Raw genomic sequence first — 69980 nt, forward strand, 5'->3', positions numbered from 1 at the left:
TCACGTTGCTGTCGAGGGCGTTGAAGAGCTTTTCCTTTCTTGCTCTTCAAAACAAACGCGAGCCCCCTGTCGAGTGTCTCAGCAGGGGGTGCACTCACTGAGCCGCGCTGCTCTCCCTGCGAGGCCCCTGGGAGACGCTCCGCCGGCCCCGCCCCGCCTCCTCCCTAGCTGGTCCCCCCCCTTTCATTTCTCTCCCTCTGAGGCTCCAGTTAACTATCGCTCTGATCTACTGCTGTGATCACTTTCCTCCCAAAAAACTATTTTCCTCTGCTTTTCATCATCCTGCCTTTGTGTTCAGGTCTTCGCCCCCTCACGGCCTGTCTCCCGCCTCTCCCCCGTCTTCCTCCCTACTCCCAACCTGTGCTCTCCCTCCTTTTATCTGTCGACTCTTCTTTTTACAACTTGTTGGGAAACACATTTTTTTCCACCTCACCTCTCCCACCACCGTTTTTGAATTCTCGCCCAGTTTTGCCTCCTTTCATGCAGGAAAATGATTTGGCGCTGTTGGCTCAGGCCTGTGAGACGAACCCAGGGGTCCGGCCGCTCCACGAGGCAGCATCTCTGAATAAATAAGCATGGGTAATTTGCTCTGAACTGGCAGCCACTTATTTTTTCTATCTCTCGCCCTCCCAGTTTGAAGAAGGAAGATGAAGACACAATAAACTCACACAGGGTCATTATATAGTTGTCAGGGAAGTTTTCTCACAGGCCTTTGTGACAGATCGCTCAGCGCCGCTCCGCTCCGTCTATTTCTTCTCAAGGCAAATTATCTGTATTACATTCCGCCTGTATTTTGGCTGTGGCTGCGTTTTTGGATAAAACCGGCCTCATTAAGGGAGAAATGAAGCACCAGCGCTGGCTGAACCGAGGCACAGAACTAACAGCTATTAGCAGCTGCACTTAAGGGACTAATGAGGATTAAAGCGTATGTGAGCTGCAGGTCGCAGCTCTGGTTTGTGGCTCCACACACACAAACAGACTCCACACACACAAACAGACTCCACACACACAAACAGACTCCACACACACAAACAGACTCCACACACACAAACAGACTCCACACACACAAACAGACTCCACACACACAAACAGACTCCACACACACAAACAGACAGGCCTCCTCCGTTCGTGGTCTGCTGAGAGACGTTAGCAGCAAGTCGACTGTAAACATCACGTATTAATAATGCAGGACAGGAGGCAGCTCCTCCTACTACAAAGCCACGCAGGGCTGCATGTCTGCCCCCCCCCCCACCACCACCACCGCTGCTCAACATGACAGGAACCTGCAGAGGTGAGAGCAGGAGAGGAAACCTGCCAACGCAGAGAAAGGCCTGAATAAAACAGGCACTAGTTACTGTGGAGAAACTACAGCGTTTATCCAGAAGGTTTGAATTCTGAAATACTGAACAAAGTGAGATTTGTTCATTTTTTATACACTTTTTTATTACAAAAGTGAATTATGATTTACATTAACTGTAATTTAAAGGTAACAAATAACTTCAACTACTTAAATATAATATGTGCGTTAATTGTTTTATTTTTGTGCATTAAATGGGAAATGTAGCACTTTTATTCCCAGACTCTTTCTTAAAGCAAATTAACATAAGTGATCTTCATCTGCAGGGGTTGAACTAGTTAATCCAGCTTTGCTGTTATCACCTGCTGTTTCTGCTTCAGTCGGACGTTTGTTTTTTTTTATTAATTGCTAGACGTCTTTGTTTTGTAATAATTGTTGTTCGTGACTCTGGGTTTTGGTGAGGACTGTTCTGTTTTGGCTAACGAGTCTGTTCTGTTCTGCTCTACTCTGAGAATGGGACTCAGGACGTCTGTAGGTAAACAAGGAAAATCATGCCTGATATCAGACAGAGAGTTTTGGCCTCGGCCACTTCGAACTGAAGTCGTCTCAGCCGACGTCCTAGATTGTTTTGACTGTGCTGAACAAAGTAATTATGTAAAATAATGCATTTTGTAATGATGAGATACTGACATTTGTTCTGCTGCATGAGCTTGTGCTGCTGAAAAGAAAACTAGTTAATAATTGCACTACTTAATGTTTTGGTCCAGTTTATAAATGGAGATTTTTGCAGAAATGACTCATTATTCATTACTATTATCTTTGGTAAATTCACTTCATGAGAGCTTTCTACAACCATAATTATGCTGCTCGTTCAGTCTCGAGCTTCTGTGTCATTCAGTCGCCCTCTTCAAGGTTTTGACAACATGTTCTTAAGAGTAAGTACATCAATCCTGAGCCTTGAGTCAACTGTTGTTCCGACAATCTTTTTTTGGATATAATTATTGCTAAATTAATGCAGATGACAGTATGGAAGCTGAACATAACGTGCCTAGGCTTTGTAGACTGGACTAAGGGCCAGATATGAGAGACAGGTACAGGCAGACTGTCATATCTACAGGCACATTCAACCACAGGTCTCCAGCTGCAGCAGCTGGTGTGAGTTCTCTTCTGTATCTATTTAATATTTTCTGAAACTATTCGTTCATTTACATTTTGTAGGTATAAAGCAAAAATACTAATCTAAATTTCATCTGCCGTTCTCAGATTCACCATCTGTTCTCCAGCATCGTTGTGTCCGTTACATTAGATTTCTGAGCTTTCACTGTGTGGAAAACGCTCATGGTTCTGTCCCTCACAGTTCATGGAGTCATCACAAGGCGGTTTAGTCTCACATGTTAGAGTCTTATTCAGATTTGTCAAACTATTTCACTCATTTATCACTGGACTTCATCACTGCTGCATGTGAACAGGTCCAGTCTTCACGCTGACAGATGTCTGTGAGAACATCAAGCAGCTACAGGAGAATTCAGAGGACGATGATGGTGTAAAGGATTAAACCTCTGACGATCCCTGAGTAATAATTTATAGCAAAGCACCCACTCAGGCAGATATTCCAGTGTGGATCAGGTGACAGACAGTCCCAGTTTTAGCAGGGCTAAAAGTTGGATTTCACTCTACAGAAGAAGTTTTAAACATGTATTTAATGATCTGTATATTTACAGCTGTTTTTGTGATGCACTGAGATGAACAGCTTTTGATGTGAAGAAGTTTGTATCAGGAAAAAGGCCAAGAGCCAGAGAGGAACTCGTAACCAGCAGTGGTCAGAGGTGACTTCAAACGGTCACTCGCTTTCTTTGTGCCATCACCCTGTGTTGGCTGAAGCTCAGTCTGTCCGGACCCAGGCCCGGTTCTGGTCAAACGCAGGTCCTGGCCGTCAGTGAGCTGTGATGGCCGCTCACATCACTGGTCAGAGTGAAGGACAGACGTCTGTGACTTTTGTTAAACTTGCTGAAATGTCCAACATATGGACGAAATAATAAAACAAGTGAACATAGTTGGAAAAATGTGTTGGTGGTTGTTTTGATGCATGTTTTGTGACCCAGCTTCTGCTCTGATCTTTGCCTGTTTACAGATGCTTAGTTTTGCTGCTTCGTGTCATGTGATGGTATGTTAATGCACAGAGGGCCCTTGATCTTTTATAGCAGCAATTCCAGGGTCCAAACTAGCATCTCTGCTGGGTTTGAGCTGCTCGATCTCAGTGCTTTGTTCATGTCCTCAGAGGCTCAGCTGTTGATGCTGTGAATCTTAATGAAACATGCTGGTTGTAGTGTTAGATGTTTGATTATATTGTGAAACGTGAAATATTATTTCATCTTTATTTTTCAGGATTTGGGGTGAATCTTCTGAACTAAACCGGCTTAAAGATGATTAATGTTTCCTGCCATATTGAAATAATGAAGAGTCACTGGTGACAAAATGATGAAGTCACATTTGGAAAATCTGTTTTAACTCTAAAAACTCAACAAATAAGCGTTTACTTCAAATACCTGATGCATTTTAAATGAAACACCTCAGCAGGTGGATGTGAATTTGCAGTTTCACCCGCTGAGGTTCACTGTGCTGACACTTATCAGCTGTCGACCAATGGAGACGTCACACAGATCACAGATGACTGGTTTGTATTGGGTTGTGTTTGTGGCGACAGTTGAGTCGAGACTGGGAGGAATGTTTCCTCCTAAAAATAGGAAGAAGAGGGAGTGTAGGTACAAAACCACACACACACACACACACACACACACACACTGGCTCCGTGTCACCTCATGGTGGTTCAGGGTGTGTGCTGCGTCCTGGAATAGATAAAAACTGTCATCTCCTAGAACCTGAGACACAAGCAGCGATTGGGAGCTGAGCACGAAGGCCTGAGGTGTGACTGCAGCCGCTCACACTGCAGCAGACGCACACATCACAGGCTGGATCCTGGCAGGTTGTCACTGAGGCTCTGGGTCAACGGGAGCAAAATGAGGGGAGACACGAGTGGAGGCAGAGGAGACCAACTCCACACGCTGCTGAGTAAAAGCTCATCACATGAAACCCTCTCTGTGTTTACACTCATTCCTCTGCTCATTTCACATTTTAATCATCTCATGTGGTTTCCTTCTTTACTTGCCCACTTGTTGTCTCCTCACTGCCAACACACCTGCTTCCCATCAGTCATCAGCACCAGTACAAAGAGGCTCCTCAGCCTCCAGACCCTGTGGCAGCATTTGGGTTGGTTGGTTATTTGGTCGTTGGGCGTTTTGGTGAAAGTTCAGATTTCAAAATTAAGCATGGGAAAACTTGAAATGGAAAAATGAAGCTGTGACACATCATTATTCCACTACTTAATCCTCCTCTAAGGTAAATGAAAGCTAAATGACTCAGGTGTTAGAAGCCACATCACTACAGATAAAAGCAGAGTTGCAGTCAATTCTAAAATCAGAACCAAAATTTCCTCAAATTCACTGCTGGTCAGATGTGGTCCTGTTTGTTCTGTTCTGTCTTTTTACTGAGGGTTGAATTCTGGAATAAATAACAATCACATCACTGGGTGAAAAACAGGAAGCAGCAACATCTGTGCAGCAATAAAAATGAGCCATAGAAGCAGATTGACGCTCGTGGTTTGTGTATAAATTATGTTGATTGGAAACATGGAGCATTAGAGGGAAATCACTGCTGGTGGTTTGTGGTGAATGTTTGGTTTAAGCTCACGTGTGGAGGTGAAATGACTGCTTAGAGGTTTTTTGTGCAGCCTTAACTCAGCGTAGGTGCAGAAATGAACAGCTTTACAATGTGAACACAACAACCCCTGAGCTGGTTTTATTATTGCATGGTTGAATCTTTACTGTTTGGATTCAGACTTTGCTCTTTTGTGATGACATCTTTAATATGTTTCTGTAATTTTCAAATTAAAAGCCTTAGATCATCTGAATATATGTCACTTTATCTCACTATGTTCCTGCATTCACTGATTTCAGAGAAAACATCCTTGACTTCATTCTGTCCTGATCCTAATCTGACTCTCATCAGATCCTCGTTAGGTTTGAAGCATTCCGAACTCGTCCTTGGAGTAAAAGTGCAAACAGCTTTTACCACCGGACCTGTTGCTCCATCAGCTTTTATTTCTGTCATTGAGCAGCTACAGTTTGTTCTGGCGCCACTAACTTTAACAACAGGCCTGAACACAACCGCGTCGGCTCCTCTGGCATCAGCAACAAAATAATCTCATCTACTGTATTTGTAGAAAATCCAGGTAATCCAGGAAATCTGACACCGATAGTTTAATCTGATGAAACTTTATAGTTAAAAGCCCAGACATAAACATGTCCAGGTTTATTTTAATAAGAACATGTCACACAACTATGACTAACGGTGATTTGTAGTCGTTACACAACAATGGATCACTGTCGATTCTCAGGTTTGTGTTACTCTAAGTTTAGAGCTTTGCTGATTTGCTGCCAGGAGATGAAGAACGAGCTGAACCTTTATTTTAGGTAACAGAAGTTAAGTGTGATCATGTGATTAATTATTTCCTGCTTCATTCATAATTTGCTCTAAATGCTGTTTAATAACCAGCTCAGCAACGTGGCTGTTTACAGGTTTCATACGATGTCCTGCAACTGGTCAGTGTGAATTAGTTTCATTTTCCAATGACGTTCTATTGTGTTGCTCAGTCATTTGGAGGATGGAGAGGAAGCAGCTACAGAAGAATAACCATGCTTTTAGAGTCCATGTGGGAAAAGCTGCTCGAGTCCTTGTTAATGGAAAAAGTCCTTGATTCCTCTGTGTTGGTTTGAAGATGATATTAAAGAATCACTAATGAAATGCACACGGCAACAAGAGTTTGACACTAAAACTGTGACAACTGTGGATGTTCAGCATTGTTAAATCAAACACAAAGACCTGCTTCACTGATGAGCTTTAAGTGAACACTTTCCCTGTAACTGTGCGTTGGTCAGGGTTTTTTCTTAAATCACTGTATGATGTTTGGCAACAGTAAAAAGGTGAATTTACAATAAAGAGCTCCACTGTTAGTAATGGTCTGCATCTCTAAACTAATGATATGAATGAACTCTAAGAACACAAGGTAAACATCATGTGCATGCTGGTATTATGTGGTAGAGCTGCTTCTCTGAGCAGCTCATTAAAGTAAAGCCAGGACTTCAGCTCAGCTCATCTGTTGTTGTTGATAGTGTTGCTCATTGTTAATTCTCCGTCTGACTATCACACTGGGGCACAGGGAGAGGGTGACGTGTTGCATCTGGAGCCCTGAGCTTAGAGATGCTCCACTATGACGCTCCGCTGAGCATCTGAGACCAGAGGAGGGGGAAGGAAGGAGGAGAGGAACGGAGGAAAGGAAAGAGGAAACGATGGAGGACAGAGGAAATGAAACAGGAAACGGGGAATGAGGAAACTGGAAAAGACCAATGAATAGAGGAGGAAAAAGTCGGAGCAGGTTGTTAGTTGGACTTGACATAATGTGTGAATTTAACATCAGTAATATCACAACAGCAGCAACGAACCTTGGCCTCGAGTGTGTGACCCACAAATCCACTCCACTTGTTGCCTTGTGAAGCTGGAGCACAAATGATCCGTCAGAGTTGTTTCTGGAGCCGCATCCAGGTGAAGGCTGCTGTTCCACCCGCCGAGGCCGGAGCCTCCTCTTCAGTCGAGGTCTCGGCCTCATGAAGACGCGAGACCTCGGTCGGGCAGGTTTCACTGAGGGGAGCTCGTCCACGTCCTCCAAGGATCCTCAGGTTTGACCTGGAGCTTCAGCTGCTCAGACGCTTTGTAGCAACGCTTTTACAGGATGTGCAGGACGTCAGAGCTCATTCAGTCGGAGGCAACGATGGAAACGCTTTTCACGTTGAGGTGTAGGAGAAATAATAGCGAAGCAACAGTTTTAAATCTGGAAGGCAGTTTTACACATGTCCATGAATCCATTGTCTCCATGTTATTTAAGTTATTGATAAAAGGTGATCATGAATAATTAAACAGCTGTTCAGATCTAGAAGTGTCTGAAGCTTTTACAGCCTCCAATCAATCACTCACTTCATTCACATGCAGGTGTTTGTGGGTTCGTGGACATTTGCTCACGCTGAGTGTTTAACTGGGCCTGAGCCTGAGGAGGATTTGGTACCAGCGTGCGTCTCCTCGCCAGTTAGCTGCATGTTGATGTCAGCATGGTCAGTGTGATCTCTCTCTTAATGTACTGTAATAAAGCTCTTCCTTCCTCCGCTCATCACACACACGCGTCCCTGAGGAGGCAGCAACACAACAACATGACAGGATGGAGCATTATCTCAGCCGTCATAACAACATCACCAGAAGCTGTGTGAAAGTCTCCCAGGCTTCAGAGGAGACGTGGTTCTGACCCGGTGAACAGCTCAGACACTGCATCACACAGTATTAGAATTAAGAGGAAAAAGGTGATGTCTCCTTTAGTTTGCTTTTTATTTTTCAGGTAATATGTTTGATCATTGATGATTGATCCTCTGGGACCATGACTGACTGCACCAACGTTCTCTGAAACACATTTAATAGTTATTTTTTTCCATCTGTACCAATGTGGTCCAAGACGCCTGCTGCTGATGATCCATTTTCTGTTTATTCCTAACGAATGATGTTGGTTTTGCAAATGAAACAGGTTTCATTAACCGAACACACAATGATAAGTTTCCGTCCATTTGTGTGTTTATTTACAAATATTCCCAAAGTTTCAAATATCACTGCGAACTTAACAGGCGGAACAAAAGTAATGACAGTCAGACTGGCTTCTACTTCCTGCTTCACTCACATGGATGTAAATCACAGCAGAGCACCTCCATGCAGCCTGTCCTACATCAGAGGGACGCAGCCAGTGTCAGGACCAAGATGGCAGCTAATGATGCGTGACGCACCAGGGGACTGAAGCAAGGCGCCTATTACAGCCGAGGAACCATTTGGGCCCAGACCCTGATGCATCCAAGACAGCTGGTGACACAAAGCGAGCCTTCCAGAGGATCCGTCAGCCCCGAACCCTCCAGACATCACACGATGCTTGAAGAGATGGCGAAAGAGGATCAGTGGGACAACAGATCTGCAGCGTCTAGTGATCTTAATGATAATGAGAGGAGGATGTGAAGATTAGCAGCAAACCCTGAGGAGTGTGTGTGTGTGTGTGTGTGTGTGTGTGTGTGTGTGTGTGTGTGTGTGTGTGTGTGTGTGTGTGTGTGTGTGTGTGTGTGTGTGTGCGCGCGCATCTTAAAGCTGCTCCCTGTGCATGACACAAAGTTAATTTCAAGGAATTAGTTCAGTTTCGCCAATTTAAAACGTAAACAGAGGGATGAGAGAAGGTCTGATCATAAATCAACACCACAGTCACATCCTCATAATGTTACAAGAGAAGCTTTTACTGTGGACACCTTTAGTGGCTGTATATGTTTTTGTGGGTCACTTTTATTTTAAACGGACCGGTGCCAGAAACACTGCCTCAGCATTTATACGTATGTGCATTTCAAACGAGGGTGCGTACAATGCTGGATTTGTTTCACGGCTCCTGTTGGAAAAAAAGGATCTATTCCTACAGTCCGTCATCCACTCACTGAAGTAAGTACATGCTTGATATTTATAATGTTTTAAAATGTTAGTTTGTCTGTTTAAAATGTAGTAACCTATGTGTGAGGCAAGTTAGTAGCTAGCTATGCTAACGGCTAAAGCCAGTCACTGAGCCTTTGTCCCCTTCAAATGTGCTCATGTGGGCTCCTGCAGCCACACACCTGTGTGGAGAAAAGATAATGACTATCTACAGGCAGGGAGCGGTGGATCTAGCTCGCTGTAGTAGGTACGTGCTTGATACTTAATATGTTGGTTGGTCTGTTTAAAATGTAGTAACCAACATGTGAGACAAGCTAATGGCTATCGGCATCAAGCGGCAACAGGCAAGGAGCGGTGGGTCTAGCTTTTGGCCTTTTTCTGTAATTGCATACACCTGCTGGGAACAGCTGATCGTTTTCCAGCGGCGACAGGCAGGGAGCGGTGGATCTAACTCGCTGTAGTAAATTTGTGCTTGATATTACAATTCAAATATAAAATCTAAACAGTATATACCAAATAAAATCTTCTATTGCCTATCTTACTGTTGGTACATACAAACTTACATACCTTCACTCCTGAGCTGGGCAGCAGATGTCTGTGTACCAACAGTCTGCAGTGATTTCTCTGTTTGACAGTCTCCTTGCATGTGGGTAACTGGGATGTGCCCCCCTACAGTATAGAAAAGACAATGTTAAATTTACTGTAAATAATATTGGTCCTACAAATATAATGGCTATGGTACAAGCTATAGGTAACTGACCAGATAAGCAGCAGTTATTGTAGAGATGTGACTAGCAACTAAGCTTGCAACACAACACAGTTACCATTCCAACTAATCATGTTAGAATTTGATTTTGACAATGACATAATCCCAAATCACAAGTTGAAATAGGCTGTGACACAGGACGGGGTAATAACAAACATAACAGCGTTCATCTGCAGTTTCTTATTGTAGCGACCGACCAGCTGTAGCTCTAAAGTGCAAAGGCCTAAAGGCATGCTAACGGCTAACGCAACACAAACAGGAGCGGCAGCACGTCAACAGGACAAAAGCTCGATCCACCGCTTCCTGCCTGTTGCCGATCAAAGGCCCATCGCTATTAGCTGTTCCCCACACAGGTGTGTGATTGCACCAACTCAGAGTAGCACATTTGAAAGGGACAAAGGCTCGGTTGACTCACTGTAGCCGTTAGCGACGCTAGCGATTAGCTTGTCTCACAATTGTCTAAATTTTAAACAGACCCAACTAACATATTTAGATATCACAAGTATCAAGCACAAATTTACTACAGCGAGCTAGATCCACCGCTCCCTGCCTGTCGCCGCTGGAAAACGATCAGCTGTTCCCAGCAGGTGTATGCAATTACAGAAAAAGGCCAAAAGCTAGACCCACCGCTCCTTGCCTGTAGCTGCTTGATGCCGATAGCCATTAGCTTGTCTCACATGTGGGTTACCACATTTTAAACAGACCAACCAACATATTAAGTATCAAGCACGTACCTACTACAGCGAGCTAGATCCACCGCTCCCTGCCTGTAGATAGTCATTATCTTTTCTCCACACAGGTGTGTGGCTGCAGGAGCCCACATGAGCACATTTGAAGGGGACAAAGGCTACTAACTTGCCTCACACATAGGTTACTACATTTTAAACAGACAAACTAACATTTTAAAACATTATAAATATCAAGCATGTACTTACTTCAGTGAGTGGATGACGGACTTTAGGAATAGGTCCTTTTTTTCCAACAGGAGCCGTGAAACAAATCCAGCATTGTACGCACCCTCGTTTGAAATGCACATACGTATAAATGCTGAGGCAGTGTTTCTGGCACCGGTCCGTTAAAAATAAAAGTGACCCACAAAGTCCTCACTTGTTGATCCCTTGGTAAAGTGAATAGACTATGGTGTTGGTTAGAACACCCAAGAACCGAACTATTTCTATGGGAGGACTTGGGCGCTGCCGTGCTGGTCTGTTCACGGTGAGTGAGAGGGGGGAAATGGCGGAAGTCCAGTTTTGGTTCGGGATCATTGTGGGGGTGTTGGTTCAGGATTTGCAGGGAGAACTTCCTACCAGTGTGATGACACCTGGGACCCGGTCTCAGAGTAGGACGAGGTCTCTCTCCATTGGATAAAAAAATTTACGTTTTCAAAATGTGAAAAAAGCAGGAAATGCATTTCTACCGTGCTCAGTGTGTGTATATGTGACCCATAGAGTCATAGGGACGCTCCAAAATGTCTAAAAAGTGGATTTTGCAAGATAGGAGCCCTTTAAACAGTCCCTTCAGTCTATGGGTTGTGCATTTGGGTCCTCCTTCCCGCTTGTGTCGTTTGTGGCCTTTAGCATCCCATTTCTCCCGCTCATAGTGAGGGCAGCCTAGTTTTAGTTTGCCACGTTGTAACAGTCATTTACACACTGAGTCTGGTTTCCTCCACATTTAGGTAGATCACCTGAAGACTCGTAATTATGAAGCACTTAGAAAATGAGTCAATCAAGAATAAAACTTTAGACCTCAGAAACAGTGTGACATCACCATCTGCTGGTGTCTACATGAAACGACCTGAAATGACCTGACAAAGGAAATGAAAAAAAAAAACTGAGTAACTGTTAACCGTTACAGACTGTTAGATCGCCCCTGAAAACACATCTGGAGAATTTTGAAGAACCAAAGGACGGAACGTTGACTTGGTGAGTTCTCAAGGGTAAAAGGATAAATAACAAGACAAATGGCAGAGAAAAGGTCTGTTCTGGGAAGGTTCCTGAGTTGCCATGTTTGTTCAGAGACGTTCAGAGATCCTGTGTCTCTGAGCTGCAACCACAGCTTCTGTTCAAGCTGCCTGACACAATTCTGGGAACAAGCTGGAATCAAGAACTGTCCCATCTGTAAAAGAAGATCTTTGGAGGATAACCCAACTATTAATCTTTCTCTCAAAAAACTGGCTGACTCATTTGGTAAAAGAAAAAATAGGCCTGCCTGAGGGAGAAACGGAAAAAGACAAGAAGAAGAATTAGGTTGTGTGTGATAAACATCCAGACGTCCCTTATTGGTTCTGTAAGGATGAAGACAGAGCTGTGTGTCCTGTCTGTGACTTTTCTCTGCACCACAGTCACCAGGTGGTTCCTGTAGAACAAGCAGCCAGTGACCTGAAGGAGCAGCTGAAATCTGACTTAAAGTCTCTACAGGACAAGAGGAACAAATACAAACAAGTGGAGCAAAGCTACAATGAAATGATCCAACACTCCAAGAAGCAGCTGTCGTCCACAGAGAAGCAGATCAGAGCAGAGTTCAAGCAGCTCCACCACTTCCTGGAAGAGGAAGAGGAGTCCAGACTGGCAGCTCTGAGGGAGGAAGAGGAGCAGAAGAGGAAGACTATGAGCAGAGAGATGAAGAGGATTGAGGAGCACATCTCCTCTCTGTCAGACAGTATCTGTGCTGTTGAAGAAGAGCTGCACAAAGACCACGTGCCGTTCCTCAGCAGTTATAAAGCCACTCAGACCAGAGCCAGAGCCCAGAGCTCAGTGTCAGATCCACAGCTGCTCTCAGGAGCATTGATAGATGTGGCCAAACACCTGGGCAACCTGTCCTTCAGAGTCTGGGACAAGATGAAGGACAAGGTCCACTTCAGGCCCGTCATTCTGGACCCAAACACTGCACATGGAGAACTCCATCTGTCTGATGATCTGACCAGTGTGAGACGTGGAAACACAGACCAGCAGCTTCCTGATAATCCAGAGAGATTCACTGAGTGTCCTGATGTTCTGGGCTCTGAGGGCTTCAGCTCAGGGAAACACAGCTGGGAGGTGGAGGTGGGAGATCATCCTTATTGGGTTGTGGGTTTGGCTAAAGGTTCAATTGCGAGGAGAGGACAGTGTTATGTTTCACCAAAATATGGAATTTGGTGTTTATTGCATCGTAATGGTAAATACACTAATGGTGGTGATAAAACTCTGATAGTGAAAAAGAGTTTCCAGAGGATCAGAGTCCAGCTGGACTATAACAGGGAGGAGGTGTCTTTCTATGACCATGAAGACATGACTCACATCTACACTCACAGAGACACTTTTACTGAAAAACTCTTCCCATATTTCAGTATTGGAGAAGCTGATGATGCCAAAACCACTGAGATCAAAATCAGTCAAACTGGGATTTGTCTGTGATGTTCATGGCTCCGATCAGCAACAGCATTCCCTTTAAGTTAGGAGGAAAAACATTTAGGATTACGGATATACAGTACAAATTTGTGGAACATTTGTGGAATAAATTTGCATCTTCTGCCTGTGCACGTGTAAAGAACCCTTGCTGTTGATCATACAGTCACCTGGTACAATATTGCAGTTCACCTATTTTATTTTTAAATATACATACATGTATGTACTGTATCTAATTTTGTATTGCAGATTTTTTCGCAGGATTCTGTGGCATTTTATTTGTTGATTAATTACATAGGTTTGACTATATAGAATATGTTTTAATAACATAGGATTGTTAATAAGAGAGTGGCAAATGATTATAAAGCCTTAAAATAAATATATAAATAATAAAATACAAATAAGGCAGCTACTCTACGGATTTTCCGGGGGATTACTCTATTTTTTCAAATGTTACTTTTTCAAGCAGTGAATTTTGATCTTTACCATTGTTTGATCATTAAAGTCTACTCAAATCAACCGGGACTTTAATATAAACACTAGATTGCTTGTTTCTGTTTCTCCTTCTGATGATACAAAGTCATCTCAGTTGTTATTAGAAATGCAGTACATTTTACACAGAATAAATATCTACAAAAGAATCTGATCTTATTATCCAACACTGAATAACATTTTTAACTAACAACCATCTTTAAAGCAGCAGCCTCAGTTTAAAGGTTCAGTGGAGTGAAAACAATGTTCAGAATTTGCCACAGACGTGAGCATGTATCTAGGTCAGACTAAATAACCAACACTAGCTGGACTTGGTTAGATTATGCTGTGTTGAGTCTGCAGCTGGAGAAGCCTCCACATCTGGAGACAGGCGAGAGAGAAGCCCAGGTGCCCTGCAATCTGTTATCACTAGTTCAGGCCAAACAGGATGTAGCTGACATCCAGTAATATCAATAGAGAAACATATCAGAGTAAAATTGTCAGGATTCGTAACGTGGCAAATCCACATGCACAGCTCCAGACACGGGGATCGTTTTAATGGTTTTTTAAAGATCCAGTAAACAGGCGAAGGTTCATACACACTAGTGACGGTATAGACAAGGAGCAGGCAGACTCAGGTACATGTAAGTACTGTAGCAGGCAGGTTCAGCAGCAGGCGGACACTGCAAAAGTACAGACGGAGATCAGACAGGCAGTCAAAACAGGAAACAGGCCGGTGGTCAGAACACGATACGAGGACATAGAACAAACCGCTGGAAAGTGGTAAAATCACTCGACAATTTGGCAGTGGAATGTGCTGAGTACTGGAGATTAAATACCATTGCGGATTACTCGATTAATGATTGACAAGCTGATGACTAATTGAAACGGAAGTAAGGCTGAGCAAAAACGTGGTGGGGCAGGAACAGGAAGTGAGTACAAAATAAAACAGGAAATGACACAAATAATGATTAATGAGACTGTGATTGTGACAGACATAATCTAACATACAATTCAGATTTTATCAGATGCAACCACATCAGATCTTGAGAGAGAATAAGAAACGCCAACATTATTCAGGTACGACAACGCACTAGGCACAAAACGAGAATAAGCGAATCCAACTCTGAGAAAACATAGGAAAAAAGATTTCCATAAAAAAGGGGTCAGTGGCAGAGAGAAAATCCAGAATTTCACCATAAGAGTCAGATACAGAACCAAGAAGCAGAGATGGGGCAGGAGTCGACATGAGACAGAATTAATGATGAGGAACTTCGTCTAGAATAGGTCCTGTGGCAGATGATCTGATAGCAGATAGAGCTGAGATGGAGCTAATAAAGGAGCAGGTAAGCATAGGTACAAACAGTTAAGAATAGAGAGTCAAGCTGTGTGAATAAAAACAGACAGGCAATGGTCATTATCAGTGGTTATCAGCCCATACAGTACGTATGAGTCGATAGGTGCCCACCTACCTGCTGGCAGCGGTGAATAGGTGAAATAGGTCGCCGTCATTGATCCGTAAGGTTGATCACAGATCATTATTTGAATATGACCCTTAACATTTGTTGTTTCTGTTGTGGTTTGTTGTAGATGTTCATAAGAATACATTTATAGTATAGGTTGTGTTATGTTATATAGAACATATAAATATTATAGGTTCTTTTCATAAATGCAAAGCAGTAAAACCTGTAAAAAAGTAATATCTCACCTGCTGTGACCTGTATCACTGTACCAGTGATGATAGTCACACTGACGTGTTATAAAATCATGTTTCCTGTTAAACTGGTTTATCAGATGACGGTGACACTGAGCTCTACCTGTTGTGTTCTGTCATTTTGTTCGTTGTTTTTTAAAACTAAATGAGGAGTCCTTGGCGCTTTTGAACATTTTGCATTCGATTAAGGTTTATTTCAGAAAATAGCTGCCTTGAAGGTAAATTGTTAACTTAAAATCAGACCAGGACACAACCTGCTAATGACACACCGAGGACGTACAGTAAAGAAAGGCGAAAGAACATTTTCTCTGTTGCAACATTTTATGTCATCTCAAGATTTGGCTCAGCTGAAAAACACAGGATTTTAAGAAGGAATAAATAGGATAAATTGGTGAGTCTTTCTAAAAAGAACAGTAGAAGAAATGGCTGAGAAGATTTCTCTGTTTGAACGTTACCTGAGCTGCAATGTTTGTTCAGAGACGTTCAGAGATCCTGTGTCTCTGAGCTGCAACCACAGCTTCTGTTCAAGCTGCCTGTCACAATTCTGGGAACAAGCTGGAAACAAGAACTGTCCCATCTGTAAAAGAAGATCTTCAAAGGATCCGCTAGCATTGAACTTTACTCTGAAGGATCTGGCTGATTCATTTGCTGGGAGACAGAAAACTGGATTATCTGAGACAGAACAGAAAGAAAATGAGCAAACGGTGGTTTGTAGTAAACACCAAGAAGAACCTAAACTGTTTTGTAAGGATGAAAACAGAACTGTGTGTCCTGTCTGTGACTTTTCTCTGCACCACAGTCACCAGGTGGTTCCTGTAGAACAAGCAGCCAGTGACCTGAAGGAGCAGCTGAAATCTGACTTAAAGTCTCTACAGGACAAGAGGAACAAATACAAACAAGTGGAGCAAAGCTACAATGAAATGATCCAACACTCCAAGAAGCAGCTGTCGTCCACAGAGAAGCAGATCAGAGCAGAGTTCAAGCAGCTCCACCACTTCCTGGAAGAGGAAGAGGAGTCCAGACTGGCAGCTCTGAGGGAGGAAGAGGAGCAGAAGGGGAAGACTATGAGCAGAGAGATGAAGAGGATTGAGGAGCACATCTCCTCTCTGTCAGACAGTATCTGTGCTGTTGAAGAAGAGCTGCACAAAGACCACGTGCCGTTCCTCAGCAGTTATAAAGCCACTCAGACCAGAGCCAGAGCCCAGAGCTCAGTGTCAGATCCACAGCTGCTCTCAGGAGCATTGATAGATGTGGCCAAACACCTGGGCAATCTGTCCTTCAGAGTCTGGGACAAGATGAAGGACAAGGTCCACTTCAGGCCCGTCATTCTGGACCCAAATACTGCAAATGGACGACTCCATCTGTCTAATGATCTGACCAGTGTGAGACGTGGAGACACAGTCAAGCAGCTCCCTGATAATCCAGAGAGAAACATTAATTATCCCACTGTTCTGGGCTCTGAGGGCTTCAGCTCAGGGAAACACAGCTGGGAGGTGGAGGTGGGAGATCATCCTGTCTGGGTTGTGGGTTTGGCTAAAGAATCAGTTGAGAGGCAGGAAGAACGACTGCTCTCACCAAGTTATGGAATCTGGTGTTTACTGAATCACAATGGAAAATATGGTGCTAATGGGGCTGATGACATTGTTAGAGTCACAAAGAGACTCCAGAGGATCAGAGTCCAGCTGGACTATAACAGGGGGGAGGTGTCCTTCTATGACCATGAAGACATGACTCACATCTACACTCACAAAGACACTTTCACTGAGAAACTCTACCCATTTATTAGTACTGGAAAAGCTGCTGATGCCAAAACCACTGAAATCAAAATTTGTCCAATTCCGGTTCATCTGTGATGTTAAGCAATGTAACAAACTGTTTCTATCTTATTATAGAAAATTTATGATCAGTCTTTCAATCAATCATGTTTTTGGTGATTTTTTATTAATGGTCTGTGGGAGATTATTGTTAAATGACAATTAACATTTGTCAGATTTTTCTGTTCTGATTTCAACCCACATTAGGGATGTGGGTTATACACTGTTTGAGGCTTAGTATAATATGATCTCATCGTCAGTCTTATTTAGTATTTTGTATTAAACACAATTACAAGTCAAACAGTGGATAGTAAAACATATGTACAATTGTGTTTTATTGAGTTGTTGTCTCTTTCTGTGGCTGTGTACTTGAATTAAGTCACAGTGGAAGTGTCATAAACAGTCATCTCCAACAGCTTGAATAACAACAACAACAACATAACACAGATGCTTTACATTCACATGTAAATGTGATTTGTAATATGGTTTTGTCATTTTTATTTTTTTAATACAATTTTCTGATTATGTTGCCCTCTTTTATTCAACACCTGCTGTTGTTGCTTAATGAATGTGTTGTCTTTCATATGTTTATATGGAATCTGTTGTTACTGAAAATAGATACACTCTCTGCAGCAGGATTTCAATCCTTAAATGCAACATGTCATTCATTGTGTTAGTGTTTTACTAGACATATGTTCAGTAACATGATAAAGATGAGACATAGACCAGCAACTTCCTGATGATCCAGAAAGAAATATTAATTATTCCACTGTTCTGGGCTCTGAGGGCTTCAGTTTGGGGGAAACACAGCTGGGAGGTGGAGGTGGGAGTTTGGCTAAAGAATCAGTTAGGAGGAAGGGAGAGCTTCTTGCTTCACCCAAATATGGAATCTGGTGTTTTTATCATTGTGATGGTAAATACACTGATTGGAAAAGCTGCTGATGTCAAAACCACTGAGATAAAAATATCTCCTTATTTAATTTCTGTGATTTTCATGGATGCAAGTTGTAAACCTAATGAACTCACCTAGATTCACATAGAAAAGAAGCAGGCTTATTTGCACATCTAAGAAGGTTTGTCTGAGTTTATACAGTAAATCCATGACAGTCTTGTAATCACTTTTATTTCACTGTGGAAACGTGTTGCAACCCCGAACCCCACTACAACGACTAAGTGAAGTACCATCAGAAAGTCTCACAGAAGATGTGAGTGCAGCATTGAGAGCGATCCCTACCACAACAATCACAGAAACCAATGAGCTGATATACGCTTCAGCATCAGTGATCCTAGAGGTGCTTGGCTATAAGAGCAAACATGGGAGCCATGAGAAACAATACCCACCATGGAAACGAAGGTTGGAGGCAAAAATCAAGGCAGCTCGGAGGGAAGTGAGCCAAATGATAGAGGCCCAGAGAGGTGCAATGAAAAGACCGATGCCCAAGAGGTACAGCCAGATGCCCATACCTGAAGCACTCGAAACTGCCAGGCAAAGGCTACAAGCTTTGCCCAGCCGCCTAAAGAGATACACCAGAGACAACGAAGACAGACAAATAAACCGGCTGTTCGCAACACAACCTGCGAAAGTGTACTCTCAATGGCAGGGTAATAACAGCAGAGCAGACCCACCAAGGCTGGAAACTGAACAGTACTGGAAAGGTATATGGGAAAGGGAGGCGTCACACAACAGCGATGCACAGTGGCTGGTGGATCTGAGGGATGACCACAGCAACCTCCCTGAACAGAAACCAGTGACTATCACAGTGGCAGACATCCAACAAAGAGTCTCAGGTATGAAAAACTGGACAGCACCTGGCCCTGACATGATCCACCCCTACTGGCTAAAAAAGTTCACTGCAATCCATGAGCGCCTAGCAGCACAAATGAACCAGCTGCTAAGGGATGGGACTCACCCTGAATGGCTAACCGAAGGGCGAACGATCCTGATAATGAAGGATCCCTCAAAGGGTGCAGTCCCACCCAACTACCGGCCAATAACCTGCCTCTCCACAACATGGAAGCTCATGTCAGGCATCATCACAGCTAAGATAAGTGGGCACATGGGTCAATACATGAGCGAAGCATAGAAGGGCATTGGTAAGGATACCAGAGGAGCCAAACACCAACTCCTGGTTGACAGAACAGTCGCCCAAGACTGCAGAGTGTGACACCAACCTGTGCACAGCCTGGATCGACTACAAGAAAGCCTATGACTCAATGCCACACACATGGATCACTGAATGCTTGGAGCTGTACAACATCAACAGAACTCTAAGGGCCTTCATTGCAAACTCGATGAGGTTGTGGAGAACCACCCTTGAAGCCAATGGGAAGCCACTTGTCCAAGTATCCATCAAATGCGGCATATACCAAGGAGATGCACTGTCCCCACTGCTGTTCTGCATAGGTCTGAACCCCCTCAGCCAAATAATAAACAAGACTGGCTATGGATACCGACTGTTGTGAGTCTCCTCCCAACCTCAGAGCACTGAGCACCTGTTTCCTTCCGTGAACATCATTACTGGGGGACTATTTAAGTGGAGGATGGAAACTCCTCCAGTTGTCAGTGTGTCATAGTGGACTCTCTGTTTGCATCCGACTTCATGTTTAGTTTGTTTGGTCCTGCTTCGCAGTGCTCCTCAGTTTAGTTGGTGAACCTTTTCCCTACTCTGTAGTGACCCTTTGTTTTGTGTAGTAATAATAAATATCGTTTTGTATTCTGCCATCCTCGCCTGTGACTGCTTGTGGGTTCCGTCCTGTCTGGTCTTGGGGGTGTTTGTAACACCGACTCAGGAACGGGGCCACCATAAGTTACCTCGTCTAGATGGATGACATCAAGCTGTACGCCAAGAATGAGCGAGACATGGACTCACTGATCCACACTTGGGATGTCATTCGGACTCGAGAAATGTGGGAGGATGGTGACAAAGAGAGGCAAGGTTATCCAAACAGAAGGGGTCTCATCCACAAACGGCAACTGCTATCACAACTTGAGATACAACACAAATACTACGGCAAGGGGGAGCCAGGACGCCAGGGGAGGTTTCACCGTCTCACCAACCGGAAATTGGATACGAAACCGCAATGAGCACAGATACGCTGAGCGAGGCAGCGACTGACCTGAAAGATAAGATCATGGCGAGATTGAACAGGCAACCCCGAAGCCAACTACAACGGCTAAGTGAAGTACCATCAGAAAGTCTCATGGAAGATGTGAATGCACCATCTCAATGGCAGGGTAATAACAGCAGAGCAGACCCACCAAGGCTGGAAACTGAACAGTACTGGAAGGGTATATGGGAGAGGGAGGCATCACACAACAGTAATGCACAGTGGCTGGTGGATCTGAGGGAAGACCACAGCAACCTCCCTGAACAGAAACCAGTGACTATCACAGTGGCAGACATCCAACAAAGAATCTCAGGTATGAAAAACTGGAGCACCTGGCCCTGACATGATCCACATCTATTGGCTAAAGAAGCTCACTGCAATCCATATGCGCCTGGCAGCACAAATGAACCAGCTGCTAAGGGATGGGACTCACCCTGAATGGCTAACCGAAGGGCGAACGCTCCTGATAATGAAGGATCCCTCAAAGGGTACAGTCCCATCCAACTACCGGCCAATAACCTGCCTCTCCACAACATGGAAGCTCATGTCAGGCATCATCGCGGCTAAGATAAGTGGGCACATGGGTCAATACATGAGCGAAGCACAGAAGGGCATTGGTAAGGATACCAGAGGAGCCAAACACCAACTCCTGGTTGACAGAACAATTGCCCAAGACTGCAGAGTGCGACACACCAACCTGTGCACAGCCTGGATCGACTACAAGAAAGCCTATGACTCAATGCCACACACATGGATCACTGAATGCTTGGAGCTGTACAACATCAACAGAACTCTAAGGGCCTTCATTGCAAACTCGATGAGGTTGTGGAGAACCACCCTTGAAGCCAATGGGAAGCCACTTGTCCTAGTATCCATCAAATGTGGCATATACCAAGGAGATGCACTGTCCCCACTGCTGTTCTGCATAAGTCTAAACCCCCTCAGCCAAATAATAAACAAGACTGGTTATGGATACCGACTCCGGAACGGGGCCACCATAAGTCACCTCCTCTACATGGATGACATCAAGCTGTACGCCAAGAGTGAGCGAGACATCGACTCGCTGATCCACACCACCAGGATCTACAGCTCGGACATCGGGATGTCTTTCGGACTCGAGAAATGTGGGAGGATGGTGACAAAGAGAGGCAAGGTAATCCACACAGAAGGGGTCTCACTCCCAGAAGGAACAATAGCAGACATTGAGGACAGTTACAAGTACCTTGGAATACCACAGGCGAATGGCAACCTTGAACAGGCAACAAGGAATGCGGCAACAGCCAAATACCTCCAAGGAGTAAGGAAAGTCCTAAGAAGCCAGCTCAATGGCAAGAAAAAATCCCAGGCAATAAACAGCTACGCCCTGCCAGTGATCAGATACCCTGCGGGAATAATAAGGTGGCCAAAGGAAGAGATACAGACCACAGATGTTAAGACACAGAGCTTCTCACCATGCATGGAGACATAGTGGTGGTGGAGCAGAGAGCAGAGGAAAGCCGTAGTGGTGGATGTGGCAATACCAAGCGATGGCAACATCAGGAAAAAGGAACATAAGAAACTAGAGAAATACCAAGGGCTCAGAGAAGAACTGGAGAAGGCTTGGTAGGTGAAGGCCAGGACCCGAGCTTGGAAAAACGGATGAGACCACCCGCGGAGGGTGAGAATAGCGTGTGTGTCAGGCACAACTGTAGCCTTCACCTTCCAAGCCTTCTCCAGTTCTTCTCTGAGCCCTTGGTATTTCTCTATGTTCTCATGTTCCTTTTTCCTGATGTTGCCATCGCTTGGTATTGCCACATCCACCACCACGGCTTTTCTCTGCTCTTTATCCACCACCACAATGTCTGGTTGGTTCGTCATTACCATTCTGTCCATCTGTATCTGGAAGTCCCACAGAATGTTGGCTTGCTCATTCTCTATCACCTTGGGAGGTGACAGAGAACGGGAGGGAGGAGGTTCATTAGCTAGCCAAGCTAATACACAGGCTAACATTAGTAGCATAAGCTAACGCTATGCTTGAACTTCGCAGTGCAAGCTAAAATAATAAACGGTCTAATATATATTACTCACTCAGTGCTCATTCTACTGTTCTGTCCCAGCATCTTGAAGCTAGTTTCAACATGCAGCACAAAACTAATGATCCATAACACACACGTTCCCCCATCAGCAGTAAAGTCCCCAACTTCATCCAAGATGAATTGGCAGCGATGAAGCCGGTATTGCGGCCTTTTATTCCTTTCGGCTGTAACAGCTTCGTCCACTCTGCGCAATTCATCTGGGCTGCACTCTGTATCATACAAGTAACCCTAAATATCAGACTGTTCTAACGCTATGGAACTCACCAACTACTGAATAATCTAGATCAGTTCGTCTGGCCATTGAATATTAGTGCTGTAGGTGTATACGAGGAAAGACAATGGCAGACTGAGCAGTTGTGCGCCAGCAGGCTGGCTCCGCACCCCTCTGCCCTTCAGCTTTTAGCTTTACCAAGCTTCTCTACTGTGGAACCAGCTCCCTGTTTAAGTTCGAGAAGCTGGCAACACCCTGCCTGTGTCCAGGCCCTGGTCCAACCATCCTGCCAGTATCTAGTCTCTGGTCCAACCATCCTGCCGGTCAAGGCAGATGGCCGCCCACATCCAGCCTGGTCCTGCTGGAGTTGAGTTTTTAATCACTTTTTGTCTTTCTCCACTTTCAACACCTGGGCAACCTGTCCTTCAGAGTCTGGGACAAGATGAAGGACAAGGTCCACTCCAGGCCCGTCATTCTGGACCCAAACACTGCAAATAGATGCCTCCATCTGTCTGATGATCTGACCAGTGTGAGACGTGGAGACACAGACCAGCAGCTTTCTGATAATCCAGAGAAAGGTTTTCTTATCTTTCCTATTTACTAAGTACATCACTATTCTGGGCTCAGAGGGTTTCAACTCAGGGAAACACAGCTGGGAGGTGGAGGTGGGAGATCATCCTGACTGGGTTGTGGGTTTGGCTAAAGAATCAGTTGAGAGGAAAGGAGAACATTTTGCTTCACCAAAATATGGAATCTGGTGTTTATTGCATCGTAATGGTAAATACAGTAATGGCTGTGATGAAACTGTGCCAGTGAAGAAGAGTCTCCAGAGGATCAGAGTCCAGCTGGACTTTAACAGGGGGGAGGTGTCCTTCTATGACCATGAAGACATGACTCACATCTACACTTACAGAGACACTTTTACTAAAAAACTTGTCCCATATTTCCATATAGGAAAATCTGCTAATGCAAAAATCACTGAAATCAAAATCTGTCCCTCTGTAATTTCTCTGTGATGTTCAGGGAGTGAGTTATAAACATGATGATTGTGTATCTACAGTATGTCAATGATTAGATGATTTAAAGCAAACACGTTTATTACCCCACAAACTTATAACTTTTTTTCCATGGAAACAGAAAATAGGTGTCCACCAATAATTTCAGGGAAGTTATGAACATATTGACTGTTAATTATAATATGAAATCATCATCAGTCCTTACAGTTGAACCTGGTTTTGGTTTAACTTTTATTTGTATATTTTCGTCAAAATGTACAAATGTAGTATTACCAATATTAATGATCACTTTGCTATTGTATATTAATTAAATGAAAAGAAACACACTGTTGTGAATTGTTGAATTAAATCCTTGTTACAATATTTTGGTTCAGTCTGACCATTTGGGTCCATCCTGTTATTGTCAGGTTTTTGTGTTTGTCTACAATAGATTTTGTTTATTTACTCTATTGTTTAGTTGTGGTTCTTACGGGATAGTGTCTTAAGGCAAAACATCAGCTTGTTACTGAGATTGCACAAACTAAAGTAAAAGTTAAATGGCCATAAAATAAAATATATTTTGACACAACTTTTTTATACAACTTTTTTTATTTTTCTTTATTTTACATATGAAACATTGATCTTTTGGTTATAAAGTCAATTTTCAAATATATTAGGGCAAAAAAAAGTATTTTTCCTTCATTATGCTCATTAATTTCTTATCTCATTTATAATTTAGAATATAGAAGGGAATTTATAGGAATCATTGTAAATAATTGTAGTCATTCGATATGATATTTTTATTTGTATGGAGCTACAGTAAGTATTACTAGTATTTTTAGTATTTTTATTAGTATTAAGAAGCAGGTTTAGCTTAAAACCCATTTTCAACAGTTAAAACTAAAAGCATAGCAAATAACAGCAATATAACAACTAGAAATATATAAGAAAGCACATATGAAACAGGATAAAAAACTTTAGGTTTTTATGTCATTCTGTGTCTTTTGACTGTTTTTTCGGTTTCCTTTAAAATTAAATTTGCCTTCAAACAATACAACTTGCAACCAAGTATATGAACACAACAAATCAGTCATACAGTAACACAGTGGACAGCAAAATACAAACCACTGATCTCAGGGTGGATCAGTGCTTCATTGATCGTCATTGGCACTTGTTGCTACTGTATTTGTTGTCTTTGTAGTTTATGTCAAATTTACCTTTTACGCAAAGAATTGGATCCAGAAATGCTTTGATTTATTAAATCCATGACATTCATTTTTCAAACTGTGGCAGAAAACTGAAATATTGTAAATATTACAGAAATACATGTAAACTAAACTACAGTGAAATCTATTGGAGAAAGAGACACAGCCAATATTGATACTCTGTCACGACCGGACCACCAGGAGCAGAGACGAGCGTGACCGGGATCAGACCACCAGGAGCAGAGACGAGTGTGGCCGGGACCGGACCACCAGGAACTGCACCTGCACACATGGACTCAAAAAACACAGGGACCAGGAGCGGACCGACCGCCTCTGGGAGGTCGACAGGAGACAGAGCTGGACCGACCTCCTCCTGGAGGCCGGCAGGGGCTGCAACAGGCGCTGCGGCGGGGGCGGCCCCCACCTGGGGGTCGTCGGGAACTGCGGCCTCCGAGGAGCCGACAGGAACTAGAACGGCGTCCCCCTCCGAGGAGCCGACGACGACTGGAACGGCCGCAACATGGCCGACGGCGACTGGAACGGCCGCAACATGGCCGACGGCGACTGGAACGGCCGCAACATGGCCGACGGCGACTGGAACGGCCGCAACATGGCCGACGGCGACTGGAACGGCCGCAACATGGCCGACAGGAACAGGGACTGGAACTGAGGCCTGGTGTGGCTGGCCAGGGGTGTCCACTAGCTGGCGTAAAGATGGAGCTTGAGCTTGAGCCGGAGCTGGAGCTGGAGCTTGAGCTTGACGTGGCTGAGCTGAGGCTCGAGCCTGACGTGGCTGAGCTGAGGCTCGAGCCTGACGTGGCTGAGCTGAGGCTCGAGCCTGACGTGGCTGAGCTGAGGCTCGAGCCTGACGTGGCTGAGCTGAGGCTCGAGCCTGACGTGGCTGAGCTGAGGCTCGAGCCTGACGTGGCTGAGCTGAGGCTCGAGCCTGACGTGGCTGAGCTGAGGCTCGAGCCTGACGTGACTGAGCTGAGGCTCGAGCCTGGCGTGGCTGAGGTGAGGCGTGAGCTGGAGCTGGAGCTTGGCGTGGCTGAGCTAAGGCTAGGGCGGGAGTTGCTGCAGCCAGAGACGCCGGAGACGCTGGGCCCAGCGATGCAGCCAGAGACGCAGGAACGGGTGCAGGCTTAGACGCAGGAACGGGTGCAGGCTTAGACGCAGGAACGGGTGCAGGCTCAGACGCAGGAACGGATGCAGGCTCAGACGCAGGAACGGATGCAGGCTCAGACGAAGGAACGGATGCAGGCTCAGACGAAGGAACGGATGCAGGCTCAGACGAAGGAACGGATGCAGGCTCAGACGAAGGAACGGATGCAGGCTCAGACGAAGGAACGGATGCAGGCTCAGACGAAGGAACGAATGCAGGCTCAGACGAAGGAACGGATGCAGGCTCAGACGAAGGAACGGATGCAGGCTCAGACGAAGGAACGGATGCAGGCTCTGACGGGGGTTCAATGAAACCCAGGGCCTCGCGCAGTGCAGGCTTTCGAGCGATGAGCAGGGCGGCTTCACGGAAGTGATGCTCCTTGGTAACCGGGTCGGTCACTGCATCAGCGGAGTTCAGATAGTGTGCAAACAGGAACAAGACTGGAGGGGCGCATTGGGAAGATGCTGTCCGGGATGCCTGCGATGGAGGTGGGTATGTCGTCTGATGGGACGAGAGTGCCCTCTGCTGGCGGAGAGGGCCGCTTGATTTCAGTGACCGAGTCCTCTGGAGCCTGGACAGGGGAATCCGGCTGTCGTCGACGCCGTCTGGACCTCCGACGACTAGCTGTGGGCTTCACCTCTTCAACCGCCAGGGCTGAAGCAGGGGCTGGGGCCACGGTACGGACGGAGCTGGACTGGGGAACTATGGCGGTAGCGTGTGCATGGACTTGGGCCGATGAGCTGGTGTCTGTAACGGGAGCTGGGTCTGCCTGAGCGGCGTCTGGAGCAGGGACTGGATCTGCCCGAGTGGCAACAGGAGAGTGAGCTTGACTCGACTGGGCGGCGACAGGAACGTGAGCTTGGCTTGACTGAGCGGTGACAGGAACGTGAGCTTGACTCGACTGAGCGGCGACAGGAACATGAGCTTGGCTTGACTGAGCGACGACAGGATCTCTCCCCGGTGAAGCAGGAACAGCCGATGAGACGCAAATGCAAGACGCCGGCTGGGTCCGAGTCTGGCCAGATTGTACTGTCACGACGCTCTAGGTAGCGGACCCACACGCACAGCGGAGACAAGGCTCAGTGAACAACAGGGTTTATTCGAGCTCGTGGTCAGGCAGGCAAGGGTCGGTACACAAAGACAGCGGTTTCAGTACAGGCAAGGATCTGGCAATCGGTGGTCAGACGACAGGCTTAGGTCGAACTTACGGCAAGGTGGCATCACAGGTGAGGCGGAAGACAAGGTCAGGAAAACAGGATCGGCAACGAGACAATACATGGGGTAACGCTGAATTGTTGGCAATGACACACAAAGACAATCTGGCAAGGTGCTGGGTTTAGAGGTGGTGCTTAAATACTAATGAGAACACAGGTGAGTAATGATTGATAGAATACAGCTGGTGATATCACGTGACTGCAAAGTAAAGCTAAAATAAAAGTGACAAGACAAAACCGGAAGTATAAGAAAATAAAGCAGGAAGTAAGTCCAGACTGTGACATACTCAGCCTCAGCATTCGACCTCCTCCATCCATGCTGGTAAAGAACACAGACCTTTTTAAGGCCTAAAAGGTTTGTGTGTGCATTTTAACGAGAACACCTACTTTCAAGGAATTAATTTAGTTTTACTCATGTAAAAAGTAAACAGAGGGATGAAAGAAGGTCTGATCATAAATCAGTACCACAGTCACATCCTCAATGTTACAAGAGAAGCTTTTATTGTGAACACTTTATTATATAATTCTTACATTTACATACACAAACAAACTCACATCATTTGCTCAAAGGTAGAAATCTGACACAACTATGATTATATTCAGCGTGTGCATGAAAACATGCATCAGAGTAAATACTTTATGAACATAAATAATCCATTCCTACTATCTTATTGATATTCCTATGTTCTTCTATACACTCAAACCTCCATCCATCCATTTTCTTAACCGCTTACTCCCTAGTGCGGGGTCACGGGGTGCTGGAGCCTATCCCAGCTGGCTACGGGCGAGAGGCAGGGTACACCCTGGACAGGTCGCCAGTCCATCACAGGGCAACACATAGACAGACAACTATTCACTCACACACTCACACCTACGGGCAATGGAGAGAAGCCAATCAACCTAATGCACGTCTTTGGGAGGAAGCCGGAGAACCCGGAGAGAACCACGCAAACACGGGGAGAACGTGCAAACTCCACACAGAAAGGCACCAGGGCCCCCTCCGGGAATCGAACCCAGAACCTTCTTGCTGTGAGGCGACAGTGCTACCCACCGCACCACCGTGCTGCCCTACACTCTAAACCTGCGTAATTAATTCACAAATAAAACTGTTTACATACCAAAGAATCCCACAATATACATAAAGAAAAATCTATAATACAAGATTAGTATATTTATATTTAAAAATCAAATAGATGAACTGCAATATGGCAACAGAGGACTGTATGATCAACAACACACATTGTGTTCACATATGTTGTTATAGACAATGAAAATAAATAAAGACAATAAAACTTAGAAATAAAAAGTCTCAATTTCCACCATCATCATGGAAACACAGAAGATTACAGAGAATCCTAAACTGATATTTGATGCCAATGTAGCTGTCACTCAAACGTCAATCGTACTAGTTTAGATCTGTTCACTGTATTGTTTTGTCTATAACAAACAAATGAACACAGAGCAATGTAAACTAAGGACAGTAAGAAACTATCAGTAAGACATTTAAGATAAATGCGATGTAAAATCCAGTTGAAAGCCTAGAAAAAACAGTGTAAAGTCTGCAATCAAAGACTCATCATGAAACAGGAGTAAAGAAGGTTCAACATGTTAAAAATCACATTTCTGAAAATTAAAAAATTAAAAAAACTAATTACAGAGGAATCTGATTTGGACAAATTTTAATTTCAGTGGTTTTGGCATTAGCATCTTCACCAATATAGAAATACGGGAAGAGTTTCTCAGTAAAAGTGTTTTTGTGAGTGTAGATGTGAGTCATGTCTTCATGGTCATAGAAGGACACCTGCCCCCAGTAATAGTCCAGCTGGACTCTGATCCTCTGGAGACTCTTCTTCACTGTCAGATTTTTACGATCACCATTAGTGTATTTACCATCACGGTGACATAAACACCAGAATCCATATTCAGGTGAAAGCTGATGTTCTTCCTTCCTCTCAACTGACTCTTTAGCCAAACCCACAACCCAATAAGGATGATCTCCCACCTCCACCTCCCAGCTGTGTTTCCCTGAGTTGAAGCCCTCAGAGCCCAGAACACTAGCATAGTAAGTGAATCTCTCTGGATTATCAGGAAGTTTCAGACTTTTAATTCCATTTTTCACACTGGTCAGATCATCAGACAGATGAATCCATCTACTTGCAGTGTTTGGGTCCAGAATAACAGGCCTGAAGTGGACCTTGTCCTTCATCTTGTCCCAGACTCTGAAGGACAGGTTGCCCAGGTGTTTGGCCACATCTATCAATGCTCCTGAGAGCAGCTGTGGATCTGACACTGAGCTCTGGGCTCTGGCTCTGGTCTGAGTGGCTTTATAACTGCTGAGGAACGGCACGTGGTCTTTGTGCAGCTCTTCTTCAACAGCACAGATACTGTCTGACAGAGAGGAGATGTGCTCCTCAATCCTCTTCATCTCTCTGCTCATAGTCTTCCTCTTCTGCTCCTCTTCCTCCCTCAGAGCTGCCAGTCTGGACTCCTCTTCCTCTTCCAGGAAGTGGTGGAGCTGCTTGAACTCTGCTCTGATCTGCTTCTCTGTGGACGACAGCTGCTTCTTGGAGTGTTGGATCATTTCATTGTAGCTTTGCTCCACTTGTTTGTATTTGTTCCTCTTGTCCTGTAGAGACTTTAAGTCAGATTTCAGCTGCTCCTTCAGGTCACTGGCTGCTTGTTCTACAGGAACCACCTGGTGACTGTGGTGCAGAGAAAACTCACAGACAGGACACACAGCTCTGTCTTCATCCTTACAGAACAGTTTGGGTTCTTCTTGGTGTTTACTACAAACCACTATTGGTTCCTTTTCTTTCTGTTCTGTTTCAGATAATCCAGTTTTCTGTCTCCCAGCAAATGAATCAGCCAGATCCTTCAAAGTAAAGTTCACTGCTAGATGTTCCCATGAGGATCTTCTTTTACAGATGGGACAGTTCTTGTTTCCAGCTTGTTCCCAGAATTGTGTCAGGCAGCTTGAACAGAAGCTGTGGTTGCAGCTCAGAGACACAGGATCTCTGAACGTCTCTGAACAAACATTACAGCTCAGGAAACTTTCAAACAGAGCAATCTTCTCAGCCATTTCTTCTACTGTTCTTTTTAGAAAGACTCACCAATTTATCGTCTCTTCTTAAACTCCTGCTTTTTTTCAGCTGAGCAGTCAAACCTTGTGACGATATAAAATATTGCTACTCAGTCTGGTCACTGGCTGCTTTCACTTTCCTGTTAAAGGTGTGTCATCAGCAGATTATGTCCTGGTCTGATCTTAAATTGACCATTTACTAGCTGTAAATTTACCAGTAAGCAGCTGTTTTTTACAAAAACCTCAATCGAAGACAAAATGTTTAAAAGCACCAACATTCCCTTATTTAGTTTTGGTGAGAACAATAAGAAATTAAAGGACAGGACACAACAGGCAGAGCTGCAGCGTCATCGTGATCTGATAAACCAGTTTAACAGGAAACACAGGAAACACACACGTCAGTGTGACTGCAATCAGTGTGCTCACAATCAGACTATTGATAATACAAAGTCTTACTTCTTTGTATTGCACAAACATTGTGTTTTTCTCTCTTATTCAATAGATTTAAAGGTTCAGTGAAGTAAAAACAACAGTGAAAATGCTCAGAATCGGCCACCCAGGTCAATCTAAATGACGAACACTAGCTGGACTCGGTTCAATTAGGCTGTGTTAGTCTGCAGCTGGAGAAGCCTCCACATCTGACAGGCAGAAAAGCCCTGGTGTCCACTAACCTGATATCACTAGTTCAGATATCCAGAGAGATCCAGTAATTCCAATAGAAAAACACATCAGAGCTTGAGAGAGAGGCCAACACACTGTCGACTGAGAGGGAACTTCTGAGGAGAAATAGAAGTCACCTTGACCTACAGGGACAGTTACGAGATCTGGTAGAGTGGTAAAGACGCCTGTGTAAATCTTAGACAATTACAGTACATACATACTGGGTTTGTTGGAAATGTAAGTTATCTAAGAAAGATGTTTTGAGCTAAAAGGAGGAGGTGTAGTAGTGGGAATTCTTATCCCAGAGACTCGGCTTCCAGGTGACAACTTCCGTTAGTGAGTAAAGATGATGACAATGAGAAATGAATACAAAATGAATATAGAAAAAAATGTTTGGCAACTGTTAAAGATTATTTTCATAAAAAAACAAAGTAGTAAAAGCTGTAAAAAAGTAATATCTGACCTGCTGTGACCTGTATCAGTGATCATTGTCACACTGACATGTTTTAAAATCATGTTTCCTGTTTAACTGGTTTATCAGATGACGGTGACACTGAGCTCTGTCTGTTGTGTCATTTCGTTCCTTGTTTAATAAAAATAAGTGAGGGATCGTCGGGCTGTTAAACATTTTGCATTTGATTAAGGTTTATTCCCTGAAAACAGCTGGCTTGAAGGTAAATGTTCAACTTAAGATCAGACCAGGACACAATCTGTTGATGACACACCTTTAACAGGAAAGTGAAAGCAGCCAGTGACCAGACTGAGTAGCAATATTTTATATCGTGACAAGGTTTGACGGCTCAGCTGAAAAAAGCAGGAGTTTAAGAAGAGATGATGAATTGGTGAGTCTTAAAAGAACAGTAGAAGAAATGGCTGAGAAGATTGCTCTGTTTGAAAGTTACCTGAGCTGTAATGTTTGTTCAAAAACGTTCAGAGATCCTGTGTCTCTGAGCTGCAACCACAGCTTCTGTTCAAGCGGCCTGACACAATTCTGGGAACAAGCTGGAAACAAGAACTGTCCCATCTGTAAGAGAAAATCTTTGGAGGAACAAAAAGTAGTGACTCAGACCAGAGCCAGAGCCCAAAGCTCAGTGTCAGATCCACAGCTGCTCTCAGGAGCATTGATAGATGTGGCCAAACACCTGGGCAACCTGTCCTTCAGAGTCTGGGACAAGATGAAGGACAAGGTCCACTTCAGGCCCGTCATTCTGGACCCAAAAACTGCACAGACACACAAAGCGGCTTAGCGCTCTCTTTTGAGTTTTTTTCATATTCAGCTCTTTATTTTGAAAACCTGATTGGAAGTGCTAAGCTAACTTCAAGGCACGACGTAGTTAAAGAGGTGTTAAACGCATTGAATAGAATCAGGTAGTGTAGTGGCTACAGGACCAAGGATGACATTTGGGGCCGTATGAGATTTAGGCACACGGGACTCAATATGCACATTAAAGGTGATGGGGCAAAATGAGACAGGGCAGTGTGAGTGTGGTGAGACATTGGAGCATGTGATATTACATTGTCATTTATATAGTCGACAAAGGAGGGAAATTATCAATTTTCTGAACTCAGAATATTGGGCTTGAGGCTCGGGGTGGTGGATGTCAGCAGTAGAGCAATTTTTTGTTTTTTTTAAGGAGACAGGATTAAAGAGGAGAATATAGTTTTTTGGGGTTCCTCTTGTTTGTTTGATTGTTTGTTTTTTTACTCCAATAAATAGACAATTTGTAGCAACGCCATAAAAAGCCTAGTAGGTGGCGGTAGTGCACAACTTACAGACCGAAATCTGCCATTAAACAAGAAGCAGAAGAAGAAGCGCTACGTTAGTGTCGGCGAATCAGCGCTAAAGGTAAACAGTTCCATTGTCTTTGCAGGTATGTTTCTGTCAAACGTGAAGTGCGGTTTACGTTTATTTTTTAAAGTTGTTCATTTTCAAGCTATAAAATGGTTCGTTTTAATTTCATGGCCTAATACGCGAACAGATAATAACATGAAATTTAAATCTGTGGTAGCTACTAGCTGGCTACTTCATAGTTAACTTGCTAACACATGGGAAATGAAACGATTAGCAAATGTTTTATTACACAGGTTTGTGCATCCGTAGAATCAGCCTTATTTCAGCTAATATTTTATTATCATCCAAGAATTCTCTTAGCTTTAGACCAGCGTCCTGCCAGGCGTCCGTCCGTATAATGCTAGTTAGCACAATTCAAATGTGAATCAAGTGCTTTATGTAAACAAAAGAATGGTTCGAGAGAATTTTTACAAAAAAACTGAACAAGAACGAGTCATTGAAACATCAATAAAGGAGCAGTTCGTGAGGAAGATGCATCTCTTATGTTTACTTAAAATGTTTGACGCCCTACGATTATCTGCCCTTTTTGAAGCTACTGTAGTTTATCTATTAGGACGCTGAGTTCATTGATAACTGCTCATATCAGAATCTCTGATTAATCTGATTTAGAATCTTTAACAATTTAGTTGTCGTGTTTTGACTGAAGTGTAACTGCATGTTGGTTCTAATGTGCATGTTGTTTTGCTCATCCAGGACATATGTGATAGTTATGAGGAGTGATGGACAACCAGACAGCAAATAGGAACCAGCCACCCTGTCAGTCATGGTTGGGCCAGAATGTCTGGCCTACACCTTCTACTCAAGGACCTTTTCTCAACAAACCAACTAACACGCAGCATCTCAGCACCGGCTTGTCTTCTTCCCAGAGATCCTTCTTCGACCCCCTCCAGGTGTCGAATCAGAACTGTGTCAGCGAGCTCAACTCCATATTATCAGGAAACCTCCATCAATCAAACCTATACAAAGCTCCTCACATCAGCAGTGGCCCATCGTCCACCACACTATTTACTAACTGTTCTATCCCTAATACCTCCAACATTATGTCTTTTAATCAACACACTCCATCAATGCTCCCAACTCCAAGCAAAGGAAAAACTGTACCCACCAAATCTCATTCCCAACAAAACCAAGGACTACAGCCCCAACATTTACCTTTTCATTCATCTCACAACTCGTATAAAGCATCTTTTCAACTTCCAGTAGAAAATCAGAATTTGCCACTTGGACTTCAAGATCTGTCCACATCTCTGCCATCATGTGGACAACGTCTAAATAGGCCTCAAGCTTCTTTTGAACAAGCACATGTGGACTCTGCTCTTTTTTCTGGCTCTACGTTTGGGAATGCCTTATCTTCATCTGAGGAGCAGCCTCAGTGGACGCCTACATCACACAGTAGGAGTGTGTTCTATTTGTTATGTGCTCAAAGATGAAAGGCTTCCATATTGTTAAACAAATTAAATTCTGTTTAATGTTTTATGTTGGCTGCTTGTCCTCTGATATTCATATATGAACTGGACCAAAGTAGTTAATTAGTAGTAATTAGACCACTTTCATATTTCATATTTACACAAGCTACAGTGTCCTGTCTATACATCAATACTATGGTTCTGTTCAATACTGGATGTTGTCTGCTTCTTCCTGTTCTAATGCAGTATAACTTGTCTTTTTCTCAGGAGTTGGAGTTAGGTCTGTTCCCAAAGCAGCTGCTCATGTAAACAAAAAACAAAAGGTCAATGTCACTCCACAGGTTAGGAAATTAACATCAAAATCTATTACAGAAGAATGTGTTGTGTTTCACTGCTCTAGTCCTTTTCCATTTCTTCATCTCAGACACAGGATACAGTATTTTTATAGGGGATTATTACACTAATAGAGTGTTGCTGCTCTTAAGTTCCACAGTGAGAAACGACGTTCAGCAATTTTACATCAGCGTGCACAGCTACTTAAACAATTGGCAGAGATGGATAAACTTGTGAGTGTTTTAAAGTATTATCAAGTATTTTAATACCTCATATACAGATGACTGTAGTGACTGTATTCTTATACACTTACTGTGTTACCCTCATACAGCTGAAGAAAATTCCTCAAGATGACAGCAGCAATGAGGAATCTGCACCTCATTTAGCCAATCAGGTATTTTTGTTGATGTTGATTCGTTGGCACAACAAGTTCATCAATTTATGGAAACATGTTAAAAAAAGGCTGCTCTTCACTCATAGTCTGTATCTATGGAGACTAAAGTTCAGTCTGAAGAAGTGTGTCACTGGTTGTATATCACTGGCTAATATTTTAGTTTTTAGTGTGTTTTGTGATCATGTTTTTTATTTTTTGTGTTTTTTAATTCACAGTTACTTCCTGAAGAAGATTGTTTATCACCTGATTCTTGTGATGAGCGAGAACCGGAGGAGACTTCTGATGTGCCAGACAATCAGCCTTTTTCAGGAGAATCAGAGGTAGTTATCTTAATGCTGTTTTTATAGTTCAGTAAGGGATTGAATTAACATATTAATAGGTTACTGATATGGTTCATCTTGAATTACAGCATCTATGTGCTTGATGCATTGAAGGTCCAGATTTACTGATTTACTACAAGTTAATGATTATTTATCAAGATTTGTACCAGAAGCTTTTGAAACTTATTGCATATCAGGTTAAACTGAGTCTTTTGAAGTGTGGGAGCTCTTGACCACGGTTCAGTTAATTGCACGTTTTAGCACCATTATATTATCATTTGCATTCATTATTATTATTTTTTGTGCTTTTGTTCTTTCTGGAAAAGGAAAATGACATTGGTGATGATGATTTCCCATCTGACAGTGACAGAGACTCAGCAGATGAATCCAGTCACAGCTGTTCTTCCACCTTTGAGGGTGAAACCCCTCCTCAGCCAGCCAAAAAGCAGCCAACACCTGGAAGGTCTTCACACAATGACAAAAATGCCAGTCCTGTAGCTTGTGCAATTCGTCCAAAGCCCTCCGAGATTGTAGTGTTGCATTCAGATGTGAATGAAAGTCGTTACAGCAAGAGGAATTACTGTTTGTTCTGCTCTCGGTTAGTAACTAAAATGGCACGACATTTAGAGAACGTTCACAGTGACAGAGCTGAGGTTGCAGTTGCGTTTCAGTATCCAAAAAAGTCAAAGGAAAGAAAGATGATATGGAACAAGCTTAGAAACGAAGGGAACTTTGCACACTACAAAGAAGTACTAAAAACTGGGAAAGGAAAACTTGCTGTACGAGTAAGACCAAAATGGCCATCGAAAGTCACAGACTATATTCATTGTCTTTACTGTCGTGGACTTTTTAGCAAAAAATGTATGTTTAGACATATGAAGACTTGCTCAGAGAATAAGAATGAAAATGAACCTCGGCTAGGAAGATTGTCTATAGCTATGCGGTGTGTGCTGGAGGCTTCAGAAAACATTGAAATGAGTGACGGTCTAAGGAAGGTTCTCTGTGGGATGCTGTATGACGACGTTACTCAAACCATCATAAATGACAAGATTATTTTGCAGTTTGGAGAGCAAATGTTTGGTCACTACAGCACCGATGCAAAGAAGAATGGCTACCTCAAACAAAACCTTCGTCATTTAGGAAGACTTGTGCTCGAAGCTGCAAAGACAACCCCCCTGAAGAACCTGGAGGAATTTTTCTGCCTCTCAAGCTTCCGACACGTGATGTCTACAGTGAACGTCCTGGCAGGATATGATGCCGAAAGCAAAACCTACAAAGTTCCTTCCCTGGCCCTTAAGCTTGGCTACCACCTGCAGAAGGCCTGCAGCATTGTTCAGGAAAATGCAGTGAAGAGTGGTGACGACAACATGGCAGAATCTGCACGACGGTTCCTCTCTGCGTACAAGAAGAAGTGGAATAAACTTGTTTCTGTTGGTGCACTATCGACTTTAAGGGAAAGTAAGTTGGTTACAGAGGCTCAGAATGTTCCAAATGTCCAAGATGTGAAGCGCCTGTTTTTCCACATTGAAAATGATGCTGTTCTCATTGAGAACAAATTCAGAGAGACGCCTTCAACTAAAAACTACTCTGCTCTTGCAAAAGTAATACTTGCTCAAACAATCCTTTTCAACAGGAGGACCGGATTAGAGGTGTCCTCAATGAACGTAGCACAGTTTGCTTCTCTCAAAAAGTCAGAGATCGTTGATGACATGGACATAACTGTATCGGATTTGGAAAGGACCATGTGTGGCTTCTTCAGCAGAGTTGACATACGAGGAAACACTGGAAGAATTGTGCCCATTTTGCTCAAGCCATCATTTGTGTGCGCTTTGGAGCTCCTCATCAAGGTTCGTGAGAAATGTGAGGTCCCCAGCCAGAATGAATACCTGTTTGGACGCCCCCACACGCTGTCTGCCTACAGCGGGGCAGCATGCATCCAGAATTATGTGAAGGAATGTGGACTCACAAACACCAAGGCCTTGATGCTGCGAAACATACAGAAGCATTATGGAACAATGCTGCAGATAATGTCACTGAATGAAGAAGAGGCCTACCAGGTTCTAGGCCCCGACAATCAAGTCCAAGCTCTTCGGCAGAATATCAACATGCGGCTGGATGATGAAATTGGTGTGTTTCTGATTTTACGGTATAAATGCCAAAATATGTAGTATTCAGTTTTTGATTAATAAGACTACATTTTAACTTTTAGGTTGAGAAGCATGAACTTTAAGGTTCGTGTTTCTCAACTCTGCCCAAACTGAATTTGATGCCCAAACTTAATAAAAACATGTATTTGAAGATTACTCTTTTCTCCCCAGAATTGTTTCATAATTCTCAAGACTCTGCAACTCTTTGTCCTTATAGGCTCCCAAAATATGGCTGAGCAACCGTCCAGTAACCAGTACCAGACTCTTCATACAAAGGCTGTCAAATTCCAGAACAACGGTAGTAGTAGTGACTATTAACTGTTCATTTCTTTGATTTAATGTGCGAGTGGAGGTAGGAGCACACAGGTAGACTACATCCTATGTAGACAAGGTCATTTGAGAGAGCTTAGTGACTCAAAGTAGTGGTAGGATAGAGTATAGCCAAAATGACCAAAAAAAAGACCAAATGATGGAAGCTAAAGTATGAAGAAAATTCAGCCAGAAGCTGAGTCAGGCTCTGGGTGGTCAAGAAGGGCTTCCAGATGACTGGGAAAGCAGAGGTTATCAGGGAAACAGGTAGGAAGGTGTTGGGTGTGTCATCTAGAAGGAGAAAAGAAGATAAAGGCACTTGGTGGTGGAATGAGGAAGTGCAGGACTTCATCCAGAGGTAGGGGTTGGCTAAAAGGATGTAGAAAAGACTGAGGACAGTAGACAGGAGTACAAGGAAGCCCTGCGCAGAGAGAGAGAGAGATGGCAAAGGCCAAACAGAAAGCTTACGATGATCTGTATGACAGGTTTGACACGAAGAAAGGGGAGAAGGACTTGTACAGGCTAGCCAGACAGAGAGATAGAGATGGGAAGGATGAGCAACAGGTAAGTGATTAAAGACAGTGATGGAAAGGTGCTAACAACCCAGGAGAGTGTACAGAGAAGATGGAAGGAGGATTCTCTGATGAATAAGGACAAAACAGGGAAAGAAGGGAGGACAATGTGGATGTTGTGGAGAAGGAAATAGCAGAGATTAGATGAGGTGGGGAAGGCCCTAAAAAGGATGAAAAGTGGAAAGGCTGTTGGTCCTGATGACGTACCTGTGAAGGTGCGAAAGTGTCTAGGAGAGACAGCAGTGGAGTTTCTAACTAGCTTGTTCAACAGGATTCTAGAGAGCGAGAAGATTGAATGGAGGAGAAAAGTTCTGGTGCTGAACAAGGGTGACACAAGGAACTGCAGCAACAGACGAATAAAGTTGATGAGCCACACAATGAAGCTGTGGAAAAGAGTAGTGGAATCCAGGCTTAGGAAGAATGTGGAGATTTGTGAGCAGCATTATGGTTTCATGCCCTTTAAGAGCACCACTGATGCCATTTTTGCTCTGAGAATGTTGATGAAAAAGTACAGAGATGGTCAGAAGGAGCTGCATTGTGTCTTTGTGGATTTAGAGAAGTCCTATGACAGGGTGCTGAGGGAGGAGCTGTGGTACTGGATGAGGTTGTCAGGAGTGGCAGAGAAATACGTCAGAGTAGTCCAGGACATGTATGAGAGTTTGATCTGCAGTTAGTAGAGAGCAGGTGGAGGAACAGCTGGAGAGGTGGAGGTTTGCTCTGGAAAGAAGAGACATGAAAGTTAGTCGTAGTAAGACAGAATACGTGTGTCTAAGCGAGAGGGGTCAAGGTAGAACAGTGAGGCTGCAGGGGGCTGAGTTAAGAAGTGCTGGAGTTTAACAGTTCAGTGTGATGGCGAGTGTGGAAAAGAGGTGAAGAGGCGAGTGCAGGCGGGTTGGAGCGGGTGGAGGAAAGTGTCAGGAGTGTGTGTGACAGAAGAGTGTCTGTAAGAAAGGAAAGACAGTGGTGGGAGCAGCTCTGCTCTGTGGGTTAGAGACGGCAGCAGTGAGGAAGAGATGGAGGCAGCATAGATGAAGATGCTGAGGTTCACCTTAGGAGCGACGAGGTTGGACAGAATCAGGAACAAGCTCATCAGAGGGACGGCTCACGGTGCCTGTGTTAGCAACAAAGTCAAAGAGGCCAGACTGGGGTGGTTTGGACATGTGCAGAGGAGGAAGAGTGAATCTATTGGTAGAAGGATGTTGGAGATGGAGCTGCCAGGCAAGAGGGCAAGAGGACGACCAAAGATATATGGATGTGCTAACAGAGGACATGAGGTTGTCTGGTGTGAGTGTAGAAGATGCCCAGGGTACAATGAGATGGAAAAGGATAATTCATCATCGCGACCCCTGATGGGAAACGCCGAAAGAGAAGTAGTAGTAGATAATGTGCCGTACATTTACAAAGAGCTGTCTTTGTTTTGTCTTCTCAGGCTCCCAAATCAAGGACAAACGTAAATGGGAGGAATCAGAAGTAAAAGCTGTAGAAAAACACTTGATGCGTTTCATCCAAGAACACAAGGTGCCTCAGAAGGACGACTGCCTGGCGTGTCTGTCGGCTGAGCCAGGCGCACTGAGGAAACGCACGTGGAAAGCTGTAAAAGACTACGTGAGGAACAGGAGCATCACCTTACAAAGACAAGGCGGCTTTCCCAAGGCTTCGTCTACTAACAGGCCTCAGCAAGTGAAACGACGCCATGAAACACGACACACAACAAAAACCCGTAAGACAGCACCTTCAGGATCTGCCAAACCCAAGGAAAAAGGTTCTGATGGGGATCATTCAATCTTTACTAGAAACTCTTGTTTATACTAGAAGTTTTTTTAAATTAATTTTGTATTTTATTTTTTATTCTCACAGGCCCCAAAAAGAAGGACAAACATAAATGGGGGGAAGAGGAGGTTCAGGCCGTGGAACGACACATGATGCGTTTCATTCGAGGACACAAGGTGCCTCAGAAAGACGACTGCTTGAAGTGTCTTTCAGCTGAGACGGACGCGCTAAAGACACGTACGTGGAAAGGAGTGAAGGACTACGTCAGGAACAGGATCATCGCCCTGCAAAGAATTGGCAGCTCCTCCATGACTTTACATACAAACAGTACAAACACGAACAGGCGTCAGAAAATGAAACAAACACAGAAGACACCACGAACAAGACAGGTCAACGTAACAGCACCTTCAAGACCTGTTACATCCAAGGATACAGGTACACATGGCTGGTATAAATGTAGGCATTTAGCTGGTTTTATGTGGCCGCATCGACAAATGTTATATAGACAGTAAGTTTGTATTAATAGAACTCATTAGACAGGTTTTAGGGGAAAATGGAGCAAGTTCAACCTACTGACCTACACAGCTACTATAAATAGTCTTATTACTTCTGGGATTACTACAACATGGAATTTATAAAACCTGATTTGTTTTTACCTTTTGTTCTCACAGGCTCCACAAATAAGGACAAACATAAATGGGGGGAAGAGGAGGTTCAAGCCGTAGAGAGACACATGATGCATTTCATCCATGAACACAAGGTGCCTCAGAAAATCGACTGCTTAAGGTGTCTTTCAGCTGAGCCGGAGGCGCTGAGGGCACGTACGTGGAAAGGTGTGAAGGACTACGTCAGGAACAGGATTACATCACTGAAAAGACAGGGAGATTCTTCCTGGGCTTCGTACTCACACAGTTACATAGTCGAACAAGCAGAATCACATCTCAGCACCTTATATTATCAGCAGCTGTAATAGATGTGATGTCAACAGATGTGATATATAAACTTTATGCAGTTTGCCTTGTTTACCTTTATTTTAAATCTCACTGGTGGATTTTTACCTTTGCACTTTTTCCACCTATTTTTAGAAAACTTCTGTAAAACTGTAAGGATTAACAGGAACAATGTGGTTATTCCCTTTCTAGTGTGCTGTTGTTCTGTCAGTAAACTGTTTAGAACAGTTTACTAATAAAAAAAACATGCCACAGTTACTTATTATTCAGTTTTTTGTGTTCAACATAGTGTTTTTGTGAAGTATCTAAAGTCTACGAAGATCAAATATAAAGTAGCAATGTGCTACGCGTTTAATTTTTACCGCTTTTACTTTGACGAGAAGCAGAAGTTGGAACGTGTGATTGAACTAAACATTTCTGCTGCAGGACTCCAGGATATAACTGAACAGTTAAAGCTGTAGCGTTAGTCTAACTCTACCCGCTTCCAGGTTACAACCTCCCCTCCAGGACCCATCTACAACCCTCCACCCAGCTTCCAGCTCCTCAGCCTGGGCTCAGCTTCTGACCAGACACCGTGTTACATCAACAATGAGGACGTCCTCATCCACTGTCACAGTGAAAAAATACATATTGTTTCACAAAGGTTGCTGTGGTCTTGCCTAAATTGGTCATTTCATAATATAATATCTTATATATGTTAATATCATGCCAAACAACCATGCAAATCATTCGCTGCATGTTAATATCTAACCAACTAACACCTGTTTTCACCTTAGAAACCAAAAGTGACTTTATTCCTAATGCTGCACAGGACGGAATCCTCACACCAAAGGTATCTAAAGATTCAGTCTGACATGTCATATGCCATGTATGAGTTGATGGGTTTAGACGTTTGTTTTTTTAATGAAGAGAGTGGGAAATGTCTGCAGGAAAACTGAAAACTGTTCCATAGAAGACAATGGTAAACACACACTGACATATGCTGAACAGCATCGATGTAGATGCTTAACAGTGCACAGAGATTACTAACAGTATACTGTATGTTCTGTCTACCTTTATGCTAACATGTTACACAATGAGAGATTTAGTGTCATGGAACCTACTACTGTTAATTATTAACAATTGTAGATGCATGTGGGGGGTTCAAATGAATGGACTGTGGTCCCATTTTAACCTGAGGCTACTGGTGTTCTCAAATTGCTGCTATGAATCAAGGTTATTTTATACTTTCTCAGAGCTCCTACAGCAGACATCAGTTTTTATTAAGGGTAAAAACATAACTAAATAGTTTTATTCCAGGTAAAAGTCTGATGCTCTGTTAAACCATTAAAGCAGTCAGTCTCGTCACCCCTCTGGCAAACAAAATGCTGGAGAGGTTTGTGGTTAAACTTACAGGGACTCTGGATATACTGCACAAACACAAATTGTGCATGCATTTGGTCTTTTCGTAGTTGATTTTCATGATGTATAGATATGATTGATTGAATGTATGTTTGTTTCCTTAGAAGCCCCTCCGTGTGTGCAGCCAGTAAGAATGTATTATTGGTTGTCGTTGGTGTGGAGCCTCCATGTGTCCAGCGATGGACTGACAGGACTGTGGTTTTACTGCCCCTTATGTGAGAAACTCACTGAAAGTAAGACTTGACAATAAGCTCATGCACAATTTAGCTTCATCTACATACATAATTTAATTTTATTGATCCCACATTGGGGAAGTTAATATCTGCAGTCACAGTGTGATGCACGAGATAGCGAGAGATAGCGTAACGTGTCTTACTCAGGGACACACTTGGTGCTCTGATGGGCTTGAACCTGGGTCTGCATTTGACCCATCCCCTGGGGGAGCAGTGGGCCGCTGTATGCATACTCATATACCCACATATTCACCCATAGACACTATCAAATCAAGTTACTTTGTACACAAATACAACTCCTATAGACTGCTGCAGACATACAGTATATACGTATGTGAGTGATGTCTGTGAGGAGGCCCTGCAGCGTCGTGTCCCAACTTCCCTTAAATTTTTTCAGCTTTATATGACAAAAAAAAAAAACAAATTTGAATGTGTTTTTCCTTCTGAGAACAAGACGGTGGAAACTAAGGTACGTTTTCAGCATTGAACACATTGATATGGTTAATTCCTCCTGTTTGTTTGCTGATAAATGTTTATACTAATGTTTTAGTCTTTAACATTTACACGAGTCACAGTAACATCAAGTAGATTTGCAGCAGATTCTATCACATCTCCTCATGTTCGTTATTAGTACTGTAACTGTCTCTATTTTCATTGTGCGATGCTTCTTTTAAAATTCATTTAAGCAATTTGCGTCGCAGAAACATGAAGCTCTCTGACCTTAGAGTTTTTTTGCATTCACCTCTTTATTTTGAAAACTAAACCGGAAGTGCTAGGTTAGCATCAACGGATCAGGCTAGAGGTAAACAGTCTTGTCTTTGCAGGTATGTTCCTCTGAAACGTGTGTTTTACGTTTTTTTTTAAGTTGTTTATTTTCCAGCTATAAAACGGTTCGTTTTAATTCCTTGGTCTAATACGCGAACAGCTAATAACATGAAATTAAATAAATTAAATTGGTAGCTAGCTACTCTATAGCTAACTAGCTAACACATGGGAAATGAACCGATGAGCAAATGTACCATTACACAGGTTTGTGCATCCGTAGTATAAACCTTATTTCAACTAATATTTTCTTATCATCCAAGAATTCTCTTAGCTTTAGGTGAGCGTCCTGCCAGGCGTCCTCTCCGTATAATGCTAGTTAGCACAATTCAAATGTGAATCAAGTGCTTTACGTAAACAAAAGAATGGTTCGAGAAAGATTTTACCAAAAAAATGAACAAAAATTAATAGTTGAAACATCAATAAAGGAGCAGTTCGTGAGGAATCTTTGTGAGGATCTTGTATGTTTACTTAAAATGTTTGATGCCCGACGAATATCTACCGTTTTGAAGCTGCTGTACTTTGTCTAATAGGACGTTGAGTTCATCGCAAACTGCACTTATCAGAATCGTTGATTAATAGGAAATTTAGAATCTTGTTAAAAACTATTCGTTATTTGTAAGCTTGTCGTGTTTTGATTAAAGTGTAACTGCATGTTGGTCCTAATGAGAAGCTGTGCATGTTGTTTTGCTCATCCAGGACATATGTGATAGTTATGAGGAGTGATGGACAACCAGACAGCAAATAGGAACCAGCCACCCTGTCAGTCATGGTTGGGCCAGAATGTCTGGCCTACACCTTCTACTCAAGGACCTTTTCTCAACAAACCAACTAACACGCAGCATCTCAGCACCGGCTTGTCTTCTTCCCAGAGATCCTTCTTCGACCCCCTCCAGGTGTCGAATCAGAACTGTGTCAGCGAGCTCAACTCCATATTATCAGGAAACCTCCATCAATCAAACCTATACAAAGCTCCTCACATCAGCAGCGGCCCATCGTCCACCACACTGTTTACTAACTGTTCTATCCCTAATACCTCCAACATTATGTCTTTTAATCAACACACTTCATCAATGCTCCCAACTCCAAGCAAAGGAAAAACTGTACCCACCAAATCTCATTCCCAACAAAACCAAGGACTACAGCCCCAGCATTTACCTTTTCATTCATCTCACAACTCGTATAAAGCATCTTTTCAACTTCCAGTAGAAAATCAGAATTTGCCACTTGGACTTCAAGATCTGTCCACATCTCTGCCATCATGTGGACAACGTCTAAATAGGCCTCAAGCTTCTTTTGAACAAGCACATGTGGACTCTGCTCTTTTTTCTGGCTCTACGTTTGGGAATGCCTTATCTTCATCTGAGGAGCAGCCTCAGTGGACGCCTTCATCTCACAGTAGGAGTGTGTTCTATTTGTTATGTGCTCAAAGATGAAAAGCTTTCATTTTTCTAAACATGTTGGGTTCTGTTTAATGTTTTATGTTTGTTGCTTGTTGATATTCTGTCTATACATTAATACTCTGGTTCTGTTCAACACTGGAGGTTGTCTCCTCCTTCCTCTTATGCAGTATAACTTGTCTTTTTCTCAGGAGTTGGTGAGAGGGCTGTTCCTGATGCAGCTGCTCATGTTAACAAAAAGCAAAAGGTCAATGTCACTCCACAAGTGAGGAAATTAACATCAAAATCTCTTACAAAAGAATGTGTTGTGGTACACTGTTCTCGTCTTTTTACATTTCTTTATGTCAGACACATGATACAGTATTCAATTTCTCAAGAGATTTTTACCCTAATCAGACTTTTACTTGTCTTAAGGTCGACAGTGAGAAACAACGTTCAGCAATTTTACATCAGCGCGCACAGCTACTTAAACAGCTGGCAGAGATGGATAAACTTGTGAGTGTTTTGAAGTAGTATCAAATATTATAATACCTCATATAGAGTGACTGTTTTCTAATACAGTTACTGTGGATCTTTTTTCCTCAAAGCTGGAGAAGATACCTCAAGATGGCTGCAGTGCTCAGGAGTCTCCACCTCATTTAGCTGATCAGGTATGTTTGTTGATTCATTTGCACAACAAGTAAATAAATTTATGCAAACATGTAAAACAAAGACTATTCTACACTCTTAGTCTCCATCTATCTCTGATTCACTTCCATGTGAACAAACTGAGACAAGTGATGCACAGCAGATTCACTCTGAAGAAGAGGTACTTGTAGCACCTTGTTCACTGGCTGTGTATCACTATATATCACTGATCATCTTTATTGATTGCGTTCTCCAGTCACAGTCACTTCCTGAAGAAGATTGTTTATCACCTGATTCCTGTGATGAACGAGAACAGGAGACTTCTGATGTGCCAGACAATCAGTCTTTCTCAGGAGAATCAGAGGTAGTTATCTTAATGCTGTTTTTATAGTACAGCGAGGGATTAAATTAACATATTAATAGGTTACTGACTTGTTTCATCTTGAGTTCAAGCATCTATGTGCTTGATGCAGTGAAGGTCCAGATTTCCTACAAATTAATGATTATTTGTACTGGGAGCTTTGGAAATTGATTGCATATCAGCTGGTTTAATTAAGACAAGTCTTCTGACTCAGCTTAGTGAAGCTCAGGAGCTTTTGAGCACTGTGCCTAAAATTATTTACATGTTTTAGGACCATTATATTATCATTTTCATTCATTATTATTTTTTTGGATTTTGTTTTTTCTGACAAAGGAAAATGCCTCAGATGATGACTTTGATTATGGACCAGTTGGTGATGATGATTTCCCATCTGACAGTGACAGAGACTCAGCAGAAGAATCCAGTCACAGCAGTTCTTCCACCTTTGAGGGTGAAACCCCTCCTCAGCCAGCCAAAAAGCAGCCAACACCTGGAAGGTCTTTTCATAATGACAAAAACGCCAGTCCTGTAAGAGAAGCATGTGACACTGGTCCAAAGCCCTCTGAGATTGTTGTCTTGCCGTCAGATGCGAATGAAAGTCGTTACAGCAAGAGGAATTACTGTTTGTTCTGCTCTCGGTTAGTAACTAAAATGGCACGACATTTAGAGAACGTTCACAGTGACAGAGCTGAGGTTGCAGTTGCGTTTCAGTATCCAAAAAAGTCAAAGGAAAGAAAGATGATATGGAACAAGCTTAGAAACGAAGGGAACTTTGCACATAACAAAGAAGTACTAAAAACTGGGAAAGGAAAACTTGCTGTACGAGTAAGACCGAAACAGCAATCGAAAGTCACAGACTATATTCATTGTCTTTACTGTCGTGGTCTTTTTGGGAAAAAATTTATGTTTAAACATATGAAGAATTGCCCAGAGAAGAAGAAAAGGAATGAAAATGAACCTCGGCTAGGAAGACAGTCTATAGCCCTGCGGTGTGTGCTGGAGGCTTCAGAAAACATTGAAATGAGTGACGGTCTGAGGAAGGTTCTCTGTGGGATGCTGTATGACGACGTTACTCAAACCATCATAAATGACAAGATTATTTTGCAGTTTGGAGAGCAAATGTTTAGTCATTACAGCACCGATGCAAAGAAGAATGGCTACCTCAAACAAAACCTTCGTCATTTAGGAAGACTTGTGCTCGAAGCTGCAAAGACAACCCCCCTGAAGAACCTGGAGGAATTTTTCTGCCTCTCAAGCTTCCGACATGTGGTGTCCACAGTGAACGTCCTGGCAGGATATGATGCCGAAAGCAAAACCTACAAAGTTCCTTCCCTGGCCCTTAAGCTTGGCTACCACCTGCAGAAGGCCTGCAGCATTGTTCAGGAAAATGCAGTGAAGAGCGGTGACGACAACATGGCAGAATCTGCACGACGGTTCCTCTCTGCGTACGAGAAGAAGTGGAATAAACTTGTTTCTGTTGGTGCACTATCGACTTTAAGGGAAAGTAAGTTGGTTACAGAGGCTCAGAATGTTCCAAATGTCCAAGATGTGAAGCGCCTGTTTTTCCACATTGAAAATGATGCTGTTCTCATTGAGAACAAATTCAGAGAGACGCCTTCAACTAAAAACTACTCTGCTCTGGCAAAAGTAATACTTGCTCAAACAATCCTTTTCAACAGGAGGACCGGATTAGAGGTGTCCTCAATGAACGTAGCACAGTTTGCTTCTCTCAAAAAGTCAGAGATCGTTGATGACATGGACATAACTGTATCGGATTTGGAAAGGACCATGTGTGGCTTCTTCAGCAGAGTTGACATACGAGGGAACACTGGAAGAATTGTGCCCATTTTGCTCAAGCCATCATTTGTGTGCGCTTTGGAGCTCCTCATCAAGGTTCGTGAGAAATGTGAGGTCCCCAGCCAGAATGAATACCTGTTTGGACGCCCCCACACGCTGTCTGCCTACAGCGGGGCAGCATGCATCCAGAATTATGTGAAGGAATGTGGACTCACAAACACCAAGGCCTTGATGCTGCGAAACATACAGAAGCATTATGGAACAATGCTGCAGATAATGTCACTGAATGAAGAAGAGGCCTATCAGGTTCTAGGCCCCGACAATCAAGTCCAAGCTCTTCGGCAGAATATCAACATGCGGCTGGATGATGAAATTGGTGTGTTTCTGATTTTACGGTATAAATGCCAAAATATGTAGTATTCAGTTTTTGATTAATAAGACTACATTTTAACTTTTAGGTTGAGAAGCATGAACTTTAAGGTTCATGTTTCTCAACTCTGCCCAAACTGAATTTGATGCCCAAACATTATAAGAATACATAGTATTTAGTTCTTTGACTAATAAGACTAAATTAGATGTTAACTTTCTAAAACAAAATGCATTTGAAGATTAATCACCTTTCCCCAGAATTGTTTAATTATTCTTAAAACTCAGAAACTCTTTCTGCTCACAGGCTCCCAAAATATGGCTGAGCATCTGTTCAGTAACCAGTACCAGACTCTACATACAAAGTCTGTCAAATCCCGGAGCAAAGGTAGTATTGGTGACCATTAACTGTTCTTTAAGTCACTACTTTGATAATGTGCCATACATTTACAAAGAGCTGTCTTTGTTTTGTCTTCTCAGGCTCCCAAATCAAGGACAAACGTAAATGGGGGGAAGCAGAAGTAAAAGCTGTAGAAAAACACTTGATGCGTTTCATCCAAGAACACAAGGTGCCTCAGAAGGACGACTGCCTGGCGTGTCTGTCGGCTGAGCCAGGCGCACTGAGGAAACGCACGTGGAAAGCTGTAAAAGACTACGTGAGGAACAGGAGCATCACCTTACAAAGACAAGGCGGCTTTCCCAAGGCTTCGTCTACTAACAGGCCTCAGCAAGTGAAACGACGCCATGAAACACGACACACAACAAAGACCCGTAAGACAGCACCTTCAGGATCTGCCAAACCCAAGGAAAAAGGTTCTGATGGGGATCATTCAATCTTTACTAGAAACTCTTGTTTATACTAGAAGTTTTTTTAAATTGATTTTGTATTTTATTTTTCATTCTCACAGGCCCCAAAAAGAAGGACAAACATAAATGGGGGGAAGAGGAGGTTCAGGCCGTAGAACGACACATGATGCGTTTCATTCGAGGACACAAGGTGCCTCAGAAAGACGACTGCTTGAAGTGTCTTTCAGCTGAGACGGACGCGCTAAAGACACGTACGTGGAAAGGAGTGAAGGACTACGTCAGGAACAGGATCATCGCCCTGCAAAGAATTGGCAGCTCCTCCATGACTTTACATACAAACAGTACAAACACTAACAGGCGTCAGAAAATGAAACAAACACAGAAGACACCACGAACAAGACAGGTCAACGTAACAGCACCTTCAAGACCTGTTACATCCAAGGATACAGGTACACATGGCTGGTATAAATGTAGGCATTTAGCTGGTTTTATGTGGCCGCATCGACAAATGTTATATAGACAGTAAGTTTGTATTAATAGAACTCATTAGACAGGTTTTAGGGGAAAATGGAGCAAGTTCAACCTACTGAGCTACACAGCTACTATAAATAGTCTTATTACTTCTGGGATTACTACAACATGGAATTTATAAAACCTGATTTGTTTTTACCTTTTGTTCTCACAGGCTCCACAAATAAGGACAAACACAAATGGGGGGAAGAGGAGGTTCAAGCCGTAGAGAGACACATGATGCATTTCATCCATGAACACAAGGTGCCTCAGAAAGACGACTGCTTGAAGTGTCTTTCAGCTGAGCCGGAGGCGCTGAGGGCACGTACGTGGAAAGGTGTGAAGGACTACGTCAGGAACAGGATTACATCACTGAAAAGACAGGGAGATTCTTCCTGGGCTTCGTAGTCACAGTTGTGCGTCCGAACAAGCAGAATCACATCACATCACATCACTGTGCATTATTAGCAGCAATGGTAGATGTGACGACAACAGACAAACTTTAGGCAGTTTGCTTTGTTTACTTTAACTTTACTTTTTGCTTTGTTTTACTTTCTTTTTTATCTCACTGGTTGATTTTTACATTTTTACATTTCACTTTCAGCAATTTCCATCAATTGTTTTCCATCATCACAAAACTGAGGATTACCAGGAACAAGGTGCAATTCTAGTTTACTACTGTTCTGACAGCACTGTAGAGTTATATTCAACAGTGTGTTTCACATTTTATTGAAATCGTTCATACAGAGACTCAATGCTACTGTTGAACAAATTTAGTTATATAACAAACTTCTGTTTAAGTGGACCAAGTTATCTGGCATCCAGCAATAAAACTGGCGTAAAACAGTTTATTAATAAAAAAAGCCACAGTTACTCATTAGTCTGTTTACTTGTGTTGGGTGTTTTTTTAAGTATGTAACGTCTACGGACATCAAACATAAAGTGGGAATGTGCTACACGTTTTTATTTCAACGCTTTTACTCTGACGAGGAGGAGCGGAAGTTGGATTGTGTGATCAAAACTAACGAGACGTTGGCGTCGCCGAGGACTCCGGAAAATGACGGAACCGGTAAAGATGTAGCATTAATGTAAAAGGTTTCATAAATGTGGTAGGAAATGCGGGGTTAATAAAATAGTAGAAGGGACGTCTCGTTTTAATGGAAGGAGCTCCGCTTCCGTCGCTGCAGAGGGACGCCAAAATTTACGGTTCCACAGACCCAGAGCCCGTTATTTGGCATCCAAAGGTATAAGGTTTATTTTGCCTCCATCAGAATGAGGTTGTTTCTTCCTCAAACCGGCTTTTCTGCTCCATCCTGTTTGCAGCTTCAGCGTAACGTCAGCTCCACAGTCAAAAGCACCGTTGTGGGCTAATACTAGCAAACTAGCTAGTGTTACTGAAAACGCGCAGAGAAACCCGCTCGACATGATTGCAGGTGATTTGCTCTTGATGCATTAACATCACGTATTGACGGTGGCTGTTTAGCTTCGCTACGTGTTAAAGCAACATTCTGATGTGACCCGCGGCTGCTGTTAGCAAGACATTTATGTAAAGGAAACTCACATAAAGCTAAACGTTGTTTAATGCCGTTTGCAGAAACATTTAGTTGTCTGTATTAGCAGCTGTCATTTTTCAAATTCCGGTCTGTGATGAAGGAAAACGTTAAGAAGCGCATCGATGTAGGCAGTGGGGTAATTTGTGTTCATCTGCGTTGCCTGTCTAGATCCCGCCTCCAAGAGAAAATCAACCAATCAAGGATGAGTTTGGAGAATGATGGATGTCCACAGAGCCAATCAGATCCATACCCGCTTCCAGGTTACAACCTCCCCTCCCGGGCCCATCTACAACCCTCCGCCCAGCTTCCAGCTCCTCAGCCTGGGCTCAGCTTCTGACCAGACACCGTGTTACATCAACCCACAGTCCAACCAGAGCTCCCAGAGAGACCGTAGCACTCCTCACAATATAATCTATAGCCATAATGCTGATGGGAGTGTGCAGCAAATCATTCCCAATGCTCCTGTTTCATCCATGATTCAACCTGGAAGGCAAGGGAAAAATATACCTCCATGTTTTCTTCCTTCAGTGAATGAGGGCATGCAGCGCTGCAGCCCTCAACAAATGCCACACTACTCCCCCCACAGCCCTCACCAAGCAATATCTGCCGCTTTCCAGCCTCCATTTATGCACCAGATGTCACTAAATGGGCCTCAGTCCCCAGTTCAGAAACAGCCGCCCTTTGGCTCCTCATCCTTTACACCATGTGGAGGTGAAGGAAGTTCTCATCCACTGGCAGTTCAGTTGACTACCACAGGTTAGTCCTGTGGTGTGTGCCAATGGTGTGTACATTGGTTATTTCATAAAAAAATATATTTTATACTTTAATATCTGATCAACATTTGTGTTTTAACCTCAGGAACCATAAGTGACTTTATTACCAATGCTGCACAGGAAAGAATCATCACACCACAGGTATGTAGAGATTTAGCCTAAAGTAGCTGCTGCATCTGTATGCTGCTGCCATGCAGTTCAGATACTGTAGTTGGAACATCAAGGTGTTAGAATTTTTATACTTCACCGAAACCTTCTCTTTGCAGTCTCCTATCTCTGAGTCTCGTTATGGCCTTGACCCTGAGCTGTTGCCTAGTGTGGTAAGTTTCCACTCTTCCATTAGTATTTTTTATTGAAGGGCTGTGCAGCTTTATTTCCTGCTTTTTTAGACACTTACATTCAGAGTTACACACAATGGTCTCATCTTAAGGCAGAGCATTGTCTGACAAGTTATATGCAGTGTATGAGTTGGTGAGTTTAGATGCTTTTTTTATTAAGAGAATGGGAAATGTCTGCAGGTGAGTGTGAAAACTAACTGTTAGCTCTACTAGTGTTCACAAGGTTTCTGTTCTGTCCCAGGTGAAGGTGATGGAAGAGGACAGGGCGGAGTGGGAGGGCAAGGTCTTTGTCTCTGAGCCTTTTTCTCGCCTTCCTCCTCTGGCAACTACTTCCTGTATCATAGAAGACAATGGTAAACACACACTGACATATGCTGAACATATACATATGCTCGATGTAGATGCTTAACAATGCACAGAGATTACTAACAGTATGTTCTGTCTACCTTTATGCTAACATATTACACAATGAGAAATATAGTGTCATGGAACCTACTACTGTTAATTATTAACAATTGTAGATGCATGTGGGGGGTTCAAATGAATGGACTGTGGTCCCATTTTAACCTGAGGCTACTGGTGTTCTCAAATTGCTGCTATGAATCAAGGTTATTTTATACTTTCTCAGAGCTCCTACAGCAGACATCAGTTTTTATTAAGGGTAAAAACGTCACTAAATAGTTTTATTCCAGGTTAAACTCTCATGCTCTGTTAAACCATTAAAGCAGTCGCACCGTTCTTGACTTCATCTTTGTTGACCTGTAGGTAATGCAAGTCCCTTTGCCATCCGCTCCACCTGTTACTGTGTTCCCTGTGAAGGACAGACTGCCCTGCTCAGCCGCTTGCCGATGGGAGCCCTCGTCACTCCTCTGGCAAAACAAAATGCTGGAGAGGTTTGTGGTTAAACGTACAGAGACTCTGAATATGCAAAAAGCTGTGCATGCATTTGGTTTTTTTGTAGTTGATTTTCATGATGTGAGGGCGGCACGGTGGTGCGGTGGGTAGCACTGTCGCCTCACAGCAAGAAGTTCGATTCCCAGAGGCGGCCCTGGTGCCTTTCTGTGTGGAGTTTGAACGTTCTCCCCGTGTTTGCGTGGGTTCTCTCCGGGTTCTCCGGCTTCCTCCCACAGTCCAAAGACGTGCATTAGGTTGATTGGCTTCTCTCCATTGCCTGTAGGTGTGAGTGTGTGTGTGAATGGTTGTCTGTCTATGTGTTGCCCTGCGATGGACTGGCGACCCGTCCAGGGTGTACCCTGGCTCCAGCACCCCCGTGACCCCGCACTAGGGAGTAAGCGGTTAAGAAAATGGATGGATGGATTTTCATGATGTATAAATATGATTGAATCTATTTGTTTCTTTAGAAGCCCCTCCTTGTGTGCAACCAGTCAGAATGTATTATTGGTTGTCGCTGCTGTGGAGCCTCCATGTGTCCAGCGATGGACTGGCAGGACTGTGGCCAGAGGTTTTACTGCCCCTTCTGTGGGAAACTCACTGAAGGTAAGACTTGACAATAAGATGATGCGCATGCCCACAATGTAACTTGATCTATAGTTCAACAGTGTTTGAGTTAGAAAAGCCAGGTTCCAACAATGTTTATGTGCTGTTAAAGCATATGTAGATAAACGTACACAGACAGCAAAGTTATCATATTGCATTCATTACATTGTCTTGACGCCTCAGTGCCGTGGCAACACTACCAGCCGACCAAAGGGGTGAACGGGGATCGGGTCGATAAAGACAAACGACCTGAGCTCAGTATGGGATCATATGAAATACTCAACACACAGAAGGTTAATTTCATGTTTGCTATTTCAACATTATTAGATTCATTCATTTCCCAACACCTATAACTTAAACCAAAACTGGAAAAACTCTGGAATGTTTGAACATCTCTCAGGATGAACCTGCTGCACTGGTTCTAGCCATCGATGTGTCTGCCACAGCTTTAAGACAAGGACATCTAGAGTTTGTGACACAACAAATACACACTCTGCTTACGTCTATAAACAGGTAAACACACACACGGCCCTTCAAAGTCGGCTCAGTAGCATCTATTAGTAAAAATGATGTGACAGTCGATGGGTTTCACTCGTTCATGCAGAGAGGATGGGGATGCCTCAGACATCCGTGTTGGGTTGATGACATACGACAGCAGGATCCACCTGTATGACCTCAGCCCCGTCCTGACTCGCCCACACATGCTAGTCATTACAGAGACAGAGGATCTGCAGCTTCCTGTGAGGGAGGGGCTTCTGGTCTCCCTCAAAGAATGCATGGATGGTATCGACAGGTAACAGACATCTCTAATAATTTTTGTGTAGAGATTTCATGACTGTCTTTAATTCAGTCAGTTTATCATCTGTATGTTTAGTGTGTTGCAGTTAATTCCCCAGTTCAGCCCAGAAAGCGATGACCCGACAGGAGTTTCCATGGATCTACCTGTTAAAGCAGGGCTGGCTGTGTTACAGGTTGGTAACAAAGGCCCATCATTTGTGTTGCAAACAAAAAGGTCTTCATATGTTGTTGTAATTTTTTTTTTTTTTTGCTTGTAGACTCTGAATTGTCCTGGCAAACTGCTGATCTTCCACACTGCTCCTCTGATTGAGATGGGACTCAAAAACACTTCCTCAGGGTTCTTTGGCTGCCACAAACCAAAGGTGCATAGCAAAATGCATGTGTGTCTAGTCATACTGTACCAAGCTGCAGTTATAGTTGCACCAGTTCCCAACCCTTTGTTTTTCCCAGTCCATCTTTCAGCCGTCAGAGTTTGCCGTCTCACTGGCCAAGGAGTGCATCCATCAGGGCTGCGGCGTTCACCTGTTTGTCCTCTCCCAGCAAAACGTGGGGGGCGCGTGGCCGGGACACGTTCCATATCTAACAGGTGGAGCACTGCACAAGTACAGCCATTTACAGGTACGTCAGCAGCTTTTCTTCATATGAGTAACGTCTAATTCAAATCTGCCTTCAAGTGAAGTAAAGTTAACAAATTAACTAAACTAATTTAAGTATCACACAGTTTTTAGGCTCTGAATGCTGAGATTTTTGCCAACTAGGATCCAGAGTAGGACGTGATCTATTCAGTCGGCATCCTAGCACTGATTAAATTAGCAAGTGGTAATTGGTGGTTTTTAAAAGTGCCAAAAGTTTATTTTACCAAACTGGCTTCTCATCGGATTCTTGGAATTAATCTGAATAAACATTTGTCCTTAAATGTTGGAAGCAATAAAATCCAAAAAAAGCTTAAAATTTTAAGCTGTTTGTGATTTACACTTTTTCCATTAAAGTCTTGATATGAGGATCAGGAGCACGCTGAGCACGTGTTTCGTTTTTATTCCTATTACAGGGAGAGCTGGACAGAGAGCGTTTCAGCACTGACCTAAAGACGATCGTAGAAACCGATACAGGCTTCAAGGCTGAGCTTCGGATATTTGTCAGCAAAGGTGAGACGTGTTTAGTGAGATTGTGCAGCGACAGACAGTTTTAACCTACAGTAAACAATGATTCCACTTCCTCTCAACAGATCTACGCGTGTCCGGCTCTTACGGACTATTTGTCCCCGGTCCTAGTCCCAGTCAGGTTGCCATGGCAACCCTTGATGAACGGACAACAGTGGCGGTAGAGCTAGCACACAGCAGGGCTCTGGATGAGACGAGAGGTGCAGCCATACAGGTGTTTGATATCATGATCATACTGCAGCACCTATATCGTCTAACACGTGTGTCACTGTGTAACTCACATTCTTCTGTCTTGTGTGTTTCAGGCCGTCTTATCTTACACAACCCAGAATGGGGACATGAGGACCAGGGTTCACACTCTGACCCTGCGTTGCTCACGTCAGCTCCAGGACACGTTCAGGCTTTTTCAGGCTCAGACACTGCTTACCTTTTACTGCAAGAAGAGTAAGAGACTAACGCTGTAAACGTAATGTGTTACACATAACTAATAATCATCAGCAGCTCAAAGCCCAGGTGACAGTAGTTTAGTTATTCTAAAATGATTGTGATGTGGTTGTGCAGTGTACTGTTCAGTGTTGGAACGACCCCTGCAGGAACTGAGGGAGGAGCTGCAGACGGACGTGACCGAGGCGCTGGCGTCGTACCGCAAACACTGCTGCTCTGCTTCTGTGTCAGCTGGACAGGTGAGCATTCAGAAACTTTCATTTTTATAGATATTTCTGTTCATTGTGTTGAGCCTAACCAGGGCATACAGTAGACAGAGCTTTATATTAAGTATTAGATATTTATTTATATTAATATTTATTTATTTTTATTTTTATTTTCCTTCTTTTACCATATGTGCTCTGTGTGTGTCCTGTAGCTAGTCCTTCCTCAGTACCTGCGAGCTCTTCCTGTTTACATCAACAGTCTGAGGAAGAGCGAGGTGCTGCTGCCGGGTCTCAGGAGCTCGGTCCACCAGCGGCTGCAGCAGCGCTGCCAGGTGCTCAGCATGGACACCTGCAGCACCACCACACACTTCTACCCTCATCTGCTGCCTCTGGTAAGGCCAAGTAAAATAAAAGGCCTGAGTCATGATGTGTAGTCTTATACTATATATTCCCCCAACTACAGGCTACTATTAGGAGCACATTCTGAACATGATTTGCGACGTTTGTATATATCATGTTTCAATCCTCCAAAGAAAGGTTTTAGCTAAATGTTTGCTCATGTTTGCTCTTTGTTCTCCTGCAGCCGCTGTCGGCTGATGGCTCCAACCCTCCGAGCCCAGTGGACGTGCTGCGCTGCTGTAGTGCCTCCCTGGAGCCCAGAGGCCTGTATTTAGTCCATGCACCCCTCACCCTGCTGCTCTGGGTAGGCACCCAGGTTCCGATACGCACCCTGGTCGAGCTCTTCAACACCAGCTGCTTCTCCTCACTGCCCTCTGGAGAGGTAGGAGGTGCACGCAGAAGGACATGTTTCCCCAAGTGGAACATGTGCAGTTTAAGAAAAATAATAAATAGTCTAATACTTAAATCTACAAAAGGTATCTGAAGGCTTGTGTTCAGGTTGGGGTGGGTCAGAGGTCATCTTGTTTCCACACTATTCAGCTTGGGAGGAAAACAGCTGCTAGATGGACATTTGCAGGAGGTTGTTGCACTGTACCTGACAGACTCCATCATAGTCTAAAGCCTATAATCAGCTCTGTTGTCCTGAGGGTGTGTAGCTGCAGGCTGTTGCTGGACTAGGCCAACCCAAACAGCTCGTTGAAAGTATTGCATTTCTAAGTGGCTAGAAATTGGACTGTATCGCTGCACTGTTTGTCTGTTTCTGATTTTGTCTGTGTCTGTGTGTTTGCTCAGACCAAGCTGCCGATTCTGGACAACCCTCTGTCAGTCAAAATTCAATCCTTCATCAACACGCTGAACTCCAAGGCTCCCTGGGCTCGCAAGGTAGCTTTATTTAGCTACTGTCTATGTAAATAACATGGTTAATGAATGTCAGTGTGTTGACAGATAGCACAACTGCTAGTAGCTGCTGTTGAGACTGTCTTACTGTCTCAGCTGTGGGTGGTGAAGCAGGGTGACACCTGTGAGGAGGCCCTGCAGCGTCACCTGGTGGAGGACAAGAGTCCCAACGGAGGAGCGTCCTACGCAGACTTTCTCTACCACCTTCATGTCAACTCTGTACGGATGCTGCAGTGACTGAACACACATGGTCTGAGTCAAAATTATCTAAAAGATGAAGCAGAGGCAGGAGAATGAGATGCATGAAGACCTTTAAGTAGATAGATCTTTTTTTCTTTTTCTGTGTGTGTGTGTGTGTGTGTGTGTGTGTGTGTGTGTGTGTGTGTGTGTGTGTGTGTGTGTGTGTGTGTGTGTGTGTGTGTGTGTGTGTGTGCATAATCCTATGTAAATAAATAAAAGCTGTAATTAACCTTAAACCTTTATGTTTTTTTGTGCTGCATTTCATCTGAGATACTTTTGACATTGATTGCATCCAAATGTGACAAGCAGTGAAGCGGAATCTTACATGTCATTATGTAATTGCTGATTAAAATGTGACTCAGGAAGCCGAAGGAGTAAATTTCTAATGATTCCCAGTGTCTAATAAAACTAATTAGCAGCAATTCTGTTGCTGTGAGCATGTGGCTGGAGCTGGGTGGAGCTGGGTGGAGCTGGGCGTCTGTAGCCCTTCTGTTGTGTTATTGCGGCCTTTATGCAATATCTGCAGAAAGAACAGAAAAAAGGTAATTATTCAAAACTCTAATGTTTACATGTTCATTAATGAGGCAGAAATTTAACCATCTAATCATCCATCAGTGTTTCACAACCAGAGAAAGGTGAGTTGAATCAGTGCAGTAAATTTTTATCCAGCAAGTAGTAGTTGGTTTTGTACAGAACAATACAATTAAAGATCATCTCACCTTCAGTACTACTCTCCAAACTCCAAACACAAAGCTTTTATTTTTATGATATATTTTTGATAAATGTTCTGTACTAATCTTTGTACTCTTCCCTCACAAGAAGGTCCTGTATTGAGTTCCAGGGTCGCACAGGTGCCTTTCTACTGTATGTGGTTTACATGTTCTCTGCACGTGTTTCCTGCCACAGTCTAAAATCATGTAATTAGTGTGACTGACTTCATGTGGAAGTGGCTGTCTGTGTATTTATGTGTACCTACCCTGGGTGAACCCCGCCTCCAGCCTGATTGTAAGCTGGGATAGGCTCCAGCAAACACCTGACCCTCACATGGCAGATAATGAGTGAGTGTTCATCTTCCTGTGACGCCACTGACTTCTGTCTGCCATTTGGTTGAGGTCTGTGCGTGTCAGCGGTGTGTAGGCAGTCCTGCTTTGAAAACGTGTACCTTCGAGCATATTGGATGAGGCACAGTTAAAAGCCCAATGGGGTCTCACTAACTGACAGGATGTGGGTAGTTGAGAAAAAAATAAATGTTAAGGTTGTGTTTAAAGAATGTTTTAAAGTTCAAATTTATTTTATAAAAACAGTAGTAGGTAGAAAAGAAGGACATTTAAACTAATGAAAGCTGAACTTTGCATTATGATGAGCCAAACCTGTCAAATGCTTCGTGTGCCTTCAGAGAATAATCTTAATTCTCAATGTTCACATTTCACTGTACTTTCTGCAGAGCTATCTGTGCAGCCTACCAATACTGGTCCTTTGAGTGGACGCTTCTCTGTATTTCTGCCTTTAAAACTGTTTGTGTGCTTGTTTACTACACGTGGGGCGGCACGTTTTAAAGGCACAAACCAGCGCTCTCATATTTGCCCCTATTTGGAAATACGCACCGTGCAGCCAGGAGGTGTGTTCGATTACGCGGCCGTGCGTTGCCGTTTCCAGTTGTGGCCGCCAGGGGGCGGTGCATCAGCGCATCCTCCACGGCCGCTCGACGGTAGGGCTGCAGCCAAAGCGACGGGACTGTGTTAAGTTAGCTGGGCTTGGCAGCACAAAACCGAAAAATACAAGATGCCATCTTTCAAAGTAAAGTACACATTTGACAATGGAAAAACTGGCGAACTGGTTCGATACTTATACAAACAATAAATGTTGCATTCAGAAAGTGATACAAGTCTTTTGTGCATTTTGTACTTTTGGACCTTTTAGTTTCTACAAGATGATTCTTGTAGTTTATTAATCATACATTTGCACTAAATCCTTTATTATGCCACTATTACTGCAACCTTATTTTATTGTGAAAGTCTCTTTAGGAAGTGTCTCTTTCCATGTGATCTAGCTTGTTGACTGGTCGCCGAGCGCGCAAGCTGCTGTCAGATAGTGGAGAGAGAGAGAGACAGCGAGCGGACATCCACCCTGGGCGCCTCGTCTTTCTGAACCGACCCCTCCGTCTCTAGCGCCTCCTCAAAGGCCGTCTAGCTGCCGGTGGACCTGCGTTCCAGACGCAACACTAGCACCAGATTATAGCGTTTCCTTTTAGGACGTGAAGCAAGAGACAGGAGAGAGACATGGCCACGACAACCTGTACGCGATTCACAGACGAGTATCAGCTGTACGAGGAGCTGGGGAAGTGAGTATGCGCTGAATCTGCGGGTTCGGGCCGGGTTCGGGTTCGGGTTCGGTGCATGCTGCTGGCGCGAGGAAGGCTGGGTTCCAGGCGGCGCTGAGCTGAGCAGCTCTGCAGGCCAGCAGTGCTGCGTGTGTGTGTGTGTGTGTGTGTGTGTGTGTGTGTGTGTGTGTGTGTGTGTGTGTGTGTGTGTGTGTGTGTGTGTGTGTGTGTGTGTGTGTTGCTTTTTCGGGATGACAGCTCTCAAAATACGCTGCGCTCTCTCTCTGTATCTCGGAGTCGCACTGTAACACACGCACGCTCTTCTCTGAATATTTTCTCACGCGTCTTTTGAGCCAAAAAGCGACATTTTAGCGCAACCGCAACATGCGCCGTTCGTCACGCGTTAAAACGCGACGGAAGCGCGCGGAGACAGGAACGTTCGGCGCTGCAAACGCCTTTATGTCCACATGCGTGCGGTGAATACAGTGACAGTGCATTACGTAATGGCTTTTTTTAGTTGCTCATGACAGATGAAACATTACAGATGTTAGAATGCAACGCTACACGCAGGCATCCGCGCGTTTACTGTGCGCGTCGGCATTTCGTCCTGTACCTTTTTATCTTTGACCTATTTCTCTGTCTGATCCATTCAGAGTGAGTGAAGCCGTTGCATGAGCACTTCTTGCATTCACACTTTTACAGCTTTCGGTGAAGACGTCTCAGCTCTGTCTTCCTCCGGAGGCTGTTGTGCAGATAACGCCAGATAAGACACCGTCACAGGGCAAATACCTCCCATGTGCAGTCCGATCTGTACACTCATTTCTCCTGACGATAACAATATCAACCAATATCAACTGTGCAAAATGTTCAAATAGGGAGCTGACGTAGTCTCCTTAATAATGAACTAACTGTTCCCAATAAGTTTAAGTTGTACTTAAACTGTAAATGATGTAATATATGCAAGAATGGGTCAAAAATGTTACTTTTGAAGTAATTTTGACCAAAGCCTGATACACGTGGGATAATAATAGCAATTGCAGTGGGGATAAAATGAATATGAGGGTCAGTGAGGTCAGTGCTGAGCACTGGAGACGTTGGGATGCGATATTTCAACGTGATAGTTAATCTATTATTAGGACAGTGGAGGAGTAAAGGGGAACAATTGAGAAATCACTCCTCATCAGGCTGCTTTGTTTGTGTGGCTGCTGCAGGGCGTCATGCATCTCGCTGCTTTGATTATCATGCACATCACTGCTTATTTGCTGATAGCTTGATTGGGCCCACGTCGTTTAGTCGTCCACCGCTGGGACCAGAGGCATGTTGTGTACAGTGCGTTCTGTGGATGTAACCTGTAGCAACACATATTAAATCTGCACAAGGCGAACGCTTCACAGAGCAGCGCCTCATAAATTACTCATGTACAGTACATGTATGAAGCTGATCCTGAATCAGTGCAGGGGTCATGTTTAATTCATCCATCGTCTTTTGTGGCTTGAGTTTTCCTTGAGAGCTATTAGCTCTCGGACTCCAGCAACTTCAGTTCTCACCCAGAGGAAACTTTTATTTGATACACAATTAAATTTGTTTCACTGTTTGGAGTTAAAGGTTTGAAATTGAAAACAACTTCAGGGATTAAATGCTTCTTGTACAATTTGATTTATACCATGAGACGTTTCAGAACATTTCTTTGAAACGAGCTTTTAGATATATTTCTATTTTAGGTGCTCATGTGAATGATGTCATACCATTAAAGAAAGGTGACGCTGTTGTTTTGAAGGCTTGTAAAAGCACCCAAATGAAATGATTTGGATATTTTGATTTTAAATCCATGGTTGGAACAAGCTCAGTGGTAAAGAGGTTGTTTCTAGGACCTGAGTGTTTGCTGTTTTGGGTGTCTTGGCCCTTTAACCCGTCTGCTCGTCTGCCACAGTGACCACTGCAGCAGCCACAGGGATCAGGCTAATTTATAGCCCTGCATCGCCAACATTCCCCTTTCATCCTGCAGGTCATAAATCCACTTTACCGGCGTCTACCTCCAGTATAAACCGAACAGATGACGACTCGAGTGGTTGCTGCTTTAGCATGAAGCTTTGAAGATCTGAGTATGAGGCCTAATCTGTACACGTTTAATGTGAACAGATCCCAGCATTGAGCCAGTCACATAAAGCGTGGAGCAGCGAGCGCAGCTGGGAATGACTCCACATCCACATGACAACACCTTGTGCCACTTTGTAATACTAATCCAACATCCGAGAAGCGCTAATTGTTCCAATTCCACTGGTGTCACTTTCTTAGCAGGAATTGTGACATTTAAGCTTCGCACCTTTTCCTTTGCTTTGGTTCGGTTACTATTGGCTATAAGGTACAGATGTGACTCAGATGATGATGTTCAGCACAGAGGACGGCGTGTGCAGTAGTTTGGATGCGGTTTTTCATATAAAACCATCACCTCTAGCGTTGCGTTCATGTCCTCTCATAAAGGAAGCCTTTTTCTAACTAATAAGATCCCAAATTCCCAGCGAGCTGCGCTGAGTCTTCACGTCTGAGAACAGTAATATGATCAGTCACACAGCCCTGAATTTCACAGTTACTCACTGAGAAACACATTCAAAGGACACCTCTTAAAAAATGTGTCGTTCTGTCGTACAGCTGCGAGAAAGACAAAGAGCTTCTAAAAATTCAGCTCCTGCCGTCTTCATGTTTGATATCGCGCCGTCTGTCCTGGTTAAACTCCAGGCTTTAGAAGTCTGTGATGGTGCACGAGGAGCTCAGATCTCCTTACGAAGACCTTGACTCCTGAAGGCACCAGTGTTTATGGAAGAACCTGGGTTCAAATCACACTAACCCCCGGTTTCTCTTGATGTGCCACAGTATTTAACTGTGAATGTGTGTGTGCTGCTGAAGACACGCCGGCCTCGCGATGTGAACCTTCTAGCTTCAACCCTGGAGTTTGGTTTTGCTCCCTTGAATGCTGATCCAGAATCAGTGGGGTTCACATAAACATACAGTAATAATGTCTCCTCGGGTCAACGTTCACCCTTTAACCCGACCTTTGTTGTTCCTCTGTGGGCGTGGAACCAGCAACCGCAGCTGATCCCAGCTGTGCTGGCGTTCCTCTCGGCCGCGGCCGCCTTTGCTCCTAATGACTTTATTGATCCTGTTTATATTGAGGCTGCTCAATAAATCAGTCAGTCAACGTTTGCATAGCACGTTTTGCACAGTGTAAATCAAAGCACTTTTCACAGCCGACGGGAGGCCGCGGTGGCAGGACGTGGACGCGTGGGGTGCTTTCAGGTTCCTGTGGTCGCACGCGGACGTGTGTGAGTCTGAACCAGCGCGTGCTGCGGTGTGTTGATGCGTCCTGACAGGCGCGTCAGCGGCGCGGACGCGTTCCTCGGGGCCGGCTTCTTTAGGAGCCTGTTTTAGCCGCGTGTGGACGTCATCTGGAAAGCGCTGAGCGAGTGCGTGGAACCTCCTGAGAGCCTATTAGGCAGACGAACGCTGGCAGCGGAGTCTATTAATGTAGCGCCGCCGCTAACGTGAGCCCGTGGCATCGGGTCGAGCTCAGGAAAAAATGCCAAGTGTGCAAAAAATGCGGTGCAGCTCGGTCGACAGGCGTCCAGTCAAACAGCTGCAGGTGCGTCGGTGCCGCGGCTTCGGCTTCAGCTGTGACGAGTCTCGTTTCATCGGCAGTTCGAACCCGGCCGACCGAGCTTTTCGCTAACGGAACCGGGCCCAAACTGAACCCCTGTCTCTCTGTCTTCCACAGAGGCGCCTTCTCAGTGGTGCGCAGGTGTGTGAAGCTGTGCACGGGGCAGGAGTACGCCGCCAAAATCATCAACACCAAAAAGTTATCAGCACGAGGTAAGAACGGTTTGACCTCCAGCACCAGCGACGACGAACGCTCCGCTCCCGGCCCAGCGGACCTAAGGGTTCCGGTGCCACCTTGTTCTCACCTGCGACAGGAACGGTGGCACCGCCGCCACTGGTCTGATGCGACGGCTCGGCGTGTGGTGGAGGCAGCGCCGGACCCCCGCTGTGTTCCCTCCAGATGAGCTCCCCGGGTCCGTGGAAAAGCAGATGTTCATCAACATCTGGAGCTGCTAATCAAACAATCAAACAAAACTTATTAGGTTAAAAATGATCAACACATTTTACAGCTGCATCTTAAGCGGCCTGGTAGCTCAGTTGGTAGCGTGTCAACCTCGGAAGTCAAAAGGTCTGCTGTTCGATCCCTCGGCGAGTAAGACATTTTGTGCTAACTCCCCGAGCGCTGCTCATGTGGCAGCTCACTGCTCCCCCAAGGGGGTTGGGTCAAATGCAGAGAATGAATTTCCCCACTGTGGGACTATTAAGGGTTAATTTCTTTCTTCTTCCTTTCTACATTCAGCTGAAGTTAAAACTAAAGTTCAAATGATGATGAAGGGAGAAAAGCATTTAGTGAAGGTCCGTGTCGTGTGATGTTTTACTGTATAGAGATATTTGAATAAATAAATGACGCAGGTCAGTTGGTGCCACATGCTTCACAGCCGAAGCCAAGGCCCAATGCGTCTCCTCTCACCAACACGTGCCCAGCGTCAGTCTGCCGCTCGGTTGACTGACGGCATCAGTCTGTAACGCGTCGGCAGTGAGTCTGTGTTGGTCCTAACTTATTAAACAATTATCACTTAATGAACTCTTTGCTGCGGTGACAGATGCGTCCGTTCGATCCATCACCTTTGTCTTTGTTTCCACGAAGCTTCCGTTCACTGTTTTCACTTCCTGTTTCCAGTAGAACATTCCCACAGCTCCTCCCTGACGTCCGTGGTTCGTCAGTGCAACAAGCGTCTTTGATGAGAGTGAACCCATCCCAGATCATCCGCTGCCGTTAGCAGCAGGCTAACCGCTAATCCCAGCGACTGTGTCGATGAGGCCTGAATCCTCCGTGTGCCGTGTACGTTTCCTCCAGCTGCCTCATCGGGCGGCGCAGCTGTTTTCAGGCCTCCGCCACATTTCTGCAGCGCAGCATAATCTCCCCACGCCAACATTTGATAGGAGGTCTGATCCGGCCTGACGCTCCTTCCTAATGGGTGTGACACACTGTGAAGCAGCGGAGCAATGTTGGAGGCAGCTCCTCCGGCTCCTATTAATAGCTCCGTGACCTATCCGATATGAGCCGCCTGCCGGGCTTCGCGGCGGTCGCCGTGATTCGCGGCCGCTTGCGAGGTGGATGTGGCTCCAGCTGCCGCCGTGGCCGTCGACAGCAGGTAGCGCTGAGGAACAGACAGGAGCCGGTTTGCTGTGGCAGATGGAGGCGGTAGCTGATGGGGGGGGGGGGGGGGTCTGGGGCAGGAGAAGGCACCCCAGGCACTTGGCAGCTGAGGGCCATGTGCCCGTACGCCTACATGACTGTAGCACGGGACGCTCATCTGACTCCTCTGACACAAACACAAGCACTGAAACTCACACAGGAGCCGAGAAGAGGCAGAGGAGGTGGGTTTGTCCCTTTGTTATATGTTGTGTATCCACAGAGCAGCGATCTCTGCTCAGGAGCGGCCAGAGGTGAAGCCTTCGTCAGGAGGAGGAGGAGGAGGAGGAGTGGTGTTTGTGTGAATGCAGGTACCTGCATTGCAGCAGCAGTGAACTGACCTGGATCTTGACGCCCGGCGTCAAAGTCAAAACCAGTGGCTGCGGTGGAGCGTGTGTTGAAGCTGGATGGATGCGACCAGTGGGTTTCAGCTCAGCGTCACTCACTGATGCGTTGCGTTGCTTTCGTGGACCCGTGTCCTCCTCCTGAACGCTGCAGGTCTGACCTCCAGTCTGACATGGGAGCGGTGGTTGAATCTGGATGTCTTCATGCTGCCTTTCACATGGACTCCCCTCCAGAGACCTGCGTCCTCGCTGGTGCTGATTAGCCCACGTTCACTCTGCTCCTCGCGTCCCTCAGACGTGGCCTGTGCGCGGCGTCCGTCTCCTGTCTCCTCCTGCGTGTCCCGGTTCCTCCACTGCCTCTATCTTCATCTTATTCCCACCAGCACCGGGCTCTTTCCTCCGCTCTCGTCTCTCATTCCTTATTCACCCTGCTGCATCACAGCAGCCGGATTAGCAGGCGACTGACTGGCTAAATGAATGTTCGACCGACTCACTGCTCGGAAGCAGACGCATTAAGGCCGCGATGTGGCCTCGGTAGCAGACGGTAACTAATTAGAGCCGAACATTAGGTTTGGAGTTGGTGAAGGAGAAGCAGCTTTTTCTAACCTTGAGGGATTGTTCTAATTATGTTTACTTTTTAATTTGGGGCTCTCTGTATGTTTTTGTGGAGATCCTCATTTAAATAGATGCTACTTGAAACCCAACTGTCTGATCACAGATCAGTTTGAGAATTTTTCATTTCTACCATCTTGATCAAAATGTTGATGGTCGCGTGTTTAAACTTGTGTGATGCTTATGTTAGAACATATTCCAGTTACGGTGCTTTTACAAACCAGCTGTATGTGAATGGGTTTGGGCACCATCATACATAGATCTACTCACCCGCCCACCCTGCTCAGCCATTATCCACCCCCCCATCAGCTCAGCCATTCAACCACTAATGTTATTCATAGCCGGATTGAAATCCGGTCAGTGGGTGCTCTCTGACCCCCAAACACAGGTTAGATTCATTAAAACCTTAATCAGCCTCAGGTGCAGGTGTGAGTGAAAGGTCGCCCTGTGATGAGCCCTGGTTTCACCCACTGGGCACAATGTGTCTACAGACCGCTGGCACCTCAGCCGTCCTATTGGTGCAGGACGTGTGCTGCAGCATTCAGTCGCCCAGGCCTTAAAGACACGTAGACGACAGAGGCTCAGTGCGGCCATGTGCTAAACGCTGCCAGACAATTGTGTACTTGCAGAGTGATGTCAGCAGATGCCACGGACAGAATGAGACGCAACGCCTGTCCGTACGCCATGTTTTCCACTGTTGGACAGAGTAGTACGATGGATGACATACCTGGTGTTGACCGCGATCAGCTGATCGAGTCGGGGGAAGACGTGAGCGTTCCTGACGTGGACTTCACAACAGGAGACGCTTCTGTTTGTGAAATGTTGCTGGAACGAAGGAACACACGAAGGAGTGGAAACAGAAACTCTACCTTTTTTTTATTGGGAAAAATTAGGGAACAAATAGAAAGGGAGGAAACAGAAGTGGGAGCGACGGAGAGCGCGTTTGAAGCTCAGTGTTAATCACGCTTCTGCCGCGTTCCTCCTCCTCTGTCCTCCCTCCACTCCCCCGCTGCCTTCCCCGCCTCGCTCCTCTCATCTCCTGAGCCTCTAATTACGGGGCTCACGCTTCACTGTCACTCCTCAATGCCAGCGCGTTGCGTTGCATGTGTGCGTGTGTGTTCGTGCGACTCGTAATCGCCTCCGTCTCCACGTTGACGCTCCGCTCCGCGGGGGGTCGTGTGCGGGGTGGTCCGACCCCCCCCCCCCCCCCCCCCCCGATCCACTGGCGTGCACGTGTGTTCAGTGTTCGCGCTGTGACTCACGTCATCAGATTATTGTCTCTGATGCGTTTCCTCCTCAGTAATAATCATGTTCATAGGTCTGCTCTCTGTTCTGCTCAGATCACCAGAAGCTGGAGCGAGAGGCTCGGATTTGTCGCCTGCTGAAACACCCCAACATCGGTGAGGACGGCGTCCTGGTTCCAGTGTGACTGATGACTAAAGCCACTGAAACCCGTTGGTTACGGCGGCTCTTCCTCACCTCACCTCTCTGCACCTCCCATGCACGATCTGAAACTCGATTAATGCGACTCCCTGTGGTTTCTGCCCCCACATGCTCTCATTTGCTTCACTTTTATCTCTGTTTCTTCTGCCTTTACCCTCGTAGTTAAACTACAGCAGTTAGTTTATGTTTATACAAGGAGTTATTAATAAAGCAATATGAGAAGTACTGTACAGTATGTACCAATGTGTGTTCTTCTCTTTCAGTCCGTCTTCATGACAGTATATCAGAGGAGGGCTTCCACTACCTCCTGTTTGACTTGTAAGTTGTCCTCCTTTCCTTGCCTCCTTGCCTCCTTTCCTCGTTCCCTTCACCTTGATTCCCCGACCTCCACTACTCATGCAATTACATAACTCTCTGTCATATTATCCCCCCCCTCACAACCATCACGCCACCACCACCACCACCACCCACGCCCTCTGCATCCTTCTCTCGGCAATTCCCTCTAGTTTCCATGGTTACGATATGGGAAGAAGGGTAGGATTGGGGGAAGGAGGGGGGAAGTCTGTGAGAAGCAAGTGTTGGAGTAGGAATTCCTGTGTGGAAGCTTTTATGGCCCACCTGTATCAAGCCCAGCCATAACACACACACTTTAATTGTGTGCGTGTGTGTGTGTGTGTGTGTGTGTGTGTGTGTGTCTTTGCAGGGTGACTGGAGGGGAGCTCTTTGAGGACATCGTAGCCAGAGAGTATTACAGCGAGGCCGACGCCAGGTAGGAGCCTTCATGCGTTTGTGTCTGTTTCAATGGCTTCTCGTCCTGAAGTTGTCGATGTCTCTTGTCTTTAGTTTCATGTATTTTTCCTTTTCTTCTGTGACTCAACTTTCTGTTCTTCACTCTCCTCCTCACTTTCCTCTTCTACTTTGCTTGTGTTTCCTTCCTTTTTCTTGCTCACATATTTTCTTACTCTCTTCTTTACTTCAAGCTGTTTTTTTCAGTTCACTTGATCTATTTTTGTGATATTATTCCCACGTCATCCTTGTCTTACTTCTGCCTTTTCCGTATTTCTCAATATTTTTACCTTTATATCATACTACACATTACCTCTCATGCTCTCATTCGACCTTTAGGTCCAGAGCTTTGACCAATTTGACTTTTTAAGCCATTACTGGTCTCGAAAATCTAATGTTTTTAAATGTGGACAGTAATAGAAGTTATTTTGGGTCTGTTCTAAAACCTCAGAAACATTATGTTTATGTGCAGAACTTCTGGCTGTGAAGTTGGTGCTCAGGCTGATTTTAAAGTGCAGCGCAGCGTCTAACACCCTGCAGGGAAAATTGTGCTTGCGACACAGTTTTGTTTGTAATAAATGAGCAAATCATGCAAAACACGCCACAGCAAGCAGCACTTAGCGAGCAGTTTCCAAAAAAGCCCACAGTAATTAGGTGACACAAGAAGCTCCAAACCCCAGGACGTGACAAATGCCTCACTGCTCATCCTGCAGCATGAAAGGTCCCAGTGTTTGTTAGTGTAGCTGCTGCAGGTCATGTTTCCTCCGTACAGAGTCAATGACCTGTTCACTGTGTGGACGTCACCTCCTCTTTTTTCACTGTTCCTGCCTTTACATCCTCCTTCACGCTCCCAACACCAGCACCAGCACCCGTGTTGGTTTATATCACACTCCCACCACCTCCACTGACTCATCCACACACACAGTTCACTTTAAGCAGTGGAGGAAGAGGAAATGGAGCAGGGGGCGGACAGACAATGGGCTGCGGAAAGAGTAAGAGAGATACTTGAAAAAGACAGTCGTGGTTATTAAAAGTGAAACTGAAAAACTGGCTCAGAAAGTTCCAGTCTGTGTTCGATCAGAGCAGTGACCTCGAGTAATGTGAATGTCGTAGTCTAACTGGCTTCAGATCCACTTTATGTCTTACGAGTCTTCTGTAAGTAGACGTGAGCTGCAGCAAGATGTACTGACACCACATCACTGGGTTTCTGGGTAATGAAGTCCTTAAATGTTTAATTGTTCTGTTCTATTAAATATCAACAGTCACACGTCTCTGTTTGCTCAATGTAACACAGCACTTGTCTTTATGATTTGCATCATTATTCTCTAAACACCATCACTAATTAGAATAAGTCCAGTGGGGTTTATTTCTTGTTTTTTCACACTTATTAGCTCAGGGTTATAAATCGCTTCATTGCTGATCTGCAGTGGGTGAGAATTATTTCCTATCCATTTTTATACAAATCCAAAAAACACTAGATTGACTGGATTTTTTTCTGGTCAGGAGTCCTGCATGTCACACACAGAGCTCACATCCAACAATAATATTCCCTTTATTCTTATTGCGTCAACGTGATGCTGAGATCCTGGCTGCTAGAAAACGTTGAAAACTTTGGATGTGAAGTTGTTTAAAATGAAAGACTGGAAGAGAAGAAGTTGGGGAGGCGTTAAATATTTGATCTGAACTGTGTCTTAATAGCGGATTGTCCCACCCACCTTCTAACCCACATACAGTTACACCC

At 44.3% G+C, this 69980-nt stretch overlaps 6 protein-coding genes and 1 pseudogene across 12 annotated transcripts in view; 6 read left to right on the plus strand and 1 right to left on the minus strand.

Annotated features, from left to right (window-relative positions):
* The first annotated feature begins 11516 nt into the window (after positions 1-11516).
* LOC114861681 (nuclear factor 7, brain-like) lies at positions 11517-13066 on the plus strand (annotated as a pseudogene).
* A 2261-nt stretch (positions 13067-15327) lies between these two features.
* On the plus strand, positions 15328-18182 carry LOC114861682 (nuclear factor 7, ovary-like). The gene has a single exon (XM_029161174.3). The coding sequence runs from the start codon at positions 15665-15667 to the stop codon at positions 17093-17095; it is 1431 nt and encodes a 476-aa protein (XP_029017007.1). The 5' UTR covers positions 15328-15664; the 3' UTR covers positions 17096-18182.
* Positions 18183-27504: 9322 nt separating this feature from the next.
* LOC114861684 (nuclear factor 7, brain-like) lies at positions 27505-30972 on the minus strand. The gene is made up of 2 exons (XM_029161176.3): positions 28108-30972; positions 27505-27730 (listed from the first exon to the last, which is right to left on the minus strand). Exon 1 carries the CDS (start codon positions 30103-30105, stop codon positions 28678-28680), a length of 1428 nt encoding a protein of 475 aa, XP_029017009.1. The 5' UTR covers positions 30106-30972; the 3' UTR covers positions 27505-27730; positions 28108-28677.
* A 378-nt stretch (positions 30973-31350) lies between these two features.
* LOC114861679 (uncharacterized) lies at positions 31351-40884 on the plus strand. 3 transcript variants are annotated; one of them, XM_029161171.3, is made up of 11 exons: positions 31351-32636; positions 33311-34009; positions 34291-34364; positions 34509-34589; positions 34688-34750; positions 34966-35070; positions 35397-37197; positions 37435-37515; positions 39528-39860; positions 39956-40303; positions 40540-40884. In XM_029161171.3, the coding sequence occupies exons 2-11, from the start codon at positions 33337-33339 to the stop codon at positions 40836-40838; spliced, it is 3858 nt and encodes a 1285-aa protein (XP_029017004.1). In that variant the 5' UTR covers positions 31351-32636; positions 33311-33336; the 3' UTR covers positions 40839-40884. The 3 variants fall into 3 exon arrangements, with proteins under 3 accessions (XP_029017004.1, XP_029017005.1, XP_029017003.1); XM_029161172.3 differs by having other exon boundaries at positions 31353-32636; positions 33311-34015; positions 39528-39818; XM_029161170.3 differs by having other exon boundaries at positions 31354-32636; positions 33311-34015.
* Positions 40885-43164: 2280 nt separating this feature from the next.
* On the plus strand, positions 43165-50022 carry LOC114861677 (uncharacterized). 4 transcript variants are annotated; one of them, XM_029161167.3, is made up of 12 exons: positions 43165-43276; positions 43974-44678; positions 44866-44939; positions 45089-45169; positions 45262-45324; positions 45405-45482; positions 45558-45665; positions 45996-47835; positions 48133-48213; positions 48306-48638; positions 48734-49081; positions 49318-50022. In XM_029161167.3, exons 2-12 carry the CDS (start codon positions 44000-44002, stop codon positions 49548-49550), a joined length of 3918 nt encoding a protein of 1305 aa, XP_029017000.1. In that variant the 5' UTR covers positions 43165-43276; positions 43974-43999; the 3' UTR covers positions 49551-50022. The 4 variants fall into 4 exon arrangements, with proteins under 4 accessions (XP_029017000.1, XP_040928110.1, XP_040928108.1 ...); XM_041072176.2 differs by lacking the exon at positions 43165-43276 and adding an exon at positions 43320-43724 and having other exon boundaries at positions 48306-48596; XM_041072174.2 differs by lacking the exon at positions 43165-43276 and adding an exon at positions 43325-43724.
* Positions 50023-50169: 147 nt separating this feature from the next.
* si:dkey-13n15.2 (protein transport protein Sec24C) lies at positions 50170-57814 on the plus strand. Of its 2 annotated transcripts, none has more exons than XM_055511503.1 (22): positions 50170-50386; positions 50466-50575; positions 50864-51451; positions 51554-51609; positions 51735-51788; positions 52048-52159; positions 52572-52699; positions 53168-53303; positions 53487-53596; positions 53704-53816; positions 53908-54096; positions 54178-54274; positions 54359-54463; positions 54552-54719; positions 55150-55246; positions 55327-55475; positions 55567-55705; positions 55823-55944; positions 56124-56303; positions 56495-56692; positions 57103-57192; positions 57256-57814. In XM_055511503.1, the coding sequence occupies exons 3-22, from the start codon at positions 50911-50913 to the stop codon at positions 57442-57444; spliced, it is 2973 nt and encodes a 990-aa protein (XP_055367478.1). In that variant the 5' UTR covers positions 50170-50386; positions 50466-50575; positions 50864-50910; the 3' UTR covers positions 57445-57814. The 2 variants fall into 2 exon arrangements, with proteins under 2 accessions (XP_055367478.1, XP_029017006.1); XM_029161173.3 differs by having other exon boundaries at positions 57304-57814.
* A 1712-nt stretch (positions 57815-59526) lies between these two features.
* Positions 59527-69980, plus strand: part of camk2b1 (calcium/calmodulin-dependent protein kinase (CaM kinase) II beta 1) — a 44532-nt gene continuing 34078 nt past the window's right edge. Inside the window, 5 exon segments of the mRNA XM_055511779.1 lie at positions 59527-59788; positions 63537-63631; positions 67351-67410; positions 67717-67771; positions 68157-68222. Of these exon segments, the coding sequence (XP_055367754.1) occupies positions 59727-59788; positions 63537-63631; positions 67351-67410; positions 67717-67771; positions 68157-68222 (338 nt within the window). The 5' untranslated portion in view covers positions 59527-59726.

The sequence above is a fragment of the Betta splendens genome, chromosome 9 (assembly GCF_900634795.4).
Source record: "Betta splendens chromosome 9, fBetSpl5.4, whole genome shotgun sequence".
Taxonomy (NCBI): Eukaryota; Metazoa; Chordata; class Actinopteri; order Anabantiformes; family Osphronemidae; genus Betta; species Betta splendens.

Coding starts and splice junctions, on each gene's coding strand:
- LOC114861682 (XM_029161174.3), top strand. CDS start 15,665: ATGGCTGAGAAGATTTCTCTGTTTGAACGTTACCTGAGCTGCAATGTT.
- LOC114861684 (XM_029161176.3), bottom strand. CDS start 30,105: ATGGCTGAGAAGATTGCTCTGTTTGAAAGTTTCCTGAGCTGTAATGTT.
- LOC114861679 (XM_029161170.3), top strand. CDS start 33,337: ATGGACAACCAGACAGCAAATAGGAACCAGCCACCCTGTCAGTCATGG. Junction 34,365..34,508: donor AGGTCAATGTCACTCCACAG/GTTAGGAAATTA, acceptor GCTGCTCTTAAG/TTCCACAGTGAGAAACGACG. Junction 37,198..37,434: donor GCGGCTGGATGATGAAATTG/GTGTGTTTCTGA, acceptor TTGTCCTTATAG/GCTCCCAAAATATGGCTGAG.
- LOC114861677 (XM_029161167.3), top strand. CDS start 44,000: ATGGACAACCAGACAGCAAATAGGAACCAGCCACCCTGTCAGTCATGG. Junction 45,483..45,557: donor AGATTCACTCTGAAGAAGAG/GTACTTGTAGCA, acceptor TGCGTTCTCCAG/TCACAGTCACTTCCTGAAGA. Junction 48,214..48,305: donor TGTCAAATCCCGGAGCAAAG/GTAGTATTGGTG, acceptor TTGTCTTCTCAG/GCTCCCAAATCAAGGACAAA.
- si:dkey-13n15.2 (XM_055511503.1), top strand. CDS start 50,911: ATGATGGATGTCCACAGAGCCAATCAGATCCATACCCGCTTCCAGGTT. Junction 55,945..56,123: donor CTTCTGTGTCAGCTGGACAG/GTGAGCATTCAG, acceptor TGTGTCCTGTAG/CTAGTCCTTCCTCAGTACCT. Junction 56,693..57,102: donor CCTCACTGCCCTCTGGAGAG/GTAGGAGGTGCA, acceptor GTGTTTGCTCAG/ACCAAGCTGCCGATTCTGGA.